This window comes from Gopherus evgoodei, chromosome 6 (genome assembly GCF_007399415.2).
Source record: "Gopherus evgoodei ecotype Sinaloan lineage chromosome 6, rGopEvg1_v1.p, whole genome shotgun sequence".
Taxonomy (NCBI): domain Eukaryota; kingdom Metazoa; phylum Chordata; order Testudines; family Testudinidae; genus Gopherus; species Gopherus evgoodei.
In genome coordinates, this window is record NC_044327.1 from 136925638 (window position 1) to 136996234 (window position 70597).

General features: G+C 52.0%; 1 protein-coding gene across 3 annotated transcripts; it reads left to right on the forward strand.

Moving 5' to 3' along the window:
- Positions 1 to 17312: 17312 nt before the first annotated feature.
- LOC115653784 (avidin-like) lies at positions 17313 to 44225 on the forward strand. 3 transcript variants are annotated; one of them, XM_030567439.1, is made up of 4 exons: positions 17313 to 17577; positions 19715 to 19928; positions 21528 to 21648; positions 23519 to 24144. In XM_030567439.1, exons 1-4 carry the CDS (start codon positions 17506 to 17508, stop codon positions 23619 to 23621), a joined length of 510 nt encoding a protein of 169 aa, XP_030423299.1. In that variant the 5' UTR covers positions 17313 to 17505; the 3' UTR covers positions 23622 to 24144. The 3 variants fall into 3 exon arrangements, with proteins under 3 accessions (XP_030423299.1, XP_030423301.1, XP_030423300.1); XM_030567441.1 differs by lacking the exons at positions 19715 to 19928; positions 21528 to 21648; positions 23519 to 24144 and adding exons at positions 38643 to 38853; positions 42284 to 42416; positions 43926 to 44225 and having other exon boundaries at positions 17351 to 17577; XM_030567440.1 differs by lacking the exons at positions 17313 to 17577; positions 19715 to 19928; positions 21528 to 21648; positions 23519 to 24144 and adding exons at positions 31473 to 31699; positions 38643 to 38853; positions 42284 to 42416; positions 43926 to 44225.
- The last annotated feature ends 26372 nt before the right edge of the window (positions 44226 to 70597 follow it).

Consider the following 70597-nt stretch of genomic DNA (forward strand, 5'->3'; position numbering starts at 1 on the left):
AGCAGGACCAATCACACCACAAGCAGACTTTCATACCACACGTTGGGGAATTGAGGCACAGGATGCTGCCCAGGGCACTGGGGGGGTATTGGTAAGAGAAACCTCCAGACACTGAACTTGGCACCTGCAGCTGCTGACTCTGCCTAGGAGAAGGGATACACAGACATACAAGACCCTTTGGTTTGGCTTGTATCCTCTTTAAAGTGTCCAGGAAATTTTATTTGGTATTTAATTAGGGAAAAAATTAAGGTCACTGTGACTTGACCCTGGGCTGTGTGCGCCCCAGGCTCTGCAGCTCGCAGTGCCCCTGGCTTCCTCCCAACCCTCTGGGGCAACAACCCAGAGCAGGGTGACCCTGGGACCAGGGAGAGATGGGACCAGGGTGACCCCTCCACCACTGCCCAGGGGTCCTGGCTCTGGGGTAAGTGGGGTCCCCAGTGCCAGTACTTGGTGGAGGAAGCCAGGGTTGGGCAGGTGGCCCCTTTTCCTGGGCAGAGCATTGGGGGCCAGGATCAGGCGGGGGGAGTATGGGGGTCGGGGGGCAGCATGGAGGAAGCCAGGTTGCTGCAGCCAGGTCTAGGTAGGGGCTGAACAGCAGGGACCTTGGGGTGGAGCCAGAGCTGGGCAATGTTGGGAGCCAGATATCAGGGCTGCTTGGACAGCAGAGCCCCTGCAGGGAGCAGGAGCTGGGCACAAGTAGGCAAGAGGCAGAGAAAGGAGGTTCTCCCTTGAAAGGCATCCCTGATCCCCCAGCTCCTTCCTTCCCCACATACCTTGTGTAGTGACCGCTGCTGCTTGGCAAGGAGCCTGGCCCCAGAGAGCCAGTAGCAGAGGTCCCTGCAAAGGGGGTGTTGGACTCCTACCCGCCCTGCCAACCAGGCTGGCTGGAGTGGCTGACGAAGGTGGTGCCAGTCTCGGGGCAGACTGTTACCAATGCCCACCAACCCCAAACCGCAGTGTGTTCTGTCCTTGGTAGCTGCTTTCAACTCCTGAAAGGGGGTTCCAAAGAGGATGGATCTAGACTGTTCTCAGCGGTAGCAGATGACAGAACAAGGAGCAATGGTCTTAAGTTGTAGTGGGGGAGGTTTAGGTTAGATATTAGGAAAAACTTTTTCACTAGAAGGGTGGTGGCTGTCATAACTTTCCTACTCAGGTCTGAACCTTAGAGTTCAGAACATGAGAAGCTAGCATGAAACCTCCAAACTTAATTACCAGCTTGGATCTGATATCGCTGCCACCAGCCAGAAAATTCCAGTGTCTGGCTCACTCTGGTCTCCCCAAAACCTTCCCTGGGGGACCCCAAGACTCAGATGCCCTGAGTCTCAGCACAAAGGGAAATACCCCACTTCCCTTTCCCCTCTTTACCTCCTCCCAGATTTCCCCGCCCTGGATACTCTAGGATATTCCCTGTTTCAAGTCTTTGAAAAATAAGTACCGAGAGATCAAATCTCTCCCTCCCCTCTGTCATAAACAGATAGCTAAGGGTTAATGTTCTTTTACCTGTAAAGGGTTAACACAGGGAACCAAACACCTGACCACAGGACCAATCAGGAAACAAGACTTTTTCAAATCTGGATGGAGGGAAGTTTTGGGTGTGAGTCCTTTGTCTTTGTCTGCTCTCTTCCCTCGGCTCTGAGAGTGATCTCTCTCTATCTCCAGGCTTTCTAATCTTCTGTTTCCAAGTTGTAAGTACAAGGATAGTAAGACAATAGGTTTATATTGTTTATTTTGTATTTACATGTGTGTAGTTGCTGGAATGTATTAAATTGTATTCTTTTTGAATAAGGCTGTTTATTCATTTTTCTTTTAAGCAACTGACCCTGTATATTGTCAACTTGATACAGAGCCTATTTTTAATGTCCTTTTTCTTTCTTTTTATATAAAGCTTTCTTTTTAAGACCTGTTGGAGTTTTTCTTTAGTGGGGACTCCAGGGAATTGAGTCTGCAGCTCACCAGGGAATTGGTGGGAGGAAGAAGTCAGGGGGAAAATCTCTTTGTGTTAGATTTACTAAGCCTGACTTTGCATACCCTCTGGGTGAGGGGGAAGAGAGATTAGCTCTCTCGGTACTTGTGTTTCCAGGACTGGAAACAGGGAGGGTAGAATCCCTTTGTTTAGATTCACGGAGCTTGCTTCTGTATATCTCTCCGGGAACATCTGGAGGGGAGGAGGGGGAAGGGAAATGGTTAATTTCCCTTTGTTGTGAGACTCAAGGAATCTGAGTCTTGGGGTCCCCCAGGGAAGGTTTTGGGGAGACCACAGTGAGCTAGGCACTGTATAATTCTTAGCTGGTGGCAGCGATACCAGGTCCAAGCTGGTAATTAAGCTTGGAGGTTTTCATGCTAACACCCATAGTTTGGACGCTAAGGTCCAGGTCTGGGAAGAAATGTTATGACATGGTGTGCAGGGTTGTGGGATAGATAGAATCCAGAAACCAGTAGGAATACTATATTTTTCTTTTCTCTGCTAGGGGCTTTTAAGCAGAGAGGGTTTGGTTTTAAAAGGAACCAGAGAGAAAAAAATTTTTCTGTTCTCTCCTTGCAGTGGCTTGCATATTAAGCAAGGAACATTTAAGGGTCTTTTGTTAAACATAGCACTCCCATTGAGAGTCAAGTACCCAGCACAATACACATGCAAATAAAGTGGTTTTTCTGGTTTACTTTACATTTAAAAGATTAGCGAGAGATAAAAAAGGCACTGTTGCTAGGCAGACCCCAGGAGGCAACAGAGAGCCTGCAGTTCAGACAATAAACACCGGAGGGCACCCCAACACAAGAAAACAAGAACCATGACTTCCAAGGAAAAAAGGGGGGCAGAAGAACAAATCAAAGAAGCAGAACACAGGCGACAACTGGAAAAAAGAGGAAAAGAGGTGGAGCTGAAAGAAAAGGAAGAAAACATCAAACTAGCAGCCTACAAAAGAGAACGAGCAGCCAAAGAGGCAGCCTACAAAAGAAAACTAGAAGAAGAAGAGGTGGCCCACAGAAGACAGATAGAATTCCAGAGGGAGACCCACTGACAGGCCATGGAATTAGAAAAGGCTAAGCAACAAAACACAGCCAATCCTAACAATCCTGCGCCAATGATTGTTCCACAGCACAGGAAATTTCCCACCTACAAGGCAGGTGATGACACCGAGGCCTTCTTGGAAAATTTTGAAAGAGCCTGTCTTGGGTACAGCATCCCTGAAGACCAGTACATGGTAGAATTGAGGTCACAGCTCAGTGGACCTTTAGCAGAGGTGGCAGCTGAAATGTCTAAGGAGAAAATGAATGACTATAAACTTTTTCAAACCAAGGCCAGATACAGGATGGGGATCACCCCGGATCATGCCCGTCGGTGTTTCAGAACCCAAAAGTGGAAACCAGATGTGTCATTTCCCAAACACGCCTACTACGTTGGAAAGAATTATGAGGCCTGGATATCAGGAACCAATGTTAAGTCCTTGGACGAACTGCACCTCCTCATACAAATGGAGCAGTTCTTGGATGGTGTTCCTGAGGACATAACACGGTACATACAAGATGGAAAACCCAAAAATCTCACCGAGGCGGGGGAGATTGGAGCCAGATGGATGGAAGTGGCAGAAAGCAAGAAAGCTACTGTCAAGGGGAACGAATACCCCCGAGGGCACACTGACAATAAACCCTACAACCGAGGGCAGCCAAAGACCCCACCTACAACCCAAGGAAAGCCACAGACACTCTATTCTTCCAGCTCACCAGTCTCCAGTAACTCCCTCAACCCAGTGACCAGTCAGCTGGAAGATGCTTTAAATGTAATGAACTGGGACATATAAAGGCCAACTGCCCAAAGAACCCCAACCGAGTGCAGTTCATTACACCACCATCACACCAAAGATCCCCAGGCCCAGATGCCTCTCAAATACCCTTGGAGCGAAGGGAAAATTTGAGAATGGGCGGAAAGAAGGTTGTTGCGTGGAGAGACACGGGGGCACAAGTGTCAACTATCCACCAATCCTTCGTTGACCCCAAATTCATCAACCCAAAGGCCCAAGTGACAATTTACCCCCTCATGTCACAAGCTGTAGACTTGCCTACAGCTCAACTGCCTGTCCAGTACAAAGGCTGGTCAGGAATGTGGACTTTTGCAGTCTATGACAATTATCCTATCCCCATGCTACTGGGGGAAGACTTGGCCAACCAGGTGAGGCGGGCCAAGAGAGTGGGAATGGTTACACGTAGCCAAACCAGGCAAGCTTCCAGACCCATTCCTGTTCCTGAGCCGTCCACAGACGCCCCGTCTGTGTTACCAGAGACCCAGACAGAGGTAGTGGACCCGGATCCCATGCCAACCACTGAAACAGACACAGAATCTCCAGTCCCAGGCCCGGAACTGGAACAGCAACCAGCACCAGCAAGTGCAACCACATCTTCAAACTCAACGCCAGTGGGGGCCAGCGAGCCACAACTGGCAGAAGCAACAGACAGCCATACCCAAAAGGCTCAGCCAGAGCCTAAAATACCCTCAGGTGCACCAGCGGAGAGCAGTTCACCAGCAACGGAAACAACCCCATCACCTACATCGCTTCCAGAGGGACCAAACCCAAGTCTCCAGTCTGAGGAAGAACTGGTGACCCCAGCCTCAAGGGAACAGTTCCAGACTGAGCAGGAAGCAGATGACAGCCTTCAGAAAGCTTGGGCGGCGGCACGGAGTACCCCACCGCCTCTCAGCTCTTCTCACCAATCCCAGTTTGTTATAGAACAAGGACTTTTATACAAGAAGATTCTTTCTGGTGGACACTGGGAAGAATGGCAGCCGCAAAAACAGTTGGTGGTTCCAACTAAGTACCAGGGGAAGCTCTTAAGCTTTGCCCATGATCATCCCAGTGGCCATGCTGGGGTGAACAGAACCAAAGACAGGTTGGGGAAGTCCTTCCACTGGGAGGGGATGGGATGGGCAAGGACATTGCCAAGTATGTCCGGTCTTATGAGGTATGCCAAAGAGTGGGAAAAACCCAAGACCAGGTCAAGGCCCCTCTCCAGCCACTCCCCATAATTGAGGTCCCATTTCAGCGAGTAGCTGTGGATATTCTGGGTCCTTTCCCAAAAAAGACACCCAGAGGAAAGCAGTACGTACTGACTTTCGTGGACTTTGCTACCCGATGGCCGGAAGCTGTAGCTCTAGGCAGCACCAGGGCTAACCCTGTGTGTCAGGCCCTAACAGACATTTTTGCCAGGGTAGGTTGGCCCTCCAACATCCTTACTGATTCAGGATCTAATCTCCTGGCAGGGACCATGCGGAAACTCATGGGGTGAACCACTTGGTTGCCACCCCGTACCACCATCAAACCAATGGCCTGCTGGAAAGGTTTAATGGAACTATGGGGGCCATGGAACGTAAATTCGTCAACGAACACTCCAATAATTGGGACCTAGTGTTGCAGCAGTTGCTGTTTGCCTACAGGGCTGTACCACATCCCAGTTTAGGGTTTTCACCATTTGAACTTGTGTATGGCCACGAGGTTAAGGGGCCATTACAGTTGGTGAAGCAGCAATAGGAGGGGTCTACCCCTTCTCCAGGGACTAACATTCTGGACTTTGTAAGCAACATACAAAGCACCCTCCGACACTCTTTAGCCCTTGCTAGAGAAAACCTAAAGGGTGCTCAGAAAGAGCAAAAGACCTGGTGTGACAGACATACCAGAGAGCGTTCCTTCATGGTAGGAGACCAGATTATGGTCTTCAATGCGCAACAGGTCCATAAGATGGAAGCATCATGGGAAGGGCCATTCACGGTCCAAGAGTGCCTGGGAGCTGTTAACTACCTCATAGCATTTCCCAATTCCTCTCTAAAGCCCAGAGTGTATCATGTTAATTCTCTCAAGCCTTTCTATTCCAGAGACTTACAGGTTTGTCAGTTTACAGTCCAGGGAGATGATGCTAATTGCCTGGAGGTGTCTACTACGACGGGAAAAAAGACGGTGGCATAGAAGAGGTGAACCTCTCCACAACCTTGGAACGTCTGCAGCGGCGACAAATCAAGGAGCTGTGCACTAGCTTCGCCCCATTGTTCTCAGCCACCCCAGGACGGACTGAACGGGCATACCACTCCATTGACACAGGTAATGCTCGCCCAATTAGAACCCCACCCTACCGGGTGTCTCCTCATGCCCAAGCTGCTATAGAACGGAAGATCCAGAACATGCTACAGATGGGTATAATCCGCTCATCTACCAGTGCATGGGCATCTCCAGTGGTTCTGGTACCCAAACCAGATGGGGAAATACGCTTTTGCGTGGACTACCGTAAGCTAAATGCTGTAACTCGTCCGGACAACTATCCAATGCCACACACCGATGAGCTATTGGAGAAGTTGGGAGGTGCCCAGTTCATCTCTACAATAGACTTAACCAAGGGGTACTGGCAAGTACCGCTGGATGAACCTGCCAAGGAGAGGTCAGCATTCGTCACCCATGCGGGGCTGTATGAATTTAATGTCCTTCCTTTCGGCCTTCGAAATGCACCCGCCACCTTCCAGAGGCTGGTAGATGGTCTACTAGCAGGACTGGGTGAATATGCAGTTGCCTACCTCGATGATGTGGCCATTTTTTCAGACTCCTGGCCCGAACACCTACTCCACCTGGAAAAGGTCTTTGAGCGCATCAGGCAGGCAGGACTAACTGTTAAGGCCAAAAAGTGTCAAATAGGCCAAAACAGAGTGACTTACCTGGGACACCAGGTGGGTCGAGGAACCATAAACCCCCAACAGGCCAAGGTGGATACTATCCAAAAATGGCCTGTCCCAAAGTCAAAGAAACAGGTCCAACCCTTCTTAGGCTTGGCCGGGTACTACAGGCGATTTGTACCACACTACAGCCAAATCGCTGCCCCACTGACCGACCTGACCAAAAAGACCCAGCCAAATGCAGTTAAGTGGACTGATGAGTGTCAAAAGGCCCTTACCCAGCTTAAGGCAACGCTCATGTCTGACCCTGTGCTCAGGGCCCCGGACTTTGACAAGCCATTCCTAGTAACCATAGATGCATCTGAGCATGGTATAGGAGCAGTTCTCATGCAGGAAGCAACGGATCACAACTTCCATCCTGTCGTGTTTCTCAGCAAGAAACTGTCTGAGAGGGAAAGTCACTGGTCAGTCAGTGAAAAGGAATGCTATGCCATTGTGTACGCCCTGGAAAAGCTACGCCCATATGTTTGGGGACGGCGGTTCCAGCTACAAACTGACCATGCTGCACTAAAGTGGCTTCATACTGCCAAGGGGAACAACAAGAAACTTCTTCATTGGAGTTTAGCTCTCCAAGATTTTGATTTTGAAATTCAGCACATTTCAGGAGCTTCTAACAAAGTAGCTGATGCACTCTCTCGTGAAAGTTTCCCAGAATCCAGTTGCTAAAAAATGTTCTTAAAATGTAAAAGCCTGTTAGTTATATACTTAGTGGTATATGTAAAGGTTCATGTGTTGTATTAATCTGTTTATTTTAAAGTTCTAGGAAGAAATCTCCGCCAGTGAGGTTCCCCACTGTCTGCAATTTGGGGGCGAGTCATAAACAGATAGCTACGGGTTAATGTTCTTTTACCTGTAAAGGGTTAACACAGGGAACCAAACACCTGACCACAGGACCAATCAGGAAACAAGACTTTTTCAAATCTGGGTGGAGGGAAGTTTTGGGTGTGAGTCCTTTGTCTTTGTCTGCTCTCTTCTCTCGGCTCTGAGAGTGATCTCTCTCTATCTCCAGGCTTTCTAATCTTCTGTTTCCAAGTTGTAAGTACAAGGATAGTAAGACAATAGGTTTATATTGGTTTTTTTTTTGTATTTACATGTGTGTAGTTGCTGGAATGTATTAAATTGTATTCTTTTTGAATAAGGCTGTTTATTCATTTTTCTTTTAAGCAACTGACCCTGTATATTGTCAACTTGATACAGAGCCTATTTTTAATGTCCTTTTTCTTTCTTTTTATATAAAGCTTTCTTTTTAAGACCTGTTGGAGTTTTTCTTTAGTGGGGACTCCAGGGAATTGAGTCTGCAGCTCACCAGGGAATTGGTGGGAGGAAGAAGTCAGGGGGAAAAATCTCTTTGTGTTAGATTTACTAAGCCTGACTTTGCATACCCTCTGGGTGAGGGGGGAAGAGAGATTAGCTCTCTCGGTACTTGTGTTTCCAGGACTGGAAACAGGGAGGGTAGAATCCCTTTGTTTAGATTCACTGAGCTTGCTTCTGTATATCTCTCCGGGAACCCAGGGAGGGAACACCTGGAGGGGAGGAGGGGGAAGGGAAATGGTTATTTCCTTTTGTTGTGAGACTCAAGGAATCTGAGTCTTGGGGTCCCCCAGGGAAGGTTTTGGGGAGACCACAGTGAGCTAGGCACTGTATAATTCTTAGCTGGTGGCAGCGTTACCAGGTCCAAGCTGGTAACTAAGCTTGGAGGTTTTCATGCTAACACCCATAGTTTGGACGCTACGGTCCAGCTCTGGGAAGAAATGTTTTGACACCCTCACCCAGAGAGTATGCAGAGTCAGGCTTAGTAAATCTAACACAAAGAGATTTTCCCCCTGACTTCTTCCTCCCACCAATTCCCTGGTGAGCTGCAGACTCAATTCCCTGGAGTCCCCACTAAAGAAAAACTCCAACAGGTCCTAAAAAGAAAGCTTTATATAAAAAGAAAGAAAAAGACATAAAAATGGTCTCTTTATCAAGGTGACAATATACAGGGTCAATTGCTTAAAAGAAAAAAAATGAATAAACAGCCTTATCCAAACAGAATACAATTTAACACATTCCAGCAACTACACACATGTAAATAGAAAAGAAAACAATATAACCCTATTGTCTTACTATCCTTGTACTTACAACTTGGAAACAGAAAATTAGAAAGCCTGGAGATAGAGAGAGATCACTCTCAGGGCCGAGAGGGTCACCGAACTGAGACAAAGAACATCCACCCAACAACTTCCCTCCCTTGACATTTGAAAAATCTTGTTTTCTGATTGGTCCTCTGGTCAGGTGTTTGGTTCCCTTTGTTAACCCTTAACAGGTAAAAGAACATTAACCCTTAGCTATCTGTTTATGACAGTGGCACTGGAATGGGTTCCCCAGGGAGGTGGTGGAATCTCCTTCCATAGAGGTTTTTAAGGTCAGGCTTGACAAAGCCCTGGCTGGGATGATTTAGTTGGGGTTGGTCCTGCTTTGAGCAGGGGGTTGGGCTAGACACCTCCTGAGGTCCCTTCCAACCCTGATAGTCTAGGATTCTATGTTTCTTAGATTTCACCAGCCAAGCAGCAAGTGTGATTTACTCCTCGGGCACAGTAACAGCCTAACCCTGCTGTCACAGACAGTCCCAGGAGAGCTGCCGTTGTGGCAGACGGTCCCTCACATCAAAAATCACAGCACTGCTCAGGTTTCTGCCAGTCACTCACCCCAGCCAAAGGCCAGTCACTCACCCCAGGCCAAATGCACTCTAGATCCTATACCAAAGCCAACGCTGGCAGTCAGTCCTGTCACAATTCACTAAAGGTTAATTAACTGCACAAAAGAAATAAGAGTTAAATGTCCTAGGTCCAAGCCAGTAAATGTAGACACGCAGGCACGTCACAGTCAGGTTCCAAGCAGCAGCACTCATAAGAACGGCCGTACAGGGTCAGACCAAAGGTCCATCTAGCCCAGTATCCTGTCTACCGACAGTGGCCAATGCCAGGTGCCCCCGAGCAAATGAACCTAACAGCTAATGATCAAGTGATCTCTCTCCTGCCATCCATCTCCATCCTCTGACAAACAGAGGCTAGGGACACCATTCCTTACCATCCTGGCTAATAGCAATTAATGGACTTAACCTCCGTGAATTTATCCAGTTTTCTTTTAAACCCTGTTATAGTCCTAGCCATCACAACCTTCTCAGGCAAGGAGTTCCACAAGTTGACTGTGCGCTGCGTGAAGAACAACTTCCTTATTTGTTTTAAACCTGCTACCTATTAATTTCATTTGGTGACCCCTAGTTCTTATATTATGGGAATAAGTAAATAACTTTTCCTTATCCACTTTCTCCACATCACTCATGATTTTATATACCTCTATCATATCCTCCCTTAGTCTCCTCTTTTCCAAGCTGAAGAGTCCTAGCCTCTTTAATCTTTCCTCATATGGGACCCTCTCCAAACCCCTAATCATTTTAGTTGCCCTTTTCTGAGCCTTTTCTAGTGCCAGTATATCTTTTTTGAGGTGAGGAGACCACATCTGTACACAGTATTCAAGATGTGTGTATATCATGGATTTATATAGGGGCAATAATATATTTTCAGTCTTATTCTCTATCCCCTTTTTAATGATTCCTAACAATCTGTTTGCTTTTTTGACCGCCTCTGCACACTGCGTGGACATCTTCAGAGAACTATCCATGATGACTCCAAGATCTTTTTCCTGATTAGTCGTAGCTAAATTAGCCCCGATCATATTGTATGCGTAGTTGAGGTTATTTTTTCCAATGTGCATTACTTTACATTTATCCACATTAAATTTCATTTGCCATTTTGTTGCCCAATCACCTAGTTTTGTGAGATCTTTTTGAAGTTCATCACAGTCTGCTTTGATCTTAACTATCTTGAGCAGTTTAGTATCATCTGCAAACTTTTTGCCACCTCACTGTTTACCCCTTTCTCCAGATCATTTATGAATAAATTGAATCAGATTGGTCCTAGGACTGACCCTTGGGGAGCACCACTAGTTACCCCTCTCCACTCTGAGCTGGTCTCTCTGCTCGAGGATTTTTATTCCTTTCCCCCAGAGCTCACACCGGGGTGGGACGTGGGTTTTCGCACATCCCCTCTTCATGGGGTTGGGGGGACAATAACAAAGTCTCCTGTCCAACATTGTTCTCCAGGGGTTCATCTGGTGTCTACGGCCTCCTTCTGTTGGGCAGGGGGTGACATCCCTTGTGGTTCACTGGTATGTCATACTGGGAAATGCTCCTCTCCTGACTGGGGGTTTCCAGGGCCAGAGCAAACGCTTCTCTAGTTATAGAGCAAACCCTTCCCTGTTCCCGATAACATGGGGTGCAGCTATTACCAGTGAGATCAAGGCCAACAGCAACTCGTACGTGGTTCATAAAGGCCAACCAGCAATCAGACTGTAGTTAGTCGCTGACTGCATGGGTGTCTCTCTGTGTGCTGTCCCTGCTCTGTGCACAGAGCTGACACCATAGACCTCGATCGAGCTGCCCAATGAGACCGTAGTGAAGGCATCCAGCTGGTTTTATTGCCGACAAAGCATGGTATTAGTGCCCTATGCATCTACAGGTTCACTTAATACATGTACGCCCGGGACAATGCACCAGCTCAGTGAATGGCAGGACTATCCATTCCCCTCGGCTGGCCAAAGACACCCACTCTGAGACCACTCTTTATACATCGATACAAACAAGAGACCTACTGCCCCTGTGACGTGGTTAGCTACCACCCTTTGCCTCGTACCTTTTGGTTCAATCAAAACCTCGCGATCCACGCCTCTGTCATCCTGCCCTCATCTTTAAGAGAGGTCAGCGGGTCCCTGGTATCTCTGGGGAAGGTGTTTGCACCCACTGGGCATCAGGGTGTTCTGGTATCACCTTCTGGAATGTGTTTGCGGGAGCGTCCTGTGCCCAGCGCTTCTCAGGAACGTGTGCTTGCAATGACAGCCCTGCTCTTGCCAGGTTCTGTGCGCCTGACTCCTGCCCACAGCCTGACTGTTGCTACCTTTGCTTTCCATTAGCAGGGCCTGACTACCATCTTAGTTCAGGCCTCATACCCAGCCTCTTCTACCAGGCCTCATGTGTCCGGATCTCTCTCTGTCTGCTACACACACCTCTAGAAATCCAATACTTATTTTAACACTGCTCACATATAGGTGGGCCAGACCGGTGTCCAGCTGTGTATTTGTCAGAGCTCAGGGAGGCCTAGAGGCCTTGGCAGGAGATGGCACCTGGTCTGCCAGAGTCACAGTGCCCCTGCCGTGCGTGTGCGTGTGCGTGTGTGGTTTGCTACATTGCTGTACTTTGAGAGGCAGCCTTGCCTTTACACAGACTAATGTATTAATAACATCAACATCTCCCTAACGTCAGGCGCAGCACTTGCTTACTACAATCAGTATTTTCAGGTACCCGAGTGGTCCAAACATTCGGCTGAAAATCAGTAAAAACCAAATCACAGCGTTTGTAGACCTGGGACTGTTTCAGAGCCACCGAAGGGCCTCAGGCAGAGCTGAGCTGGCTTTGAGGTGACGGTGGTGAGGTAGCTTGGGCTGAAGCGGCAGAGAGCAGCCACCGAGCAGAGGGATTCTAGTGCTGGTCTCTGGAGCAAGCAAAGCGAAATCCCCTCATCGGGGCTGAGAGGCAGAGTCCCCAGTGCAGCCCAGAGAGCACTGGCCTGCCAGCATCTTTGGCCTCCCCCAAGCCAGCGCAGGTAGCTGGGAGCGTGGCGCTGGGCTGAGGCGATGCTGGGAACACAATTGCCACCCACTCCCGTCTGGCAGAGGAGGTCTGAGGCTGCAGCTATCGCACCCAGGTGAGTGGAGAGGAGGGAGTCTTACCTAATAGTGTTCATTTATTATTTGCTGGTTTTCCCAGCTTTATTCTGTGGGTCCCGCCCTCCCCCGACACACACGTTTGTCCCCGATACAGTTCTCTTCACTTTCAGCCCTGGGACGTGGGGCTTGCGGGTGGGAAGTAGGGCCTGCCAAGGGCACCCACGGGAGGCAGGGAGTTTCTTGGAAGGATTCAAGATGATGTTTTTCTGAACTCTTTAAAAGGAACCCCTAGCAAAGTGAACCTGGCCCTAGGAGCTGCTAGCAATGCTACAGGGCATGGCTGGGCCATTGCTGCGCTGGTGAGAACCGGCCAAAACGCCCTGCTCAAAGGGTTACAGGGAATTCTAGCATTGGGGGGGTGCTAGGTCCATAGCTCAGCAAACTCACAGGAGGAAGGGCAAAGATTTCAATGGTGCTGCTGTGCGGTGCCCTCCCCTGGCAAACAGTGAAACACCAGGCACAGGATCCTGCCTTTCAGAGAGATTTTAGCTACAAGGAAAAAGGCAAGAGGGGGGCAGGGAGAGGCTGACTTGCTATTTATCTGGCATTCTAAGCAGTGATTTCCCTACACTCCCTCCCTCCCGAATTTCCCCAACTACCCCCACCCACCGCCAGTTTTGTGAACTGGTTGCACGCAGTGTTGCCAATTTAGTGACTGTCTGGAGATTTGAATTAAAATTGAAACATTAATACACACTTCAAAAGCATGTACAGTGTCTGATAAAAGACATGTATCTGAACACAGACTAGCTTCCTTACACAGCTGTGTTTTTATGACAGTGCCAGTGCATTCATTGCGGTGATGTTGGCCAACCTAATAATTTCAAATGATGATTTGTAAGCAAAGTCTAATGAGCTCTCCCTGGCAGCTAGTGATGAGCTGGGGCTGAGGGAAAGGCTTCAGGCCCAGATTATATTTACGTTCACACCTAATCTACCTAGGGATCCAGCAAACAGAGCTGTGTTCCTCAAGTGATAGAGTTTGGCTGGGGTTGGGTTACAAATCACTTGAAGGGGGGGCAGGGAGGTAATGAAATGTTATTATTGTATGAGTAAAGGGCAGTAGAACTTTACTTAGCCTGTGCTGCTTGAGGGCATCAAGAGACAGGGTGGGGACCAGGGCTGGCTCCAGTCATCAGCCGACCAAGCAAGTGCTTGGGGCGGCACCTAGTAAGGAGCGGCCAATCTTCGTGGGGCAGGGTGGTGCTCGGGGTTTTTTTTGGAAGGTGACAGGGCCAGCAAGAGTTAATTTCCTCACAGACTGACCTGACCCAGGACCGAACTTTGGAGACTGGTTCGGAAGATCTGTAAATGAGCAGAGCTTTGAAATGCAAGTCTGCCTTGGGAGAGGTAGAAGGGGAGGTGTTTGCTCAGGTCTTGGGATGTAACAAACAAGTCTTGTCTATTGCTATAGCTTTGATTCAAAAATCAAACAAGGAATATTAACATTTATGACGACACCTGAGGGAAATAGTGTTATTGTCTGTGTGTCTCTTTGAAGGTTGTGGTAACCTGTGTCTGAACTGTTTAATGGATAAATTACCCTGTGCTAATTGCCAGGATGTTTGGGAGAAGGAGAGTGTGATATTATTGATATAATCTGGGACTATATAGAACATGGTTTGCAACCAAGGTCCTGTAGTGGAGCCAAATCTTATGTAAAGGGGGTCATATAAGGTGTCTAAGACCAGGTTATGGGTTACTGGTTATGATTATGCTGTCTGTGTGCATGTGTCATATTGTAGTTGAAATTATAAGTATTGGCTGTATACTGTCTGTATTTCAAATTGATGCTGTAGTTCTGGGTGACACCCCAGACAAGTTGGTGTTAGCTCTACTTAGAGGCCCATTAAGGACCATCAGCTACACAATTGACCCATTGAGAGGAGGCAGATACACCTTGTAACTCAGCAGGGTGTGCAGAAACTGGCCCATGTGACTGCAAACTCCATTTTGCTGTAATTTTCCACAGTAAGAACAAAGAAGTGTTCTTACACCTGGAAGAGCCTATATAAGGCTGATGCCTCATCTCCATCTTGTCTTCAATCCTGCTTCCTACCCTTGGAGGGACTTTACTACCAACTGAAGCTCTACACAAAGGACTGATGACCCATCCCAGACGGGGATGTACTCCAGAGACTTGATTTGAACCTGCAGTTTACTTCATCACTGCTACAAGCCTGAACTAAGAACTTTGCAATTACTGTATGTAATTGATTCCATTTAACCAATTCTAGCTCTCATCTCTACCTTTTTCCCTTTATGAATAAACCTTTAGATTTTAGATTCTAAAGGATTGGCAACAATGTGATTTGTGGGTAAGATCTAATGTGTATATTGACCTGGGTCTGGGGCTTGGTCCTTTGGGATCGAGAGACCCTTTTTCTTTTACTGGGGTGTTGGTTTTCATAACCATTCATCCCCAGGACGGGTGGCACTGGTGGTGACACTGGGAGACTGGAATGTCTAAGGAAATTGCTTGTGTGACTTGTGGTTAGCCAGTGGGGTAAAACCGAAGTCCTTTTTGTCTGGCTGGTTTGGTTTGCCTTAGAGGTGGAAAACTCCCAGCCTAGGGCTGTGACTGCCTTGTTTAAGCAATTGGTCCTGAATTGGCACTCTCAGTTGGGTCCCGTCAGAACCGCATTGTCACAGAGACTTAAGCTTATTGTTTTCTCAGGACAAAAGGCTGCTGGGAATGTATAAGAAACTTAGGCCATGATCCTGCTTCATCTCAGATCTGCTTTGGGTTTCAAGAGGGGGAAACCTTAAGCCACAAAGACTGAGATCCCCTGTCACTGACTGGAGCCACCCTGAATATGGACACTGGACTATAACCTCTGGACTATTTCTGAAAGGACTTTTGGCAACTACAAGCTCATCTCTACTATGTATCTGAACCTCAGGAATTGAATTCAAGTCTGTCTGTATATTGATCTTGTAACCAACTCTCTCTCTCTTTTCTTTTTTAATAAATTTTAGTTTAGTTAATAAGAATTGACCATAAGCGTGTATTTTGGGGTAAGATCTAAGTTATAATTGGACCTGGGTGTGTGGCTGATCCTTTGGGGTTGGAAGAACCTTTTCTTTTGTATGGTGAGATAAGATTTTCAGGAATCATCATCATATCTCTGACGTGTGTGTCTGGACGGAGGCCTGAGGCTGGGCACTTTAAGGGAATTGTGTTGTTTGGACTTCTGAGTAACCAGAGAGGTACTGTAGAAGCTGTTTTGTGCTGGTTGATAAATCTAAGTATTGGAATAACCACCAGCGTTTGGGGCAGGGGCGGCTTTAGGTATTTTTGCAGCCCCAAGCACAGCAGGCAGGCTGTCTTTGGCAGCTTGCCAGCAGGAGGTCCACCGAAGCCGCAGGACCAGTGGACCCTCCGCAGGCATGCCGCCAAAGGCAACCTGCCTGCCGCCCTTGTGGTGACCGGCAGAGGCCCCCCCCCCCGTGGCTAGCTGCCCCAGGCACGTGCTTGGCGTGCTGGTGCCTGGAGCCACCCCTGGTTTGGAGTATGTCTGCCCCGTTGTTTGCAGTTCACCCCGATTGAGTGACTTCAGCTGGCTCCACGGGCAGCACCCTCACAGCCTATGAATCAGCAGGACACGTAGGGATGCGCTTATGGACAGGGACTCCAGGAGCTTTTCCATGTCCAAGTGCTGGGAGCTTGTGTTGGGACAGAAGATGTACAAGCCATGTGGCAAAGGATTTAAAAAGGCAGCTGCAGCTTCTCCGTTTTGTCTTCAGTGCTGCTTCCTACCTCCGGAGTCACTTCTCTACAAACTAAGCTTTGAAAAAAGGTCTGAATGACCCATCCAAGCTTTGGTTGTGTTCCAGAGGGACTCTACAAGCCAGCAAACTCACCAATTCTGCCAAGAACCTGTTCTACCTGAAGTCACATGTATGTATCTGATGGCTTTGACCATTTAACAACTCTCTTCTCATTCTTTTCTTTCCTTTTCTAATAAACCTTTAGTTTTCGATACCGAAGGATAGGCTGGTAGCGTGGTATTTTGGGTAAGATCCACACTAGTGTTGATCTGGAAATGTGGCTAACCCTTTGGGGATTACAAGAATGTTTTGTACAGTGAGCAGAGTTTTAAATAACTTCTCACTGTACTGGACCTAGGTGCTGATTGGGAGGCAGAGGCTGGGATGCAGTAAAGGGGGCTGGGTGATTTCTGGTTTTGGCTTCCTGATAATGAGTGTAGTGGGGATCACGAGCAGAGTTGTCACTGGTTGGTGAGTCGAACTTCAGTGTTACCCACCAATTTGGGGAGAATCGGCTCTGCTTTGCAGCCTGCCCTGACTTTGGCAGTGCCAGCGAGGGCTGCCCCAGGCTCCTTGGGTCACAGGAGCACCCTCAGGAATCGGGTTCCCAGCAAAAAGCACCAAGGGGACCTCACTTTTTGGACGGCCAGTGGAAAGAGACACGTGGTCAGACATGTTTGACACTGTGTGGGGCTGGTGACAGAAACCTTATATCCCAGGAGCCACTGTAGGAGTTATCCCAGCCTTGGCATGCAAGCAAACCCGGGGAGGCCCCTGGCCCATCAGCACCTTAAGGCTCAATGAGCAGCACTTCAGCTTACCCCTCCCACCTGATGATGCCCTGCCTAAGGTGCCTTCACGTGGTCCTCTCGCTCCGCCTCTGCCGTGTGCTGGGATCTATCTATAGCTGGGCACTGACCGCACTCCTCATATCACTGCCCAGGTCACACGGCTTCTTTTCATTTTGTCTTGCTGGCCCTGCCAGCGGCTTGGGCTGGAGATTGAATTTCAGTGAGATACGAACAAAATAACCGAAGTGCCCGCTCACTTCTGGGAACTGCCAGCAAAGAGAGAACCAGCACAGCTCAGGTTGCAGCCCCGGCCTGCTGCGAGGGGATATAAAGACAGGGCTTGACGGGTGGCCCCAGACTAAGTGCCTGGGAGACTCAACTGGCTTCTGCAGGCGGCTTCTACTCCAAGTGGAGATGGGGAAAATCGGCTTCTCCCTGATCCTCACTCTGGCTCTGGTGACCCTCAGCACTTCTTCAGAGAGAAAGGTATGGGTCAGACTGGACAGGGCGAGGGGCCGAGGGGGTGGGGCGCTGGCTCTGGGGTGTCTCAGGCCGGGGCAGGGTGAGGGGCCGAGGGGGCTGGGCGCTGGCTCTGGGGTGTCTCAGGCTGGGCAGGGTGAGGGGCCGAGGGGGCTGGGCGCTGGCTCTGGGGTGTCTCAGGCTGGGCAGGGTGTGGGGCCGAGGGGGCTGGGCGCTGGCTCTGGGGTGTCTCAGGCTGGGCAGGGTGTGGGGCCGAGGGGGCTGGGCGCTGGCTCTGGGGTGTCTCAGGCTGGGGCAGGGCGAGGGGCCGAGGGGGCTGGGCGCTGGCTCTGGGGTGTCTCAGGCCGGGCAGGGTGAGGGGCCGAGGGGGCTGGGTGCTGGCTCTGGGGTGTCTCAGGGTGGGGCAGGGCGAGGGGCCGAGGGGGCTGGGCGCTGGCTCTGGGGTGTCTCAGGCCGGGCAGGGTGAGGGGCCGAGGGGGCTGGGCGCTGGCTCTGGGGTGTCTCAGGCTGGGCAGGGTGAGGGGCTGAGGGGGCTGGGCGCTGGCTCTGGGGTGTCTCAGGCCGGGGCAGGGTGAGGGGCCGAGAGGGTTTTCCAGTGATAGTTTCTGCAGCAGGGACCAGAATCCCTTTGCTCCATCGATCTGGTGAAATGGCAGCAGGTGATGGCTGTGCACGTGCTGGGGTCAGGGTCAGGGGAAGCAGGAACTTGACAGGACAAAAACCAAAAATACCTTTTTTAAACCTCTCTGTTCTGAGGCCTAACTTGGGCAGCTGAGCAGGGTCCAGTCTGTAACAGGCTGCCATGAAAAGGACAGTGTCCAGCTGCTATCCCTGTCCACTGGGGGAGAGATTCAGCTCAGTTTGCACCAAAGGAGATTTAAGTTAGATAGTCAGAGAAACTTTCCAGCCATCAGGGTGTTAAGCACTGGGGCAGGTGTCACGGAGTGTGGGGGGAGACCAGGCCCTGCATCCCCGGCTTCCTGCGATTCACCGTGACTCTCAGCCAGCCAGTAAAACAGAAGGTTTATTTAGACGACAGGAACATGGTCCCAGACAGGTCTTGCCGGTACAGACCACAGGACCCCCTTTAGTTAGGTCCATCTGGGGCCCCTAGGGAGGCCACAGCCCCGTTGGGAAGCCCAAGCCGCGTCGGGGCTCCCCTCTCCATTTCCCAGCCAGCTCCCAAACTGAAACTCCCTTCAGCCTCTCACTCAGCCTCCCCCCAGCTCCTCCCCCCACCTTTGTCCAGTGTCCCGGGCAGAGGTGTCACCTGGCCTCCAACCCCCCTCCTGGGTTCTCAGGTTACAAGCTCAGGTATCTTCCCTTCCCCAGTGCAGCCCGTCCCAGCACAACTCCCCTGCAACCTTCCCAGGTCAATACTTCCCACTCAGCATTCACAGAACACAGCACGAACATTCCCACTTCGGCACAGCAGGTTCCCAGGGGAGGCTGTGCCATCCCCGGCACTGAAGGTTTTTAAGAGCAGGTTAAATAAACCCCTCTCAGAGATGGTCTTGGTATAACATAAGTCTGTGGCAGCACGGGGCTGAACCAGATGGCTTCTCCAGGTCCTGTCCAGCCCCACATTCACGGGGTCGGATTCACATTCTGAACTGTTGGTGTTGGCCATTCTCTGCTTCACGCTGTGTAACGTTGGACTCTGGCTCTTCATGTCTGTGCTCAGCAGGGCCTGTCCCTGACCTGGGAGCAGGAAGCTCCGCAGTGCAGGCTGCTCTGGTGTGGGAGCGAGCATGAGGAATGCAATGCTTGGATTTCAGTAAAAGCACACGCTGACCATGGCGAGACACAGGGGAATCTACAAAGCCATCCCTCTGGTGCACTGGGACCCTGCCCAGAGGGCTCTTTGCTGGACAAAGCCAGGAGCTCATTAATCTTCCATCAGAAATTAGGGCCACTAGAAACGCAGCCTCCACGCCCACAAAGAACAGGGTCAGAGGTTCTTCTTGTGACCAGCTGGTTCCATGGGATCTCAGGAGCCAGAGCACAGGCAAGGCACTTTGGGTTTTTTATTTTCTAGTTTGCAGGGTCTCTCTTTTGCATTCGGGGCTCCTGGGGTCACAGCCTCAGGTAAGTGTCTGACCGTGCAGCATTGTGCGTGGGACCACGTCTGCTCCCCTTTCAGTGTGACCTGTCCGGACTGTGGAGGAATGAGCTGGGCTCGCTGATGGAAATAGATAAAGTTAACGATGCAGGAGAATTTTCCGGCAAGTACCTCACAGCTGTGACGGCCACCAGCAACTGTATCCAGAGCTCGCCCCTGAAGGGAGCCCAGCATGACACGACACAGAGGAGTCAGCCGACCTTTGGCTTCACTGTCAACTGGGAGAAGTTCTCGAGTACGTACCACGTGCTGCTTTGGGGCTGGGTGGGGTGGGAGTTAGTGTCAGCATGAATCAGGGGCACCAGGGGCACTGGGAGGATTACTTTGGTTTGCTGGCATGCCAGAAATGGTTTGGGGAAATATGTGACTCAATGCAGTAATTGTGTTCAATTTGGGGAGGTTAAAAGGAATTGTGTATGGCACCAGCAAGCCCATTACTGGCTACTGTGTCCGTTTCTGCTGTCTGCATCTCAAGAGATATTACAGTCCTGGAAAGGGGTCAGAAAACAGCTACCAGGATGGTTTGAGCTCTGGGAAACCGGCCGCCCATGGAGAGACTAGAGCAGCTCAGTCTATTGACGTGATACAAGAGAAGGTTATGGGGGTGTCTAATCATGGCCTATGGGTGTGTACAGCAGTTATAGTTTGACAGTCACCCCAGACTCGACTCCTGGCCACCCACCCACGTGTCTAGCTTACGTAAAAGGGTGCCCTAAATCCCAGCTAGCTGGCCCATTGGTGGCGGGGAGTGGGGGGGATGAAGCCTGGGTGATGCCGAGGCTCTAGCTAGTAATTCAGGGGCATGGTTGGGGGGAGGGGTGCAACATCTCCAGTTACAACAACTCATCAACAGCTAATTCCATCGTTCTGCTAATCCAGCCGCTCGTGTAACTCCAGTGCGGTCGCTCTCCCGACAGCTCGGCTAGTGCTGTAACACCGGTACTCACCTCAGCTAGCGCAGTGACAATAAACCTGCAAGGACCTGCCTGTGGAGAGCTTCCTGACAGCCGATGACTCTTTAATCTAGCAGACAAAAGTGTCTGGAAGCTGAACCCAGATGTACCCAAATTAGAAATGAAGTGGAACTTTTTCCCAGTGCAGGTGATTAGCCAATGGGACAACTGACCTGGGCATGTGGTGGATCCTCCATCGCCTGGAATCTTTAAGTCAAGATGGAGTCTGTTTCCAAAAGCTGCCTCTGGCTTGACCAGCTGTGGCGGGCTGGACGCTGGGCTACCATGAGGAGGTCCTGGGGCTGGGTTACAAGAGAGGCCAGGGTTGTGGCTGATCACAGGGAGGACAATGGCGTGATCAGATGACCCTGGGAGGAAGATATCAGCTGCACTTTGCATGGCCTGCCGTGGGCACGGGTGGGTTGGGGAGGCCAGAGGAGCCTGTGCACAGCTGAGCGGGTCGAACCAAGCCCTGAAGGAGATAGGGCCCTGGCGCATGGACAGAAAAGCGCAGATCTGGTGGCCAGCAGACTTCGGAAATGGCCTAGGCATGTGGGGCCTGGGAGACGGAGGAGTCCAAGTGTCCCCCAGCCTGCAGGCCTCTCCCCTTCCTGACCCTGCCCAGTCTCATGTAGCCGCCCCAGAAAACGGAGTCATTGTGCTGCTCCGCCGTCTGGGCAGGTGCCTGGGAAAGCGCGTCATCGCGGTGAGATGCTGCGGAGGCAGAGAGAGGGGCTCTTTGTATGCCTGTGGCACGGGAGTCGTGTCATCAACACAGAGTGCACCCTCTCCCTCCACCCTGAGCTCTGGGCTCGGTATCTGCGGGACACAGAGCGTGTGGCACTGTCTCTCCCTCTGACTCCTGTCCGGTTCCCTCACAGACTCAACAACCGTCTTCGTGGGCCAGTGCTTCGTTGGTGATAAAGGGAAGGAAACTCTGAGGACCATGTGGCTGCTGCGTGAGGAGGTCGGATCTCCTGGAGATGGCTGGAGAGCGACCAGGTGGGTGACTGGGCACAGACTGGCCAGGAGCAAAGGAGCCGCCTGCAGCGCTGGGACTGCAGGGCCTGGCCCCGTCTCTGCTCAGCACTGTGGGATCCCGACCCGGCTCTGAGCCTGTGCGGGATGAGCTGGTGAAGGGCAGGGTGGGGCTCTCAGCCCAAAATCACAAACCCTTGCCCCCCCCGCCCCCGTATCTGGCTGGAGGAGAAGGAGGTGGTGTGAATATGAATGAAGGTTTATTCCCCAAATGTGCTGAGTTCCCTGGGCCCTGTCACACCCCAGGGCTGTGTGTGATCCCCGGCGGGTCAGGCCAGGGCCAGGGCCAGGGCCATGTCCTCCCACAGCTCTTCTCCGAGAATTCGCTAATGGGTGAGCAGCCCACCGCGGCAGCATCCCCAGGGAACCGAGTCAGTGCCAGGGAAGAGCCCAAGGGTGGCCTTGCTGACCCACCCAGGGGGGGTGGCTGGATGAGCAGCCCCCAGAGCCCGTGCCCACCCCCCTGGGTGCTGCTGGGTGGCTCTGAGGCCATGCCAGTGCAGGGTGCTCACAGCCACGCTGCCTCCCTGGGCTGGACGGCTGGCTACCCTGTGAGGTGGAGCCTGGAGGAGGGATGTTCCCCAGACAGTGGTGCTCAGCACCCAGGCCAGGCGCCCTGGGGACGGGATGTCCCTCTCTGGGCTTCTCTCCTCAGGCTGACGCACTTTTAAAGGGCTCTTCAGTGTAACGGCAAAGCTATAGCTAGAGCCCATGGCTGGAAGTTGAAATTAGACAAATTCAAATTAGAAATAAATCACAATTTTAAAACAGTGAGGGTATCACTGGAAGAGCTTAGCAAGGGCCGTGATGAATTCTCCATTGCAGGCAACTTTTAAATCAAGATTCATAGATTCATAGACTCTAGGACTGGAAGGGACCTCGAGAGGTCATCAATGCGATGTTTGTCTAAAAGATTTGTTCTCCTTCAGTTCCTGCTTCTGGACTTGTCGCAGGATTGAATTCAGGGCAAGTCTCTGTTCTTTGCTGTGCAGGGGTCAGATTGGTCCCAGGCCCTGTGCCGTGCAGAGGATTGGACCGGTTCCAGGGCCTGTGCTGTGCAGGGGTAGGGCCGGTCCCAGGGCCTGTGCCGCGAAGAGGGTCGGACTGGTCCCAGGGCCTGTGCCGTGCAGGGAGTTGGACCGATCCTAGGGCCTGTCCCTTGCAGAGGATCGGACCGGTTCCAGGGCCTGTGCCATGCAGGGGTCAGACCGGTCCCAGGCCCTGTGCTGTGCGGAGGGTCGGACCGGTCCTAGGGCCTGTGCCGGGCAGGGGTCAGACCGATCCTAGGGCCTGTGCCATGCGGGGGGCTGGGACCAGTCCCAGGCCCTGTGCCAGGCAGGGGTCGGACCGGTCCGAGGGCCTGAGCTGTGCAGAGGTCGGCCTAGATCAGGGGTAGGTAACCTATGGCACAGGTGCCAAAGGCGGCACACGAGCTGATTTTCAGTGGCACTCACACTGGCCAGATCCTGGCCACTGGTCTGGGGAACTCTGCATTTTAATTTAATTTTAAATGAAGCTTCTTAAACATTTTAAAAATCTTATTTACTTTACATACAACAATTGTTTAGTTATATATTATAGACTTGTAGAAAGAGATCTTCTAAAAACATTAAAATGTATTACTGACATGTGAAACCTTAAATTAGAATGAATGAATGAAGACTCGGCACAGCACTTCTGAAAGGTTGCCGACCTCTGAACTAGATGATCACGATGGTCCCTTCTGGCCTTGGAATTTGTGAATCCCTTGGTGCTCCTGCCTCTCCTTGTGTTGAGCAGCCCCGAGTGCAGGCCCGTGCTAGGCCAGTAACACCAGCTCTCTGTTTCCCTGCAGAGTCGGCACAAACGTTTTCACCCGGAAACGAAATCTAGAGCCAGGAAAAATCCTTCAGCAGCACTCTCCACCCTGTGATACTCCAGCTCCGCCAGCACAGTGAACACACCCTCCAGCTCCACGGCTCCTGTGCCCACCTGGTCTGGACTTGTCCTGGGCGATCTCAATTGCATCTTGCCCAGCAGTCGCCCGTCTCTGTCTCCACTGCTCCCTCGCTCGCTGGTTACCCCTCCCAGAGTCACTGCCCTCGCCCCTAGTGATGCAGTTTAGTTCATTTCTCAGCAATGCTCTAGAGCTGGAGGCAAGGGAGTCTCTTGTGTTCTTATTGCTCTTGGCTTTTTCAGTCATGGCATCCACCTGCCCCTCTCCTACTTCCCTGGAGGATCCTGAAATCTCTCCCATTAGCTGGGGTCTTTCCAGGACTCTCCTGGCAGCTTTATTGCCCTTTATTCACTCCTTTCCTCGCTCTCCATCAGTCTACGGCAGAGATTGCACCAGCCTTACTAAAGTCCCAGGGAAATGGTGTTCCCCTTCCAAATGGCCTTCACATTAGCTCCGTGCTAGTCAGTGCTCCCAGCTCAAAGCTTCATTTCTCTTAGAAAATTTCAGCCCTTCGTGAGTGCTGGACTCTAGGTACCAAATAAACTTTGTTCCAATGGAAAAATATTGTGTCATTCTGTGTTGTTATTATTTGAAAATAGTTCTTAGTTCACCATCTGCAGCAGGCTACTTACTACTGCACAGTGACCTGGGACAAGGAGTGTGATGGGAAACTGCTTAATGTACAAGTGTCCTACTCCATTGGTGGGGAGTGCTGGGTTGCGAATATATTTCCCCGTCTCTCTCCCTCTCAGAAATTCAATCCCCATCATGCTGACTAATATGGTCTCGTAGTTTCCTTGTACTCCCTGTTGGTTTGTCTGTATCACAGAATTGTAGAAATGGAAGGAACCCGGAGAAGTCACTTAGTCCTGCCTCAGTGCAGGGATTGGACTAGATATTGTCTAGACCAGGGGTGGGCAAACTTTTTGGCCCGAGGGCCACATCTGGGTGGGGAAATTGTATGCAGGGCCATGAATGTAGGGCTGGGACAGGGGGTTGGGATACAGGGGGGGGGCTCAGTGCAAGGGGTTGGGGTGCAGGAGGGAGTGGGGGGGTGGGATGCGTTGTCAGGAAGAGTCTCCGGACAACGTGGTCTTTCTCCAATTTGTCCATGTTTTCCCCCAAGTGTGGTGCTCAGCACTGAACGCAATACTCCAGTTGAGGCCTAATCAGAGCAGAAGAACGACTTCTCGTGTCTTGCTTACAACACTCCTGCTAATACATCCCAGAATGATGTTTGCTTTTTTTGCAATAATGTTACATTGTTGACTCATATTTAGTTTGTGATCCATTATGACCCCCAGATCCCTTTCTGCAGTGCTCCTTCCTAGGCAGTCATTTCCTATTTGGTGTGTGTGCAACTGATTGTTCCTTCCTCAGTGGAACACTAGGCATTTTCCTTTGTTGTTAGCGCTGCAAAGAGTTGCCACGGCTGTTCAGTGCAGTGTTCTTGGACTCGCAGTCAGCTGCACTAGCATGGAGTACGCGCACTGCTTCAGCTGACTTCCCGTTATCTGTGGAGAAAGACCAAAGGCTCGGTTTCGTGGTGAAGGCACTCGGCCAGGTTTATTGTCAGCAAAGCACAATGCTAGCTCCCTGTCCAGTGGGTCACAGGGACACTAACACAGGTACGCCCGTGCCTAGATAAAGGCTCAGTCAGCGCTCTGAGATCCTGGCCCCTCAGCCTCTACAAAGATGTACCTCCTATGACTTCTCCTTTTATACATTGATACAAACAAGTTGAGCATTGCGCTCCAGATGTTGTTTGTAAACACCTGTGGTGGGGCATCTGCCCCCCTTGGCAGAGAAGGGGTTAACAGACCCCTGGCGAGGCTGCAGGGAGCAGCCAATAGGAGAAGGGCTGTGAGGAAGAGCCAATCAGGACCCAGCCCATCCATACAAAAGGGAGCTGCGGAGCAGAGTAGGGCAGTTGCTGCTGGGAGCCCAGGGGGTAAGGACTGCGTCCCTGTGGGGCTGAGAGCGCTGTCAGCCCCTTGGCCAGAGCAGTGGCTGGCTCCTGGGACTGAGCAGCTGAGGCCCTGAGGTGAGGGCAAAGAAGATGCTGGGGCCCTGGGGAAGTGGCCCAGGGAAATAAAGCAACGTTGACTGAGGTTGCAGGGAGGCAGCAGGAGTCTGCTATTTACGGGTCTCTGGGCTGGGGCCCGGAGTAGTCGGCAGGCCCAGGTCCCCGCCACTGGCCCAGGCTGGACTGTTAGACAGACAGACAGACACACACATGGAAGGGGGAAGCCTAGATGCTGACCTAGCCAGAGGGCTGAGTCAGGAAGAGGATACGGCAGTTCTGGGAGCTGAGAGAGGAGCCGTAGGCAGGCACAGAGACAGAGTGCCGGTGTGCAGACTGCGGACATGGGCATCAGCCTCGAGCTGATCCTCAGCCCAACCAGCAGGAGGCGCCAGTCTGGTGATGAGAGCTGCACCCCGTGACACCACCCTTGTGCCTGATAGTGCGAGCCAAACATCCTCCTCCATTATCCCGTCATCCCGTCCTTCTCTTACGAGTGTCGGCGTCTTCCTCTACGGGGTCTTGGGAATGTGCTTACGTAGTTACTTGAGAACTCCTGGCGTTCTTGTTCCGTCCACTCCGGTCGGGGATGCGCTGACTTGGTCGGCCAATTCCTGGTGGCTGCTTTTCTGCCAAGGCCAGGCCTACTTTGGTTCCCAACCTCTGGTCCACACTGCTAGCCATGCCTAGGGCTCCAGCCAGGCCTTCTGCCCCTCCTTTTTGTCTTTTTCTGGGTAGGGGCTTTACCCATCACCCCAGAAAAGCATAAACATGGACTGAAATGACCCTGTGGGCTCTGTATTACCCATCCCTACGTTCCTGCCCCATGTGCCCAATGGGCCACACAAAACCAGATCAACTTGTCCTTTTTGGGTACCTGCACCACGGGGAGGCCCAAGGGCTAGAGGACTGCTGGATCACCCTTCACCTTAAAAATCTCTCTCCAGGTCTTGGACAGTTTTCCCCGTGACTCTGAATGGGGAACACCTTACAGGAGAGTGGTTTGTGTTTTGTTTTTTCTCTCAGGGATGAGAACCATCACCTGGTTCCCAGTGGCATAGGAGCAGGCACGCGCCATGAAGTTGTACCAGATCTTCTGCTTCCCTTGAGCCCTGACTAGATTCTCCCTGGCCAAGCCCATGAGCTCAGCGAGCTTTTCCCAGAAAGTCAGTACATGCTCCACCAGTGATTATCCATTGGGGGAGGCCTTCCCCTCCCATTCATCCCTCACCAAGTCCAGGGATCCCCTCACTCTCCTCCTGCACAGCAACTCGAAAGGAGAGAACCCGTTTGATTCCTGGGGCACTTCACTGTATGCGAACAGCAGACGGGGTAAATAATTGTTCCAGTCCTGAGGATGCTGATTCATGAAGCTCTTCAGCATCATCTTTAGGGTCCCATTGAACCTCTCCACCAGCCCGTTGGACTGAGGGTGATATGCCGAGGCCCAGGTGTGTCGGCCCCCACCCAAACATTGGAGCAGGGTTGACATGAAATTGGACCCCGCTCTGTAAAGACCTCCCTGGGGACCCCCACTCTGCTGAAACTGGTCATAAGCGTGTCTGCCACAGTGTCTGCCTCGAGAAAGGACAGAGCCACTGCCTCAGGGTAGTGGGCAGCGAAATCTACCACCACCAGAATGTATTTCTTCCCAGACCCAGTCGCCTTGCTGAGGGGTCCCACTAAGTCCATATCCACTTCTGAAAAGGCTCCTCTGATATCTCAATGGGTTTGATTCTAAAGTAGCCATAGGGTTTGGCTACACTTGCGAGTTACAGCACATTAAAGCAGGCCTGGGTGCCCTAACTCCCGACTTGTCCACACTGGCAAGGCACATAGTGCGCCCGGACTCCCTGGCTGGAGCGCTCCTGGTTCTCCACCTCGGCGAGTGGGATAACGCTTGCTGAGCCTGGCTACAACGCCCGGGCATCAGTGTGAATGAGGTGTTGCATTACTGCGCTCTGGTCAACCTCCACAAAGGTCCCATAATCCCCTTAAGTCCAGTGGTCACTCTTGTCACTGTTTTGAGTCACTGCAGGAACACGGAAATGCCCTTTGAAAGCTCTCTTTCTGACAGCCGGCTGCTTATCTGCTCCGAGACAAACCAACCATTAGTGTGGAATGCTGTGTGTGACGGAGAGAGGCGGGGGTGGGGAAGGGGGGGTCTGTCTGAGCTTACAAGACAGCACTCTGACCTGCTCTCAGCCCCCCAAAAACCCACTCTCTCTCCCCCACATACACACAACACGCTCCCTGCCACACTCCACCCCACCCCCACATTTGAAAAGCATGCTGCAATAGCTGCCCATAATGCACTGCTCCCAATGCCGCTGCAAGGGCCGCCAATGTGCCAGGCCAGTGCCCTGGCAGCTGTCAGTGTGGGCACACTGCAGCGCTTTCCCACGGCTCTCTACATCCGCACGGGTAGCCATGCCCTGAGTGAAGCATTCCTCAGCTTCTTGAGAAAGGAATTTGCAGATTAAGTGCCCAATCAAGAAACGCTTAACTGACAGGTTTCAGAGTAGCAGCCGTGTTAGTCTGTATCTGCAAAAAGAACAGGAGGACTTGTAGCACCTTAGAGACTAACACATTTATTTGAGCATAAGCTTTCGTGGGCTACAGCTCACTTCTTCGCATGCACCTTGGGAGACTCCAATCCACATATGAGAAGCCTCCCTGGGAATCTTCAAGGCAGCATGTGAGCAATGGCCGGTCTACCTGTAAAGAACTGAGTCATGCATGGACATGTGACTTCACCATTGTCACGGAGTCACCAGGCGATGCTCTGGAACTGCTCCCCACCAAACCAGGCAGGACTTTGGGGAGCCTCCTCTCCCTTGGAGCAGACTTGTTCAGGGCAAGAAGCTCACACCTCTTCACCTCCTGGGTCTCTCCTTGGAGCATTCAGCATCCTCTGCCCCTCCGTGCGCTTCCCACAGCGAGTCCACCCCAGCGGGGTCCTGGGGAAGCCACCGGGTTCTGCACCCCCACTTTGCAGTCAGATGTGACTCTCAGCCAGCCAGTAACACAGAGGTTTATTCGATGACAGGAACAGGGTCTAAAACAGAGCTTGTAGATACAGCGAACCGGACCCCTCAGCCGGGTCCATTCTGGGGGGCAGTGAGCCAGACCCCCACATCTGCACTTCACTCCTCGTCCCTAGCCAGCTCCAGACTAACAACCCCCCCCACCCCCTCCTCTCTGCTCAGACCCTTTCCTGGGCCAGGAGGTCACCTGATCCCTTTGTCTCCAACACCTTCAGTTGGCACCTTTGCAGAGGGGGGGCCCAGGCCATCAGTTGCTAGGAGACAGAGTGTCAGGCATTTAGGTGCACTGGCCCTTTGCTCTGCCAGATACTTAAGAACTGCCATGGGGACACTGAGGCACCAACACAGTATTCAGAGAAAACATTAAGAACATTCCTAGTTCATCACAACCATGTGACTCCAAATTCCACCTGGCTGCTGTGATTTTCCACAGTAAGAACAAAGGGGTCCTTCCATATGGCAGAGGATATAAAACGCCCTGGAAACTCCTCCATTTTGTCTTCAGTCTTGCTTCTAACTTCTGCAGGAACTTTGCGAGAAACTGAAGCTCTGAACAAAGGACTGTACAACTCATCCAAGCTGGGATGTTTGTACCCCAGAGACTTGATTGGCTTAAATCAGCAGTAATCCCATCAAGCCTGAAACAAGCCTCAACTAAGAGCTTTGCAATTGTTGTATGTGCTTAATTCCATTTAACCAATTTTAACACTAATCTCTCTTTCTTTTTATGAATAAATCTTCAGATTTTAGATTCTAAAGAATTGGCAACAGCGTGATTTGTGGGTATAATCTGACTGATATACGGATCTGGGGCTTAGTCTTTTGGGACTGGGAAAAACTTTTTATCTTTTACTTGGGTGTTGGTTTTCATAACCATTCATCCCCATAAGGAGTGGCACTGGTGGTGATAGTGGGAAACTGGAGTGTTGGAGGGAATTGCTTGTGTGACTTGTGGTTAGCCAGTGGGGTGAGACCAAAGTCCTCTCTGTTCAGCTGGTTTGGTTTGCCTTAAAAGTAAAGGAAACCCAGCCTTGGTCTGTAACTGCTCTGCTCTGAGCAATTTGTCCTTAACTGATATTCTCAGTTGTGTCCCGCCAGAGGCAGCTTCATTACAAATAACATCATCCCTCCAGAGTGAGTTTGGCTCCCATGGCGCCACTGTTCAGATCAATAGGATGAATGTTACCTTGGCAATTCTCTTACAGTGGGAGACACTGAGGAGATGCACAGAATGAATGCAGCGACCACGCATGGTTACAAGTGAAGAGTTTAAGTTATACTCAGCAAATGACTAAGGTTGCAATCACACTTGGGTGCACACAACCTGAGCTACTGCTGTATCCAAACTCATCTGCTCTGATGGCCCTCTCAACAGGCAGTTATCAATAGCGGGGGGGTTCCTGCTGGGGCCTTCCCTCAGGGTCTTCCTACACTGTCCCTGCCAGGGACCCCTTTTATCTTGTGGTTTTGGCCACACCTCACACAAATGCATATGCATAAGGGTTCTAACACTTTGTCCTTGTCTGTACTTCCACACCCCATACTTTGTCTGGTGCCCCACTTTTCATACAGTGTTTTCCTAATTCACCTTCTTCTCATGAGAGCCTGCGGTCAAAGCAGAACTGTCCATGATGTTACTATCAGGAACCTTGCCATCTAGATGGGTTCACGGCGGTCTGTTTTCCCAGAACATCACTGGCAGGTACCTCCATTACCGTAATCAGGTTACCTTACTGGCACAGGATCACTACTGGTCATCTACCTGTGTCAGGCTGCCTTAAACCTGGTGAGGCTAAGCAGAAATCTTACAAGCCTCAGCCTGTAGGCCTTGCACTACAATCGTCCTTCACTTATATACCTAATGCACACTCATCCCTCCTACATCCTTGTCCCTCTGACAGTCCTATCCTACTGATATCACACAAGAAATAACATAGGAGGTTACAGCATGGTCACAACACAACTCATTGATAGCATGAACTAACTGGCTACAGGTATCCCCACAGAGAATCCAGTTGCTGGGAAGGAGGCCTGAGACTGGTAAGGAAAAGGCTGTGAATTGTTCTTGACTTAGGGAGACCATGAGGCCACAGGAAAGCATGAAGCTGCTTTTGCCAGCTGTGGAACTGCTAAACGAACAAGGACTGGAACTGGCCCTCAGTTTGCTAGCAAAGATTCTAAGATCTTCAAAGAGGATTATGGATTTTTCACATATTCAGCCTAGTCCTGAATGGCCGCAGAATAATAGAATGGCAGATGGGAAGTTACAACTGCAAAGTGCTCGCTAAGAGAGGCTGGCCCCAGATCACTCATTGCACCTGTCTAGGAGGCAGGGGCAGGTGCTGGCGAATATGTAATGTCATTATTTCTGAAAGCGTTGGTGACCATTCAGAGACTCAGGATCTTGACTGCTAATGGACTCAAGCCCCACCTTGCCCCTGCGCTCCCGTGCATGGCACACGGAGAACCTTTGTCCTGCCATCAGCTCTCTCGCCGGCCCAGGTAATGTGCCCTCGCACACCCCATGAGCCATGGCAGGGCATAGCCCTCAGAGCCAGGCACCTTTCCAGCTCTCACTGCAGGCCAACGGCCCTGCTGGTCTCTGTCCGCCTCTGCCGTGTGCTGGGCTCTATCTATAGCTGGGCACTGACCGCACTCCTCATATCACTGCCCAGGTCACACGGCTTCTTTTCATTTTGTCTTGCTGGCCCTGCCAGCGGCTTGGGCTGGAGATTGAATTTCAGTGAGATACGAACAAAATAACCGAAGTGCCCGCTCACTTCTGGGAACTGCCAGCAAAGAGAGAACCAGCACAGCTCAGGTTGCAGCCCCGGCCTGCTGCGAGGGGATATAAAGACAGGGCTTGACGGGTGGCCCCAGACTAAGTGCCTGGGAGACTCAACTGGCTTCTGCAGGCGGCTTCTACTCCAAGTGGAGATGGGGAAAATCGGCTTCTCCCTGATCCTCACTCTGGCTCTGGTGACCCTCAGCACCTCTTCAGAGAGAAAGGTATGGGTCAGACTGGGCAGGGTGAGGGGCCGAGGGGGCTGGGCGCTGGCTCTGGGGTGTCTCAGGCTGGGCAGGGTGAGGGGCCGAGGGGGCTGGGCGCTGGCTCTGGGGTGTCTCAGGCTGGGCAGGGTGAGGGGCCGAGGGGGCTGGGCGCTGGCTCTGGGGTGTCTCAGGCTGGGCAGGGTGAGGGGCCGAGGGGGCTGGGCGCTGGCTCTGGGGTGTCTCAGGCTGGGCAGGGCGAGGGGCCGAGGGGGCTGGGCGCTGGCTCTGGGGTGCCTCAGACTGGGCAGGGCGAGGGGCCGAGGGGGCTGGGCGCTGGCTCTGGGGTGTCTCAGGCTGGGCAGGGTGAGGGGCCGAGGGGGCTGGGCGCTGGCTCTGGGGTGTCTCAGGCTGGGCAGGGTGAGGGGCCGAGGGGGCTGGGCGCTGGCTCTGGGGTGTCTCAGGCTGGGCTGGGTGAGGGGCCGAGGGGGCTGGGCGCTGGCTCTGGGGTGTCTCAGGCCGGGCAGGGCGAGGGGCCGAGGGGGCTGGGCGCTGGCTCTGGGGTGTCTCCGGCTGGGCAGGGTGAGGTGCAGAGGGGGCTGGGCGCTGGCTCTGGGGTGTCTCAGGCTGGGCAGGGTGAGGGGCCGAGGGGGCTGGGCGCTGGCTCTGGGGTGTCTCAGGCTGGGCAGGGCGAGGGGCCGAGGGGGCTGGGCGCTGGCTCTGGGGTGTCTCAGGCTGGGCAGGATGGGGGGGAGAGGGGCTGGGCGCTGGCTCTGGGGTGTCTCAGGCTGGGGCAGGGTGAGGGGCCGAGGGGGCTGGGTGCTGGCTCTGGGGTGTCTCAGGCTGGGCAGGGTGAGGGGCCGAGGGGGCTGGGCGCTGGCTCTGGGGTGTCTCAGGCTGGGCAGGGCGAGGGGCCGAGGGGGCTGGGCGCTGGCTCTGGGGTGTCTCAGGCTGGGCAGGGTGAGGGGCCGAGGGGGCTGGGCGCTGGCTCTGGGGTGTCTCAGGCTGGGCAGGGCGAGGGGCCGAGGGGGCTGGGCGCTGGCTCTGGGGTGTCTCAGGCTGGGCTGGGTGAGGGGCCGAGGGGGTGGGGCGCTGGCTCTGGGGTGTCTCAGGCTGGGCAGGATGAGGGGCCGAGGGGGCTGGGCGCTGGCTCTGGGGTGTCTCAGGCTGGGGCAGGGTGAGGGGCCGAGGGGGCTGGGCGCTGGCTCTGGGGTGTCTCAGGCTGGGCAGGGTGAGGGGCCGAGGGGGCTGGGCGCTGGCTCTGGGGTGTCTCAGGCTGGGGCAGGGTGGGGGGGAGAGGGGCTGGGCGCTGGCTCTGGGGTGTCTCAGGCTGGGCAGGGCGAGGGGCCGAGGGGGCTGGGCGCTGGCTCTGGGGTGTCTCAGGCTGGGGCAGGGTGAGGGGCCGAGGGGGCTGGGTGCTGGCTCTGGGGTGTCTCAGGCTGGGCAGGGTGAGGGGCCGAGGGGGCTGGGCGCTGGCTCTGGGGTGTCTCAGGCTGGGCAGGGCAAGGGGACTGGGGGCTGGGGCTGGCTCTGGGATGGATCAGGTTCATGTAGGGGGTTCCTGCTGTGGGCAGGCAGGAGTGGGAGTTCGGTTCTCTTGGGGAGGTGGGGAGGGAGTGGAGCCTTTCTCCCTGCAGGAATTTTGTTCTGGCTGGAAGCCCCGACGTCTGTTACAGCCAGGGAGATTCTGTCTCCCATAAAGTGCAGGGACGAGAAGAGCTCCAGGGGCTGTTTCATTGTAAATCTCCCCAGCTGAGGAGCAATGGACCCACGAGCAGCACAAAGGGTGCGTTTGGGCTGCAGAGAATAAAGCCTGTCAGGCTCACTAGCAAGTGGGGGAACACCTGGGAGAAGTGCTGGAAGCGTTATTATTACTGGGGGTCCCCACCACATCTGGTAGATCATAGAATTGTAGGACTGGAAGAGATTTCCAGAGGTCTCTACTCCAGTCTCCTGCACTCGGGGCAGGACTAAGTATTATCTAGACCATCCCTGACAGGGGTTGTTCAACCTGCTTTTAAAAATCTCCCGTGACGGAAATTCCACAACCTTCCTAGGGAATTTATTCCAGTGCTTAATCACCCTGACAGCTAGGAAGTTTTTCCTAATGTCCAACCTAAAACTCCCTCGCTGCAATTTAAGCCCATTGCTTCTTGTCCAAGCCTCAGAGGTTAAGAACAATTTTTCTCCCTCCTCCTTGTAACAACCTTTTATGTACTTTAAAACTGGTATCATGGCCCCTTTCAGCCTTCTCTTCTCCAGACTAAACAAACCCAATTTTTTTCAATCTTCCCCCATAGCTCATATTTTCTAGACTTTTAATCATTTTTGTTGCTCTTCTCTGGGCTTTCTCCAATTTGTCCACATCTTTCCTGAAATGCGGTACCCAGAACTGGATGCAATATTCTAGCTGAGGCCTAATCAGCGCAGAGCAGAGCAGAAGAATGACTTCTCGTGTTTTGCTTACAACACTCCTGCTGATACTGTCACGGAGTCCCCAGGCGATGCTCTGGAACTGCTCCCCACCAAGCCAGGCGGGACTTTGGGAAGCCTCCTTTCCCTTGGAGCAGACTGTCTGCAGGGCAAGAAGCTCACACGGCTTAACCTCCTGGGTCTCTCCTTGGAGCATTCAGCATCCTCTGCCCCTCCGTGCGCTTCCCACAGTGAGCCTGCCCAGGTGGGGTCCTGGGGAAGCCAGAGGGTCCTGCACCCCCACTTCACAATCTGATGTGACTCTCAGCCAGCCAGTAAAACAGAGGTTTATTCGATGACAGGAACAGGGTCTAAAACAGAGCTTGTAGATACAGCGAACCGGACCCCTCGGCTGGGTCCATTCTGGGGGCCAATGAGCGAGACCCCCAGGTCTGCCCTCCACCCTTGACCCCAGCCAGCTCCAGACTAACAACCCCCCCAGCCCCTCCTCTCTCCTCAGCCCCTTTCCCGGGCCAGGAGGTCACCTGATCCCTTTGTCTCCAACACCTTCAGCTGGCACCTTTGCAGAGGAGGGCCCAGGCCATCAGTTGCTAGGAGACAGAGTGCCAGGCATTTAGGTGCACTGGCCATTGCTCTGCCAGATACTTAAGAACTGCCATGGGGACACTGAGGCACCAACGCAGTATTTAGAGAAAACATTAAGAACATTCCCAGTTCGTCACAGATACATCCCAGAATGATGTTTGCTTTTTTTGCAGCAGCATTACACTGTTGGCTCTTATTTAGCTTGTGATCCCCTCTGACCCCCAGATCCCTTTCCGCAGTTCTCCTTCCTAGGCAGTCATTGTACGTGTGCAATTGGTTGTTCTTTCCTAAGTGGAGCACTTTGCATTTGTCCTTATTGAATTTCATCCTATTTACCTCTGACCATTTCTCCAGTTTGTTCAGACTATTTTGAATTTTAACCCTTCCTCCAAAGCACTTGCAACCCCTCCCAGCTTGGTATCATCCGCAAACTTTATAAGTGTACTGTGATGGGTTGGATCACAGAAACTATCTTCGGAGCTGCCACCTGATGTGCCAAGACTACTTCTGCCCCTGCCTTCCCTGCCCCATCAGCTTAGGGCTTCGGTCTCCTATCTTGTTTGAGCCAGACTCGCTAGCCTGCTGCAAATCCAGACCCAGGTCTGAATCATGTCTCCCAACAGATGCAGGTTTACCTGAAAGCAGCTCACAGAAGTGTTCTTGTCTTTAGCACCCAGATGCCCAACTCCCAATAGGGTCTAAACCCAAATAAATCCATTTTACCCTGTATAAAGCTTATGCAGGGTAAACTCAGAAATTGTTCGCCCTCTATAACAGTGATAGAGAGCTATACACAGCTGTTTGCTACCCCAGGTATTAACACATACTCTGAGTTAATTAATAAGTAAAAAGTGATTTTATTAAATAGAGAAACTAGGATTTAAGAGGTTCCAAGAGTAACAGACAGAACAAAGTAAGTCACCAAGCAAAAGAAAATAAAACACGCAAATCTATGTTTAATCAAACTGAATACAGATAATCTCACCCTCAGAGATGCTTCAGTAAGTTTTTTCCTCAGACTGGATACCTTCCAGGCCTGGGCACAATTCTTTCCCCTGGTACAGCTCTTGTTCCAGCTCAGGTGGTAGCTAGGGGATTCTTCATGATGGCTCCTTCTTTGTTCTCTTCCACCTATTTACATATCTTTTCCATAAGGCAGGAATCCTCTGTTTCTCTGGGTTCCCACCCCCCACTTCTCAACTGAAAAACAGCAGGTTAAAGATGGATTCCAGTTCAGGTGACATGATCACATGTCTCTGTAAGACCCCAAGCCTTCACTCCTCCCAGCCTGACTCCACAGGAAGGCTGCCTGCAAACAGAGCCATCCACTATATTGAGTAACGGGCCTACGCTGTCCGGGTCTTCCTCTTGCTTCTAACGCATTTGTTGAATGGTTTGGGGTTTTTGTTACCCTTTATGTCTCTAGGTAGTTTAATCTCGTTTTGTCCTTGGCTTTTCTAATCCTGTCCCTACAGACTTGTGTTATTTGTTTATATTCATCCTTTGTAATTTGACCAAGTTTCCACTTTTCGTAGGACTCTTTTTTGAGTTTCAGGTCACTGAAGATCTCCTGGTTAAGCCAGGGTGGTTTCTTGCCACACTTCCTGTCTTTCCTGTGCAATGGGATAGTTTGCTCCTGTGCCTTAATAATGTCTCCTAGAGAAACTGCCAACTCTCTTGAACAATTTTTCCCCTCAGGCTATGGCTACACTTGAAACTTCAAAGCGCTTTGAAGTGTGAGGGTGGTGGCAGCGCCAGCGCTGGGAGAGCGCTCTCCCAGCTCTGCACGTACTCCACATCCTGATGGGGTTTACTTTGCAGCGCTGGGAGCCGCGCTCCCAGCGCTGCGGCACTGTTTTCACTGGCGCTTTACAGCGCTGTATCTTGCAGCGCTCAGGGGGTGTTTTTTCACACCCCTGTGTGAGAAAGTTGCAGCGCTGTAAAGCGCCAGTGTAGCCAAGGTCTTAGACTTGCTTCCCATAGGATCGTACCTACCAACTCCCTGAGTTTGCTAAAGTTGCCTTCTTGGAATCCATTGTCTTTATCGTGCTGTTCTCTCTCCTACCGTTCCTTAGAATCACAAACTCTCTCATTTCATGATCACTCCCACCCAAGCTGCCTTCCACTTTCAACTTCTCAGCCCGTTCCTCCCTATGTGTCAAAATCAAATCTAGAACAGCCTCCCCCCAGTAGCCATCTCCACCTTCTGAAATACAAAACTCTCTCCAATACATGCCAAGAACGTATTGAATAACCTGTGCCCTGCTGTGTTATTTCCCCAACAGGTCTCTGGGTAGTTGAAGTCCCCCATCACCACCAAGATGGCAGCTTACAAAGCAGGATGCTGAGTGTAGCTGTGCTCAGCTTTCCCCGTCCCTCCGGTTACCCAGGTTATACCAGCCAACTGGCAGGACTCAGCAATATCTCATAGGGTGACAATCCCTTGTCTGCCCTCGGGGAGGAAGGGCCCGATTGTTCTAGACCTGGGACTAGGAAAAGGGCAGGTTCTCGAAAACAGGTTGCTAATGTTTTAAGTAACATTTTTAAACCCAGCCAGATGAGCTGTATTTTAACATGTGTGAGCTGGTTCTGTGCAGCCTAGGCTCCCAAATAGGGTTCACCTTGACCAACTAATACTCAAACTACAGCAGGCCTTGTCTACACTAGGGTTCTAAGTATCAGAGGCGTAGCCGTGTTAGTCTGGATCTGTAAAAGCAGCAAAGAATCCTATGGCACCTTATAGACTAACAGACGTTTTGGAGCATGACATGAGCTTTCGTGGGTGAATACCCACTTCGTCAGACAGGGTTCTAAGACGTGTCAGGTAAAACATGTCAGCCAACCTGATTTAAAGACACATCTTTTTGTCTAGCGTAAGTGTTGTGATTGTGGGCCAGTTTGTATTTTGCAGCTCCTTGAATGGCCTGCCAGGGATGGCCCACAATAGCTTAAATACAGTGTGGACCACACAGCACCACCTCGTGGCCGAACAATGTGATACAGCTTAGCATCCCATTCCCGTATCAGCGCCATGGGGCCTGTCCGCTCTCCAGGACCCTCGCCCAGCCTGGGCCTCCACTGCTGTCAGGCACAGATACCTGCAGCTGCCTCAGTAGGCTCCTCTGGCTGTGGGGAGAGGGAGCAGGTGGCAAGAGAATGGAGGACAGCTCCCCCATCCCATGGGTTAGGAAGGAGAAAACAGACCCCCCACCCCCAGGAGCAGAGGAGGCCCCCAGTTCTGTTTATGGTTTAGGATGTTTTCAGTTTGTTACGGGGTCACAGGAGGGAAGGGGCTCCCCTGGAGAGCTCCGGAAGCAGAGCCCCCCCCAGCGCGAGGAGCAGTAGAGGCCCCAAGTTCTGTTTATGGTTTGGATGTTTTCAGTTCGTTACGGGGTCACAGGAGGGAAGGGCTCCCCTGGAGAGCTCCAGAAGCAGAGCCCCCCCCCACCCCCAGGAGCAGAGGAGGCCCCCAGTTCTGTGTTTATGGTTTAGGATGTTTTCAGTTTGTTACGGGGTCACAGGAGGGAAGGGCTCCCCTGGAGAGCTCCAGAAGCAGAGCCCCCCCCAGCGCGAGGAGTAGAGGAGGCCCCCAGTTCTGTGTTTATGGTTTGGATGTTTTCAGTTGGTTACGGGGTCACAGGAGGGAAGGGGCTCCCCTGGAGAGCTCCAGAAGCAGAGCCCCCCGCACCCCCAGGAGCAGAGGAGACCCCCAGTTCTGTGTTTATGGTTTAGGATGTTTTCAGTTGGTTACGGGGTCACAGGAGGGAAGGGGCTCCCCTGCAGAGCTCCGGAAGCAGAGCGCACACGAAGACTTCGTTGTTCATTTCTGGTTTGAGTGGTTGGTGCCTTGCGTTCCGCTGGCAGGGCCATCACCTCGGCTGAGCATCGGACCCTGCAATGGTGTGGGGGGCCCCTGGTCCTGCCGACTGTGTCCCTCCCTTTCCAGTGTGTCCTGTCCGGATCGTGGAGGAGCAGCGTGGGCTGCAAGATGGTTGTATCTGAACTCAGCGAGGCTGGAGCGTTCTCGGGTTCATACCTCTCCGCGGCAATGGCCCCCAAGGCTGACCGCCTGGCGTCGCGCCTGCATGGAATCCAGCACGGCGCCAGCCCGACGGAGCAGCCAACCTTCGGCTTCACCGTGAAGTGGCAGTTCTCAGGTGTGTAGCCTGCACTGCCTCGGTGCCGGCCAGGCGGAGCCGGGGGTAAGCGTGGTCTGAGGGGGGCTGACAAGCCTGGGGATCTCATTCCCCACTCCTGGGGAGGGCTGGCCTCTTTAAGGGAAGGGGCTGTCAGGGGGGTCTGTGGGGGTTAGCGTGGGCCGGGGGGCCCCAGGCCCAGGCCCAGGGGGGCCGGGGGGGCATGGGCCAGGGGGCCCCAAGTCGGGGAGGAGGGTCTGGGGGGTGGGAGTGGGCCTGGGGGCCCCAGGCCCGGGGGGAGCTGGGGGGGTGAGCGTGGGCCAAGGAGCCCCAGGGCCATGGGGGTGAATGTGAGCCGGGGGGCCCAGGGCCATGAGTGAGTGTGAGCCGGGGGGCCCCAAGCCCGGGGGGCCTGGGGGTGAGCGTGAGCCAGGGGCCCCAGTCGTGGGGGGGGACGGTTGTGACTGCACAAGGAGCAGGAGAGGGTGACACATCTTGGCAAGGGGGGGCTACACTGGGGCAGAGTGTTGAAGGCGGGGAGGGGGCGGGCTCTGACTGGGGAGGGGGCCGGAAGGCAGGTGCTGTGGGTGGCTGCCCTTGCAGGTGGGGCAAGGGCGTGGCTGCGGGGGAGGGGCAGTGTGGGGGTGGGAAGAAGTGGGGTGAGGGTGGGACCATGGGGGAGGGGCAGTGTGGAGACAGGAAGAGGTGGGACAAGGGTGGGGCTGCGGGGGAGGGGCAGAGTGGAGGTGGGAAGAGGTGGGGCGAGGGAAGGGCTGCGGGGGAGGGGTGGAGTGGGGGTAAAGCACCCCCCCGGGGAACACTAGAAGTTGGCCTCTGTGCCCCTGGAGCTGTTGAGGAGGAAGCAGCACTGGGATTTGGAAATGGCCTACAGGCCGGGGGAGGGGCCGGGGGTGTCCCAGTCACCCCCCACTTGCTGGCTGGAGGGGGATGGGAGGGGGCCAGTGACGGAAACGCAGCCCGTCCTGGCTGGTCTGGCATGGGTCAAACGGGTTTGAAGTGACAGTCCAGCCACTGCGCTCCCCATGGGGTGATGGTGAGGGGAGGCAGGGTGCTAGTGGGAGGCTGGAGCCATTGAAGCAAGCTGCACACCCTGGGGGAGTCAGGGGGTGCCCAGCCTCAGCACCCCTAGAACCAGCACCTATGGGGGCAGGGGCCGAAAGGAGCAGCCTGTGTCCCAAGGCCGGGCGCACACAGGCCTGAGGTTGGGGGTGTCCCTGCGGGTTCCTTTGGGAAGGGGGGTCAGGAAGAGCAGAGATGTAGCGATAGGCGCAGCCCAGTCACTGGGCGCCTGGCCCTGGGACGAGCTGGGAGTGCCGCAGCCCCGGAGCGCCCACAGGGTCGGCACCTATGGGGAGAGCTGTGGGGCCCAGGACTGGCTGGGCAGGGCTCGGAGCTGCCAGCAAAGCCGCTCTCGCCTGCCATGTTTGCATCCCAGATGCCTGGCTCCAAGACCCATTTCTCCTACAGAACTAAATGACCCACAGGGCCCTGTGCTGGGCCAGCCGCAAGGTCTGAGAGGGGTATGTGATGATGCTGTTCTGGTGGGACCCAACTGAGAGTGCCAATTCAGGACCAATTGCTTAAACAGGGCAGTTACAGCCCTAGGCTGGGGTTTTTCCACCTCTTAAGGCAAACCAAACCAGCCAGACAAAGAGGACTTTGGTCTCACCCCACTGGCTAACCACAAGTCACACAAGCAATTTCCTTAGACACTCCAGTCTCCCAGTATCACCACCAGTACTGTGACAATGCGGTTCTGGCGGGACCCTACTGAGAGTGCCAATTCAGGACCAATTGCTCTAACAGGACAGTTACAGCCCTAGGCTGGGGTTTTTTAACTTCTAAGGCAAACCAAACCAGCCAGACAAAAAGGACTTCGGTTTCACCCCACTGGCTAACCACAAGTCACACAAGCAATTTCCTTAGACACTCCAGTCTCCCAGTGTCACCACCAGTGCCACCCGTCCTGGGGATGGATGGTTATGAAAACCAACACCCAATAAAAGAAAACAGTTCTCTCGATCCCAAAGGACCAAGCCCCAGACCCAGGTCAACATAACACATTAGATCTTACCCACAAATCACATTGTTGCCAATCCTTTAGAATCTAAAATCTAAAGGTTTATTCATAAAAGGAAAAAGATAGAGATGAGAGCTAGAATTGGTTAAATGGAATCAATTCCATACAGTAATGGCAAAGTTCTTAGTCCAGGCTTGTAGCAGTGATGGAGTAAACTGCAGGTTTAAATCAAGTCTCTGGAGAACATCCCCCGCTGGGATGGGTCATTCAGTCCTTTGTGCAGAGCTTCAGTTTGTAGCAAAGTCCCTCCAGAGGTAAGAAGCAGGACTGAAGACAAAATGGAGATGAGGCATCAGTCTTATATAGGCTTTTCCAGGTGTAAGAACCTCTTTGCTCTTACCGTGGAAATTACAGTAAAATGGAGTCTGCAGTCACATGGGCCAGTTTCTGCACACCCTGCTGAGTCACAAGGTGTATCTGCCTTCTCTCCATGGGTCAATTGTGTAGCTGATGGTCCTTAATGGGCCATCAAGCAGGCTGGGCAGAGCTAACATCAAACTTGTTTGGGATGTTTCGCAGTAACACAGCACAAAGTTGAAATACAGACAGTATAGAGCCAATATTCATAACTTCAGCTACAAAATGCTACAGACATACAGACAGCATAGTCATAACCAGCAACCTATAACCTGGTCTTAGACACCTTATATGACCCCCTTTACATAAGATTTGGTGCCACTACAGGACCCTGGTTGCAACCCATGTTCTATATGGTCCCAGATTCTATCAATAACGTCACAGGGTAACAGCAGGGAGGCCCATTACTGAGGCGGGCAAAGCGACTCACCTTGTTTTTCACTTCAGTGTGATGGCTTGGGGGGTACCCAGCTTGGGGGTTACCAAGGTCAAGCTGAGTCTGGGGGAGGGGTTAGGGTAACCCTGGGGCATCCTGCTGGGCTGGTGGGGTCCCTTGAGCCTGAATTCGGACACGGAGAAGGAGGCTTTTGCAGGGTCCTGTTGCATGAGAGTCAGAGCCTGTCTCTGCAGACGTGCCACTCGGGGGCTGGGTTGTGCTGGGTGATTAACGCCTGCCATGGGCTGACCTGGCATGGGGACAGGAGGGGCAGTGCTGCCAATGGGGAAGGCTGAAATCACTTGCTGCTGCAGAAACCTCCTTTGGACAGCTGCTTCTCTCCCTCTCCCCATTCCACGCTCGGTGATCTGTCCCCGCCGCAACTTCCCTGCCCTCCCCCCCGCTTCCCCCAAGAGTGGATCACTGCACTGACCCTCCCCTGGGACTGGAGCCAGCCTTGGGGAGAAACTGCAGATTGCAGACTCTGTCTGGGGGTCCTGTGGGGGGGGAGGTCTCAGAGCAAGCAGCCCTGACCCTGTCACTCTGTCACCTGTCAGAGTCTCCACTAGACTCCATGAGCGTCTTCGTGGGCCAGTGCTTCGTGGATGACCAGGGAGAGGAGACCCTGCAGACCATGTGGCTGCTGCGCCAGGAGGTCGGATCCCCCGGCGCCGACTGGAAAGCAACCAGGTGGGTGACTGGGCACAGGCTGCCCAGGAGCGAAGGAGCCACCTGCAGAGCTGGGACTGCAGGGCCTGGCCCCGTCTCTGCTTGTCGCTGTGCCAAGGCCTGGGATCCCGACCCAGATCTTAGGCTGTGGTGCTGGAGATACAGGGAACCCCATGTGGGATGAGTGGGGCAGGGCAGGGCAGGGCTCTCAGCACCAAATCACAAACTCTTGGGGGACCCCCCCCATGTGCTCTAGGCCCTGTGCCATGCAGGGGTCGGACTGGTCCCAGGGCCCGTGCCGTGCAGGGGTTAGATTGGTCCCAGGCCCTGTGCTGTGCAGGGGGGTTGCACCGGTCCCAGGGCCTATGCCGTGCAGGGGGCGGACCAATCCTAGGGCCTGTGCCGTGCAAGGGGGCGGACTGGTCCTAGGGCCTGTGCCATGCAGGGGTTGGACCAGTCCTAGGGTCTGTGCCGTGCAGGGGTCAGACACAGATCACAGTGGTCCCTTCTGGCCTAGCAATCTAGGAATCCATGTATCTTGCTGTCACGGAGTGTGGGGGAGTCCGGCCCTGCACCCCTCTTCCTGGGACCCACAGTGACTTTTAGCCAGCCAGTAAAACAGAAGGTTTATTGGACAACAGGAACACAGGTTACAGCAGAGCTTTCAGGCACAGTCAGGACCCCTCCACCGAGTCCTTCTGGGCTTTCAGGGTGCTTGGATCCTAGCTAGGATACCCTGAATTCCGCCCATCCAGCCCTAAGCCCAAACTCAAACTGCTTCCCTCCTGCCACTCCCTTCCTTTGTCCCCTTCCCGGGCAAAGGTGTTGACCTTTCCCTCCCTTACCTAGCTCAGGTTACAGGCCCTGGCATCGTCCATCCCCTAAAGTCCTCCCCTGCTCTCCCACTCCCCACGCAGACAGCCCCTACTGCATCACACTTGCTACAGGGGGATGAAGGTTTGCTGAGTTCCCTGGGCCCTGTCACGCCCCAGGGCTGTGTGTGATCCCCGGCGGATCAGGCCAGGGCCAGGGCCAGGGCCATGTCCTCCCACAGCTCTTCTCCGAGAACTCCCTAATGGGTGAGCAGCCCACCGCGGCAGCATCCCCAGGGAACCGAGTCAGTGCCAGGGAAGAGCCCAAGGGTGGCCTTGCTGACCCACCCAGGGGGGGTGGCTGGATGAGCAGCCCCCAGAGCCCGTGCCCACCCCCTGGGTGCTGCTGGGTGGCTCTGAGGCCATGCCAGTGCAGGGTGCTCACAGCCACGCTGCCTCCCTGGGCTGGACGGCTGGCTACCCTGTGAGGTGGAGCCTGGAGGAGGTGCCTGCCAGCCCCCGACCTGCCCCTGCATTGTGCGTCCGGGTGCCCCTGTGAGGTGGCGCCTGGAGGAGGTGCCTCTTTGGGCTTCTCTCCATCTCAGATTAATGCACCTTGTGCCCTGCATCCCCTTCCACTCCCTCCATCCATGTATGGGGCAGCCCCGAGCGCAGGCCCGTGCTGGGCCAGTAACCTCAGTTCTGCGCTTCCCTGCAGGGTCGGCACAAACGTTTTCACCCGGATCAAGGGGCAGAACATGCGCGAATCCATGAGGAGCGACAGTGCCCGGTGACCCAGCAGCACCGTGACCCAGGAGTCCTGCACCCCCCACCCCAATCTGGAATCTCTCAAGAGCGTCTTGCCCAGTGTCAGGGCCGTTTGCTGGGCTGTAAAGGCGCCTTCTCTGTCTCCATCTCCCCTCGCTCTCCGGTTACCCCCCACCCCAGAGTCACTGCCTGCGCCCCTGACGCTGCAGTTAAGTTCCTTTCCCAGTAAAGTTCTAGCGCGGGAGGCAAATGAGTCTCTGGTGTTTTTATTGCTCTTGGGCTGAAGCTGTTGCTGAGCCGTGATTCCCACCTGCCCCTCTCTGGATTCCCTGCCAGGTGCTGGATTCTCTCCCATGAGCCAGGCCCTTCCTGGGATGCCCCTTGGCAGGTTCATCCCCCTGGTTTGCTCCTTTGCTGACTGCCCATTGCCTGGGACAGAGAGTGCAACAGCCATTGTACAGCCCCGAGGAGACGCCCTTCCTGCTAAACGGCCCTTCGCTCAGGAGGTTCCTGTCCAGCGCTCTCAGCCCGAGGTTTCGTTTCTCTTGGGCATCCGGCGCCGCCCACCTTGGAACATTTTCCATTGGAAAAACAGGGCTCAGTTCTGTGTGGTTCTCCCTTGAACCCCTCCACTGGAGGCGTAACGCTCTGGACGAACCCAGCACAGGGTGACTGTTTTGTGCAGAGCATCCAATTCCGCCAGGGCAGGGGGCCAGAGATGCTCTTAGGGCAGCGCCTGAGCTTGATGCTAGGTTTTCCCTCGGGCCCTGCTCTCAGTTGGTTGCACAAAGCTCCAGGGGAGGATCGGGCCCTTATGTAGCACCTGAAGTCAGGTCTTCTCGTGACACACGGCACTAGTGCAGCTGCACCCATGTGGCTGTGCACTTGTAGTGCACTAGTGAAGATGCTCCTCTCCTGATGGGAGAAAGTCCCCAGCAGTGCAGTGACCCACCGTCCTGTTGGCCCTAACCTCCAGCGTATCTACCACTCCTCCCAGTTTGGTGTCATCCGCAAACTTGCTGAGGGTGCAATCCATGCCATCCTCCAGATCAGTAATGAAAATATTGAACAAAACCGGCCCCAGGACTGACCCTTGGGGCACTCCGCTTGAAACCGGCTGCCAACTAGACATGGAGCCATTGATCACTACCCGTTGAGCCCGATGATCTAGCCAGCTTTCTATCCACCTTATAGTCCATTCATCCAGCCCATACTTCTTTAACTTGCCAGCAAGAATACTGTGGGAGACCGTATCAAAAGCTTTGCTAAAGTCAAGGAATAACACGTCCACTGCTTTCCGCTCATCCACAGACCCAGTTATCGCCTCATAGAAGGCAATTAGGTTAGTCAGGCATGGACTTGCCCTTGGTGAATCCGTGCTGACTGTTCCTGATCACCTTCCTCTCCTCAAAGTGCTTCAGAATTGATTCCTTGAGGACCTGCTCCATGATTTTCCCAGCGAATGAGGTGAGGCTGACTGGCCTGTAGTTCCCTGGATCCTTCTCCTTCCCTTTTTTAAAGATGGGCACTACAGTAGCCTTTTTCCAGTCATCTGGGACCTCCCCCGGTCGCCATGAGTTTTCAGAGATAATGGCCAATGGCTCAGCAATCACATCCGCCAACTCCTTTAGCCCCTCGGATGCAGCATATCCGGCCCCATGGCCTTGTGCTCATCCAGCTTTTCTAAATAGTCCTTAACCTGTTCTTTCTCCACAGAGAGCTGCTCACCTTCTCCCCATGCTGTGCTGCCCAGTGCAGCAGTCTGGGAGCTGACCTTGTTCGTGAAGACAGAGGCAAAAAAAGCATTGAGTACATTAGCTCTTTCCATGTCCTCTGTCACTAGGTTGCCTCCCTCATTCTGAGCTACCCTCTGCCTGTGAACAGCCCCTAACTACTCCCTGCCCACACACAGCCCCTAGCTATCCCCTCCCTTCACCCTAACCTATCTGCTGCCTGCACACAGCCCCCAGCTACCCCGTCCCTGCATCCTGAGCTACCCCCTGCCTGCACACAGCCCCCAGCTGCCTCCTACCTGCACCCTAACCTACCCGCTGCCTGCACACAGCCCCCAGCTACCTCCTACCTCCACCCTAACCTACCCGCTGCCTGCATACAGCCCCCAGCTACCTCCTACCTGCACCCTAACCTACCCGCTGCCTGCACACAGCCCCCAGCTACCTCCTACCTCCACCCTAACCTACCCGCTGCCTGCACACAGCCCCCAGCTACCTCCTACCTGCACCCTAACCTACCCGCTGCCTGCACACAGCCCCCAGCTACCTCCTACCTGCACCCTAACCTACCCACTGCCTGCACACAGCCCCTAGCTACCCCCTCCCTTCACTCTAACCTACCCCCTGCCTGCACACAGCCCCCAGCTACCTCCTACCTCCACCCTATCCTACCCACTGCCTGCACACAGCCCCTAGCTACAGCCTCCCTGCATCCTGAGCTACCCCCTGCCTGCACACAGCCCCTAACTACCCCCTGCCTGCCCCCAAGCTACCCCCATCCACTCACAGCCCCTAGCTACCCCCTCCCTGCACCCTGAGCTACCCCCTCTCTGCACACAGCCCCTAGCTGCTGCCTCCCTGCATCCTGAGCTACCTCCTTGTGCGCTACAACTGCACAGCCAGCCACGTGGGTGCAGCTGCACCAGCACTGCATGTCACGAGAAGCCCTAACCCCCCATCGCTCTCATCCATCTGTGAGTCCCATTGCCAAAAGAGGAGGGTTTGTGCACATCCCATCTGTGGTGCCATTGGTGAGCGTCCGGCCTAGCTCGTTTCAGGGGGAGCTGGAACCAGGGAGCACTCAGCTGGGCACAGCAGGTAAATCCCATGCTCACCAGGGAACTCAGCAGCGCCTGTTGGCTTGCCAGGTCTGGGACAGTGAGTGGCAGAACCAGACCCTGAAAGCCTCAAGCCTCAGCTGCAAATTGTGTGAGCTCTGCTTGGCTGTTTGGGATTTGCTAGTTACCTGCCCACATTGTTGCCTTGCCTTTCCCAGGGCAGTGACTGCTTGGAGCGTGACCAATAATGCTGCTGAATGGTGCTGGAAATCCCAGCAACCCGGTGCTTCAGACAGAACCAAAAGTTACTGCCTAGCCAGCTGGCCCTGATGGATTGTCATGCAAAGGAGATGTGACAAGTGGGGAGGTTTCCTTGTTTCCTGCGGGGGGTAGGGTTTGCATGCAGAGGGGGTGGGACTCAGTTTCCTCAGGTGTTACTGGTTTAACGAGGTGATGGGAGAGGGAGTTTGCTGTTACAGAGGACCGGCGAGGGAATGTGGGACCCAGCCACTGGCGTGGAGAATGGAGACCCCAGCGACTGATGACCTGACGACCCGGAGGCCCAGCTCAACAGTTGTCATGGAGTGTGGGGGAGACAAGGCCCTGCACCCCCAGCTTCCTCTGATTCACCGTGACTCTCAGCCAGCCAGTAACACAGAAGGTTTATTTAGACAACAGGAAAACAGTCCCAGACAGGTCATGCCGGTACAGACAACAGGACCCCCTTTAGTTAGGTCCATCTGGGGCCCCCAGGGAGGTGATCGCCCTGTTGGAAAGCCCAAGCCCCGTCAGGGCTCCCCTCCATTTCCCAGCCAGCTCCAAACTGAAACTCCCCCCAGTCTCTCCCTCACCCTCCCCCCGGCTCCACCCCCAGCCTTTGTGTCCTTTGTCCAGTTTCTGGAGCAGAGGTGTCACCTGGCCTCCAACCCCCCTCCTGGGTTCTCAGGTTACATGCTCAGGTATCCTCCCTTCCCCAATGCAGCCCGTCCCAGCACAACTCCCCTGCAGCCTTCCCAGGCTAATACTCCCCAATCAGCATTCAAATAACCTAGTGGCTGAACTTTGCGACTTTGTCCTCATGCGCAACTATTTCATATTTGGGGACAATGTATACCTTCAAGTCAGTGGCACTGCTATGGGTACCTGCGTGGCCCCATAGTATGCCAACATCTTTATGGCTGACGTAGAACAACGCTTCCTCAGCTCTCGTCCCCTTACACCCCTACTCTACTTGCGCTACATTGATGACATCTTCATTATCTGGACCCATGGGAAAGAAGCCCTCGAGGAATTCCACCAGGATTTCAACAATTTCCACCCCACCATCAACCTCTGCCTGGACCAATCCACACAAGAGGTCCATTTCCTTTACACTACTGTGCTAATAAGTGATGATCACATAAACACCACCCTATACCAGAAACCTACTGGCCGCTATACTTACCTACATGCCTCCAGCTTCCATCCAGGACACGTCACATAATCCATTGTCTACAGCCAAACCCTAGGATACAACCGCATTTGCTCCAACGCCTCAGACAGAGACAAACACCTACAAGATCTCTATCAAGCTTTCTTAAAACTACAATACCCACCTGGGGAAGTGAGGAAACAGATTGACAGAGGGAGACAGGAACCCAGCAGTCACCTACTATAGGACAGACACAACAAGGAAAATAACAGAACATCACTGGCCATCACATACACCCACAGCTAAAACCTCTCCAGAACATCATCAACGATCTACAACCTATCCTGGAAAATGATTCCCCACTCTCACAAGCCTTGGGAGGCAGGCCAGTCCTCGCTTATAGACAGCCTCCCAACCTGAAGCAAATACTCACCAGCAACTGCACACCATACAACATAAACACTAACCCAGGAATCTATCCTTGCAATAAAGCCCTATGCCAGCTCTGTCCACATATCTGTTCAAGTGACACCATCATATAACCTAATCACATCAGCCACGCCATCAGGGACTCGTTCACCTGCACATCTGCCAACGTGATATATGCCATCAGGTGCCAGCAATGCCCCTCTGCCATGTACATTGGCCAAACCGGACAGTCTCTATGCAAAAGAATAAATGGACACAAATCTGACATCAGGAATCATAACATTCAAAAACCAGTAGAACACTTCATCTTCTCTGGCCATTCAGTTACAGATTTAAAGGTGGCAGGTGGCAATTTTGCAACAGAAAAGCTTCAAAAACAGACTCCAACTAGAAACTGCTGAACTTGAATTAATATGCAAACTAGATACAATCAATTTAGGCTTAAATAGAGACTGGGAATGGCTGAGCCATTAAACACATCGAATCTATTTCCCCATGTTAAGTATCCTCACACCTCTTGTCAAACTGTCTTAAATGGGCTATCTTGATTATCACTACAAAAGTTTCTTTTTCCTCCTGTCAACAATAGTGCATCTTAATTAATTAGCTTCTTAGAGTTGGTTGGGCAACTCCCACCTTTTCATGTTCTCTGTGTGTGTGTATATCTCCTCACTATAAGTTCCATTCTATGCATCCGATGAAGTGGGCCCACGACAGCTTATGCTCAGATACATTTGTTAGTCTCTAAGGTGCCACAAGCACTCCTGTTCTTTTTGTGGATACAGACTAACACGGCAGCTACTCTGAAACATGCCAGCATGAAACAGATCCCACTGAGGAATACACTAAGAAACTGCAACATCTACTCAGGATACTCCCTACACTAACACCGGAACAAATCAACATACCCTTAGAGCCCTGACCAGGGTTATTCTACCTACTACCCAAGATCCACAAACCCAGAAATCCTGGACGCCTCATCATCTCGGGCATTGGCACTCTCACTGAAAGACTATCTGGATGTGTGGACTCTCTACTCAGACCCTATGCCACCAGCACTCCCAGCTATCTCCGTGACACCACTAATTTCCTGAGGAAACTACAAAGCATTGGTGACCTTCCAGAAAACACCATCCTAGCCACCATGGATGTAGAGGCTCTCTACACGAACATCCCACACACAGATGGAATACAAGCTGTCAGGAACAGTATCCCTGATGATGCCACAGCACAACTGGCTGCTGAGCTCTGTGCCTTTATCCTCACACATACCTATTTCAAATTTGATGACAATATATCTCCAGATCAGTGACGCCATTATGGGCACCCGCATGGCCCCACAATATGCCAATATTTTTATGGCCGACCTGGAATAACGCTTCCTCAGCTCTCGTCCACTCACGCCCCTTCTCTACCTATGCTACATTGATGACATCTTCATCATCTGGACCCATGGGAAGGAGACTGGAAAAATTCCACTATGATTTCAACAGCTTCCACCCCACCATCAACCTCAGCCTGGACCAATCTACACGGGAGGTCCACTTCCTAGACACCACGGTGCAAATAAGTGATGGTCACATTACTACCACCCTATACCGAAAACCTACCGACCGCTATGCCTACTTTCATGCCTCCAGCTTCCATCCCAGGCACATCACACGATCCATTGTCTACAGCCAAGCACTGAGGTACAACCGCATCTGCTCTAACCCCTCAGACAGAGACCAACACCTACAAAATCTCCACCAAGCATTCTCAAAACTACAATACCCGCACGAGGAAATAAGGAAACAGATCAACAGAGCCAGACGTTTACCCAGAAGCCTCCTACTGCAAGACAAACCCAAGAAAGAAAACAACAGGACTCCACTGGCCATCACATACAGTCCCCAGCTAAAACCTCTCCAACGCATCATCAGGGATCTACAACCCATCCTGGACAATGATCCCACACTTTCACAGGCCTTGGGTGGCAGGCCAGTCCTCGCCCACAGACAACCTGCCAACCTGGAACATATTCTCACCAGTAACTGCCCACCGCACCATAGTAACTCTAGCTCAGGAACCAATCCATGCAACAAACCTCGATGCCAATTCTGCTCACATATCTACACCAGTGACACCATCACAGGACCTACCCAGATCAGCCACATCATCATCGGTTCATTAACCTGCACGTCCACCAATGTAATATACGCCATCATATGCCAGCAATGCCCCTCTGCTATGTACATCGGCCAAACTGGACAGTCTCTACGGAAAAGGATAAATGGACACAAATCAGACATTAGGAATGGCAATATACAAAAACCTGTAGGAGAGCACTTCAACCTCCCTGGCCACACTATAGCAGACCTTAAGGTGGCCATCCTGCAGCAAAAAAACTTCAGGACCAGACTTGAAAGAGAAACTGCTGAGCTTCAGTTCATCTGCAAATTTGACACCATCAGCTCAGGATTAAACAAAGACTGTGAATGGCTTGCCAATTACAAAACCAGTTTCTCCTCCCTTGGATTTCACACCTCAACTGCTGGAACAGGGCCTCATCCTCCCTGATTGAACTACCTCCTTATCTCTAGCTTGCCTGCATATATATATATATATATACCCGCCCCTGGAAATTTCCACTACATGCATCTGATGAAGTGGGTATTCACCCACGAAAGCTCATGCTCCAAAACCTCTGTTAGTCTATAAGGCGCCACAGGATTCTTTGCTGCTTTTACAGATCCAGAATAACACGGCTACCCCTCTGATACATGCCAATTTAGTGACTGTTTGGAAATTTGAATTGAAACTGAAACATTAACACACACTTTAAAAGCCCCACTCGCTCCCAACCAGCAAACGGGCACCTGACCCACTCCCAGTCTTTCCCCACACTGTGTGCTCTGCAGTGTCCAGCCCTCGCTTGGACAGCTCAGATACCATAAGGCTGGTTTGTCTAAGGATGCAAAAGCACAACACAGCTTAGTAACGTAACTGGATAACTACACCCTGCCCTTAAACACAGAGCTGAGCTGAATTAGGTAAGAATAAATGTATGAACAATAGACAGAAGGTAAGTACTGCCAAGTGAAAGGAGGGAAGTGGCAAAGGGTTACAAGAAATAACAGTGAAAACATGCAAATTTGCAAACAAGACACCATCAAATGAGGCCTGAATAAAGACGGGGAGTGGATGGGTTATTACAAAAACTAATTTCCCCCTGCTGATACTCACACCTTCTTGTCAGCTGTTTGAAATGGGCTGTCGTCAGACGTCACTGGTGTGGTGCGCTGCTCTTTTCAATGATGATAACAGTCGGTTGCGTATGTGTGTTTGCTCTGTGTACTACCCCGGCTCTGCGCAGGTCACTGGCGCAGCAGATCTCCAGCGAACCGCCCAATGGCCACAGCCTCTAATAAGGTACAAAGGCACCTGGCCAGGTTTACTGTCAAACAAAACAGTCTCTAGCTCGCCGGATCAGATGTCTACAGTTCTGCTAGCACATACGTCTCCCTGACAGTGGACTGACTCAGTCAGTGGCAGGACTCTCCACTGCCCCCTAGGCCGGACAAAGACATCCACTCCGGGATGCGTTCTTGTACAGGTACAAACAAGTTACGCATCACGGTGCAGCCCCTCTGCACATCAGGGTGCTGCCTTTCTCCTGGTACCGGTTGGTTCGAACAAACAAGTCTATCCATCCTATTGTCCTTTGGACCCTGTCTTTCAGTTGGGTCTGCCTCTTCCTTGTTATCTGTGTGGGATGTGTTCATACCAGGCTGTTCTGGTGCCATCCTGGCACACGTTCTTTTAGCAGTCTCCATCTTGCCAACTTCTGCGAGCAGGGCCTGCCTCTGGCTCACAGCTTAACTTTCCTTTATGTTAGCAACGTCTTGACCATTACTTCAGGTCAAGCCTCAGGCCTCACACCAGGCCTCTGAGACCAAGGGTTTATGTCTCAGGGCCTCATCTTACTACATGGGCCACCCTCATTACCACTACAAAAGTGATTTTTTCCTCCCTTGGTATTCAATTGTTGAGAATAGCCCACTTTAATGGAATTGTCTCGTTAGCACTGACCCCCCGCCCCACCCACTTGGGAAGGCAACTCCCCTCTTCCCATGTACTGAATACATATACCTGTGTAACCCTTCTGCCCCTCTGAGTTGGCAGCAACAAGGGCCGGGTTCAGTATCCAGGGGTTCCGTTTCAGTAACACAATGCATAACCGGCTCGAGCCCCCACACAGTGACCTGGGACACTCACATACCACACCCCCCTGGGCGCCTCTAGGAGGCAATACTTCCCCTCTCGCAAGCACGGAGTCTGAGTGTAGCAAAATCTTTTTAATAAAGGAAGGAATCAATGCGGCATCCCACTGGAGAAACACCACAAACAGGGTTATAACACAAACCATAAACAAAACCCACCTCCAAGTACGTTTGGCAATGTCCTTTTTCCCCTTAGGGTTTTAAGTCCAATCACCCCAAAGTCCAACAACCCAAAAGTCTCTGGTCAATGCCACCCCAGAGTTCGAGAGTTTATCTGTAGAGGTCCCTCCCCCTAGCCTGGGTAGAAAGGGGCAACTTATGTGGTCCGGGGCCAACTGCCCTGCCTCTCCGTGGGTTCTGCTTCCGCCTTCTCCATGAACTGCTCCGCTTTACCAGCCGCTCCACGCTGCTCCTCCAGCCGTCCTCAGAAACTGCTCCGCTCCACCAGCTGCTCTGCTCCATGAGCTGCTCCAGTTCTCCTTGCAAACTGCTCGGCTCCGCTCGCTCTGTGGGCCACTCCACCCGTCCCACAGCTACTCCGCTCTGCCAGTCGCTCCGCTCCACCAGCTGTCCCGTGATCCGCTCCAGCCATGTTCCACAGTGTAGCTTCAGGCTCCCCCACTAGTTAGCACAGTACTCAGTGCTCTCAGCTCAGTCATTTCAGCTCTTTAGTGATCTCAGCTCTTAGTAGGGGAGCCCCAGTGCTAGTGCACCATTAGCCCAAAGTGAGTTCAGCTCAGTAGCCTGTATGTAGATTCTTGAGGGAATAAAAAAATCAGCTCTAACATTCTACAGTGGAGAGGGTGGAACTGGTGCTTCTGGATCCACAAGGAGACTGCACCACCAGGCACAGATATCTGTCCCCAGCCTCTCTCAATTCGCTGGGTTTTGGAACCCATGTCCCTTGTCTAGCAAGTACCACCCAACTGAGGTTGAGTCATTTGTCACCAAGCAGTCTCACAGCTCGGCAGCCTGAGATGGGGTAGGTGTGCCTATGCAAATACACTCTCTGAAATTCTTTCCACCAGATGTCAGGGTAGAGCTTATCCTGACTCTGCTTACATCTGCTACTGTATTTTCCACTCCATGCATCTGATGCAGTGGGTTTTAGACCACGAAAGCTTATGCCCAAATAAATCTCTTAGTCTCTAAGGTTCCACAAGGACTCCTTGTTGTTTTTGCTGATACAGACTAACACGGGTACCACTCTGAAAAGAGGTTCAATGTAGTAACTGCAGCAGTAATCCCAGTCCAGTGTATAGAGGGTGTGTTGCAGCAAGGCAAACTGAAAAGATACAAAAGACAACATTTATTAATAACATCTGGTATGTGGAAGCTGTAAAGAGACTCTCAAAGCATCAGGGGGAGAGGGAAGAGACAGCACAGGAAAGGGGAATGGCATACACAGCCTCATTCAACGAAGAACATGATCACCTGCAGCAGGAATACGCGGTGATATACTAGAATGAAAAAAGAGAGGGTGATTGTGTTTGTGATAAATTGTATATCACAAACTGGGGAAAAATCAGAAAAAATGAAAATTACAGCTAAGGCTCTGGAAAAATCCGTGTGTATTAGCCACCTGTCAATGCACTGTCTCCAGGCAATCTTGAAAGAAGTTAATGGTGACATATGACCAGTATGAGAAGCTGTCTTGTCTTTTGTTGGAATGATAGCACAGTCTGATAGCACAGTCAAGAGCTAAATGAAAATATCCAGGAACTGAAATCTAAACCAGATATCATGTGTAGCCCGGAAACATGGCTAGTTGAAAAGTTTTCTTTTAAAATTCCAGAGTATACTGCCTTTAGGCAAGACCAAAAACTAGGAAGAGGAGGTGGCATTTGTACTTTCATAAGGGAAAGATTAAACTACATAGCAGTAGAGAATGAAGAATAAGCCTAGAACATAATGCGGTTGAGATCCCAATGCAGAAAAGTAATTTTTCTTCAAGGATTTATAGTATCTATAACTCATGTGGGAAATTAGAAAGTTCAGTGCAACAAGAAATAGGGAAGATCTTAAAAGACCATATATTGTATGTGGTGATCTAAATAGTCATAATAACTTGTGGGGAAATAAGACAACTGATAAAATGGTACCAAGTATCAGAGAGTAGCCGTGTTAGTCTATATCTACAAAAACATTAAGGAGTCCAGTGGCACCTTAAAGATAAACAGATTTATTTGGGCATAAGCTTTCGTGGGTAAAAACCCCACTTCTCCAGATGCATGGAGTGAAAATTGATACAGACATCAATATATACTGGCACATGAAGAGAAGGGAGTTACCTTACAAGTGGGGAACCAGTGTTGACAAGGCCAATTCACTCAGGGTGGATGTGGTCCACTCCCAATAATTGATGAGGAGGTGTCAGCACCAAGAGAGGGAAAATTGCTTTTGTAGTGAGCCAGCCACTTCCAGTCCTATTCAAGCCCAAATTGATGGTGTTACATTTGCAAATTAATTCCAGTTCAGCACTTTCTCTTTGAAGTCTGTTTTTGTTGTTGAAGGATGGCTACTTTTAAATCTGCTATAGAACGTCCAGGGAGATTGGAGTGTTCTCTACTGGCTTTTGTGTGTTACCATTCCTGATGTCTGATTTGTGTCCATTTATTCTTTTACATAAAGACTGTTCAATGTACATGGCAGAGGGGCATTGCTGGCACATACCACATTATTAGATGTGCAGGTGGATGAGCCCCGGATGGTGTGGTTGGGTCCTATGATGATGTCATTAGGGTAGATATGGGGACAGAGTAGGAAATGGGATTTGTTACAGGACTTGGTTCCTGGGTTAGTGTTTCTGTGACATGGTGTGCAGTTGCTGGTGAGTATTTGCTTCAGGTTCAGGGGCTGTCTGTAAGCGAGGACTGGCCTGTCTCCCAAGGTCTGTGAGAGTGAGGAATTGTTTTCCAGGATAGGTTGTAGATCGTTGATGATGTGCTGGAGAGGTTTTAGCTGGGGGCTGTACATGATGACCAGTGATGTTCTGTTATTTTCCTTGTTGGGCCTGTCCTGCAGTAGGTCACTTCTGGGTACCTGTCTCGCTCTGTCAATCTGTTTCCTCACTTCCCCAGGTGGGTCTTGTAGTTTTAAGAATGCTTGATAGAGACCTTGTAGGTGTTTGTCTCTGTTTGAGGGATTGGAGCAAATGCACTTGTATCCTAGGGCTTGGCTGTAGACAATGGATTGTGTGATGTGTCCTGGATGGAAGCTGGAGGCATGTAGGTAAGTATAACGGCCAGTAGGTTTCTGGTATAGGGTGGTGTTTATGTGATCATCACTTATTTGCACTGTAGTGTCCAGGAAGTGGATCTCTTGTGTGGACTGGTCCAGGCTGAGGTTGATGGGTAGGGTGGAAATTGTGACACTGGTAGGTGGAAACATGAGGTAGTAATTCCAATATGAAAACTAGGCAAACTTTTAGACCAAAAGCGCTTGCACCCTGTCTGGGTGAAAGGCTGGAGAGAACTGGGAGTGTCTGGAAAACCATAGTGGTAGGGACAAGGTGCAAAGTGGTGTTAGTAGAGGCAGCTGCACCACTGATCACAGTGTCAAATTAGAAACTGAAATATGAAAAGTCTGAAGCATGAGGGTTTCATGAGAGCAGCTATTCTAGCTGTTGAAAAGGGGTATGATATGCTATGGAGGGAAGGCTTATTGGACAAAGTGGGTGCACTAGGGAGATGGGGAAGAATGTCTGAGTGGATTAGAGAATTTCTGAGCAGAAGGTCCTGCTTTGAGCAGGTGGTTGGACTAGATACCTCCTGAGGTCCCTTCCAGCCCTGAGATTCTATGATTCCATGAAGGACAGAGTTGGGGAAATTACATCAAATACACCTACTATTAAACATGCTGCAGCACAGGGAAGTGTTATCAGTCCAACCTTACTTAATACCCTGATCAATGATTTCCCCAAACAAGTAAGTGCTGGGGTAGGTACCACTCTGCTAACAGGTGACTGGGCTCTGTGGGTTCAGAGCAGGAATACTGTGGGGCAGAAAAGAGAATCAGCAAAGCTCTGCTAGAGACCTCCAGCTGGGGAAATGCCAGGGTCTGAAGTTCTCTTTTGTGAAAACCAAGGGACTTATCTGTACAGAAAGGAAAGTTACAAAGGAATGTAAACGGTACCTGGACAGAGAACAAACAGACACACTTACAAGGTTCAAATTCTTAGGTGTCATATTTGATACTAAATTACTTTGCAGAGATCCTATGTGGAGCATAAGTGTACAGGAAGGATTAACCTGCTTAAAAGTCTTGCTGGAACTAACAGGGGTGCATTAGCAAACACTGCTGGTGCTATGCAGAACCTTAATCAGACCAGCTATTGACTCTGGCTGCCAAGCTTTTAGGTCAGGATCAAAATCAGAACTCGAATCAGTACATTCAGCACAAGCCGAGGCACTCTGAATTTCGAGCAGTGCGTTTATCACAACCCCCATATGCACACCACAGAGAGCGTCTAGTGAATCGCCAGTTACGCTACGAATGAAACTACTGGACTCAACTTTCTGGGCGAAAGTTAATGGGAACTGCAGTGAGAAAGTACCACACTCATTTCTGTGGCTTGCTGAGAATTCAGTAGGTGACAATAGCACACGATGATCGACCTCCACATGCTGTTCACATGAAAGTGTGGATGCAGGAAAGACAAGGAAAGGCTGAATGAAGTCAAAACTTTGAGTCAGGGAAAAATTAATTATGGATGGAAACCCTCATGTCCAAAGGTGAATTTAGAGTTATTGTATAAACGTAGGGGTAAAAAAGAGACAGTGGGTATTAAAAATGAAGAGTACCAAATAGTGATGAAAAGTGGAGTTGGTTTTGTCAAATGTATACAGGTGGGTCCAAAAAAGAACAAACAGGAAGAGCAGGGGTGGCACATTGTATACCACAACTGGGAATTAGTGCAGCTACAAGAATATCTGACTATGGAGTTGTTGTGACAGCTAACTAGTAGCACTAATGCTAGCATGAAATTGGATCTGGGACGTGCACCCAGCAGCAGCTGAGGTCATTTTTTCAAATTCAATCTCAGGTGTGACAGATCCAGACCGGTTGGGTGCAGAGGTCTGGTCAAAGGAAAACACACTGGATGCTGGATGAATAGTTGTGTGTTTCCTGAGTGACCAGGGCAGGGGCTGCCCCAGAGCAGTCACAAAGGTGCTAGAAGCAATTAAGTCAGGCAGACTCCATAAGACACCTGGAACCAATTAAGAACTGATTAGAAGCAATCAAAGGAAACAGGCTAATCAGATCCCTGAAGCCCATTTCAAACAGGCTGGGATTAGTTTAAAAGGAAGCCCCTTCAGCAAGGCTGGGAGCTGGGAGTAAGAAGGTGTGTGATGGGAAGACTGGGAGAAAGATGGTGCCCAGTAAAAGACCTGGGAGAACAAGTGTGGTCAGGTACCTAGGAGGGGCCTGTAGTGGGGTGGCTGCCCCACTCCAGGAGAGCAGGGTTAAAAGCAGCCCATGGAGAGTGTTGTGGCTGCAATCCAATGAGAAAAAGGATTAAGAGCAGCTGAAAGAGGCTGGCTGCGTAGCTGGCCCCAGGTGTGGCTAGTTCAATCAGGGCATGACTGGCCCAGATAAAAGGGCTGTGAGCCAGGAGACTGGGAGTCTCACTCCAGTCTTGGAGTAGGAAGGGCCTGGCTGCCTGGGAGCTCAGGGCACCTGATGCAGAGCAGTGCTGGGGAGCTCCAGCCTGGCAACTTCCCAGGCTGAGGCCTTGGTAAAGGCCTAAGGAGGCAGCTGGTCCTATCCCCTCACCAATGATGAGTGTCCATTTCAGACCACAGTCTGATGATGACTGGCAGGAGCCACTGAGGCAAGGTGGGCATAGAGGGAGGGGGTTCTGCTGGGAAGGGAGAACCAGAGTGTGGGCAGCACACCAAGGTAGGGGGCACTGAGTCTGGGAGGGACATGGGGCCTGAGGCAGGAGAGACACTGGCCAGCAGGAGGCGCTCTGAGTGCTGGAATCGAGCTAATTCGGGGATGACCAGCAGGAGGTGCCGCAGTGGTGAGTCAGTGACCTCTTACAGGGCCATTTGGGGCTATAGCCCAGGGAAGGGCCATAGCTCTGGTTATATAGGAAAACTACCTGTTCTGTTGCCAGTTTGGGTCCCTGGGCTGGAACCTGGAGAAGAGGGTGGGCCTAGGTTCCCCCCAACCACCCCGCTACACAAATGCTCCCTGAGAAGGAAGACAGGGACTAAGGAGGGCTCTTACACCAAACCCGTTGACTAGTTGATGATGAAGGGGGATCAGTAAGTTGTAACCCTTGCCTGGGGAGAGAGGCAACGTCGAGGGTCACGGCAAACCCTAACCGCCTGGAAGTGCAGGACCCCCTGAGGCAAAGCCGGTTCTCTGCCACACAGGCCTTATGGTGATTAAAAAGGGTGTCTCAGTACGTAGCTGTGAGTTCATCGCTGAAATTCTATTTCTCGTAACAAGAGTTAATATAGAGGGATACGTGTAGCATTAGCTGGCCCTTGGTCGCCACTCACAAGAACCGCACACGCCTAGGTGAGTCCGGTGGCCTGGTTCCCTGGAGAGTGGGGTGCTCCCTGTTGATCTCCATTGGTGAACAGGGAGAAGAGGGTCCCAGAGCTTCCCGAGATCTCCTAAGGGCGGGAGCTGACTAGTAATTGAGTACAGATTTGTTCTAACCAGGGGCGGCTCTAGGGATTTTGCCACCCCAAGCACGGCAGGCAGGCTGCCTTCGGCGGCGTGCCTGTGGAGGGTCCACTGGTCCCGCGGCTTCGGCGGACCTCCTGCAGGCACGCTTATGAGAGGTCTGAAGCCGCGGGACCACTGGACCCTCCACAGGCACACCTATGGGAGGCCCACTGAAGCTGCGGGATCAGCAGACCCTTCGCAGGCATGCAGCCGAAGGCACCCTGCTTGCCGCCCTCACGGTGACTGGCAGTGCCCCCCGCAGCTTGCCGCCCCAAGCACGCGCTTGGCGTGTGGGGGCCTGGAGCCGACCCTGGTCCTAACTGAGCTCACCTGGAAAGAGAATGTGAAAGTTCATACAATGTCCCGGTAACCTGCAACAACCCATGTTGGTGTGAAAAGGTGCAAAGGGCAGACAGGCTGAGTTAGTCCCAACAAGACACCCTCCTGATACCACTCAAGGGCTGGGCTGAGATCTGGCCAGGCAAACAAATGACGTGTGGAACCAGAAACCAGTGAACCAAAATTGAGGTGTTGAAAACTAGTTCTCATTGGTGGGCACAGTAACGAGGGGACGGGCTGCTCCACCTTTCACTCCCTGGTGGGGCCTTAACGAAAAAGACTGGAGCCAGGGTCCATCATGGCTGCCCCCCTCTGTCTTCTGGGCCCTGGCCTTCACCATCCTGATCCTGAGCGACGTGCTGACCAGAGTGCGCCAGACGACATGGCTGCCCCTACTGGCTCCAGCTGAATCCCAGGCACCCCCCAGGATGGGACTGTAACAGCAGCAGCATTTCCAGCCCATCTCAACAAACTTCCTCTCTTCTGTATTACCACCTCAGAGACTGTCAGACAAGGGCTTTTCCTTCTAAAAACTCTCCCGCGAAAGGGCCAGGGCCCTGGGGCTGCTGGGACAGTGAAGGCCTTGCTGAATACTGCACACTGCAAGTGCTTTGGCTGCTTTTCCTTTTCCTTCTCTGTAATGCCTGTTAAAAGGCTATTGGGTGGGTGTTTGCCACGGTACCAGCCCGGCCGGGGGCTCTGTACACCAAACCCTGGGCCTTGCTTACCACTGCTCCAGGCTGGACAGTGACTGGGTGACGTTAACTCCTTGGGCCCGTCTCCCTCTAAATCAATACTACCCAGCTCTGTGCTGCCAGCTGTCACTGAGCAGGGAGACCTGACTGGCTGGGCCAGGCCTCACTTGCATTTCAGCTGGGTGAATTTGGGGTGTTTTGGTTAAACCCTGGCTGAGTTTGGGGGCAGTAAAATGCTATGGTCTCTGCTGGGCAATGAAGGGACAAGAGAGCTGCACCAAAGTGCCAGGGGTGAGGGGTCACCACGACCAGCCGTGCACCCAGGCACAGCTGGATGAGGGAGCCTGAACAGCGATGAAACAGGCGCGATTTCTTCTTTTGGGGGCACTGTTCCTGGTGGTAAGAATTGGGGGCGGGGGACCCTAGGTATTGCTGACTTCTCTCTAAAGAGCTGAGAGCTGCAGAACTGTATGGTGCAGAGCTGGGGCTTTGAGGGGACGGATGGCACAGCTCTGAGGTGGTGGAGTGCAGGCTACCTAAGGGGTTCAGGTGCAGGACTCTGTGCAGCAGTCAAAGCTGAAGTCACTTCAGCTGGGTCGGGCGTCAGAGCCCCCAGGATGCACCAGCCTGCCAGCACCCCTGGACTACGACCCAGGAGTGGGGAGCGGGGTTGAGGGATGGTGAGACTAGCTCAGGACTGAGGCTGAGCACCCTGGCGGAGTGGGAGTCTCAGCTCATATTGCTCACTCATTAATTGCTGGCTTTCCCAGGATGGTTCTGTTGTGTTAGACCTCTGGACTCAGGGCTTGCGTGGGGGAAGCAGAGTTTAGCAAGGGCACAGCTGGACCTTGTCTTTGTAGACCATATAGAGCAGCTCCGACATGAACACCCTGATCTCAGATACCCACCATGCCAATGTTAGTGACCAAGAAGCACACTTTCCAGGAAAGGAGCAGGAAGCTAAGGATTCAAGAGGCAGGGCCATGAGCTTCAAGAGCACCAGATTTGGGTCCCACAGAGGAACCGGGTCTTGGACGTGCGGGTGCAGGTTGTGACAAAGTGGGACCGTTCTTAATGTTTCCTCTGAATACTGTGTGGGTGCCTCAGTTTCCCCTATGCATTTCTTAAGTCTCCAGTGTGCATAAATGGCTGGCACTCTGTCTCCTGGCAACAAATGGCCAGGCCCCTCCCCCCTGCAAGGGAATAGCTAAAGAGATCAGGTGACCTCCTGGCCTGGGAAAAAGACAAAGACCAGAAAGGAGGGGCTGGAGGGGGTTTCAGTTTGGGGCTGGCTGGGGATGGGAAGTGAGGGCAGACGGGGTTGTCTGCCTCGCTGGGCTCCAGAATGGACCCGGCTGAGGGGTCCAGTTCTCTGTACCTACAAGCTCTGTTTTAGACTGTGTTCCTGTTTTAGACCTCTGTTTTAACGGCTAGCTGAGAGTCACGTCTCACTGCGAAGTGGGGGGGAAGGACCCTCCGGCTTCCTCAGGACCCCGCTGAGGCGGACTCACTGTGGGAAGGGCATGGAGGGGCAGAGGATGCTGAATGCTCCAAGGAGAGACCCAGGAGGTGAAGCCATGTGAGCTTCTTGCCCTGCAGACAGTCTGCTCCAAGGGAGAGGAGGCTCCCCAGAGTTCTGCCTGGCTTTGTGGGGAGCAGTTCCAGAGCATTGTGTGGGGACTCCGTGACACAGGGGCTCTAAACCTTTCAAGAATTGCCATCATGGGATGAGTGAAGACAGACCTGCCCCGAAGCGGAAGGTGGAACACAGGAATGGCCGTCAGGTGCACCTTGACTGAAGACGGTGACAAGCCCTGGATCTTCAGATGCAGCAAATAGTCCAAGATGTCCTGCAATGAGGCCTCCTCAGGATGAATGGCTTGTCCAAGGTCCAGCATGTGAAGCACTTCTGCTTGGTCAGCGGTAGCCCTGGTGGAAGGCTTTCTGATGCCCAGCAGGACCTGTTGGTCTGCCCCAGAGCACTCTCGCTCAGCCATGCCTAGCCACGGAGCAGCCATGCTGTCCGTACAGCCATGCCAGGTTTGGGTGCAGCAGGTTGCCTTGCTTCTGGGATAGCAGATCCGGAAGGAGACGTAACTGCAGCAGGTCTGTTACCTGCTTAATTTAAGGCACCCAACCTATACCCTGCTGTGGGCTTAAGGCATGACCCAATTAATTTAGGTACCCCGACCCCACCCCACTTTTTTTTTTTGGAGGGCTCAGGGTGTAAGGCACCCCTTTTTACCCACAGGGCTCAGGAAGAAACCTTGTTAATTTAAGTACCTGACCTTTTTCTCAAGGCTTCATGGGTCTGTGGAACCTTTGCCCAGTGAAAGAGCCTTACACAGTTACACTTTCAACATTTATGTTAGCAACATGCACAGAATATATACTAAGCACATTGTTTTTATTCTTGCCACTTTTAATATACAGACAAATTTTACCCAATGGCCGGTCAGAATTCATTCATCTGGGGGTTCCCAGCAATGCTTCTGCACATCACAATCATGCAGAGGGTCAGAGTTTTGGCAGCTTGATGCTGAACTGCAGTGCGGGGAAAATGGTTCCCAAAGATCATTGTTTTTATTTACATTATATAGGTAAAATGAGCTCCCTCCTTCAAATTTACTAAACCTATCACATTATCCCACGCTTCTAAATAACAGAAATGTTAACCAGTTAGGCACTGGCATCTGTGTCCTCCTTCCTCCCCAATTTCTTTACATTTTATTTTTCATGCCCAAACTGTAACTTAATTGTGACCTTCTCTATTTGTGTAGATGGTCAGCATAAAACACTGGTCAGAGCTTATCTTACCATTTGTTGAGTCTCTTTCTATATCCTCCCTATCTCAGCATCTTTATAACCTTGGTGGTGTGATAGACCCAGGCCAGTTGGGAACAGCAGAGTAGAAAGGAGATATACTGGCCACTGGATAAGCAGTTTTCTGTTCCCTGAGTGACCAGAGCAGGGGCTGCTCCAGGCTAATGAGAACATCTGACTCCAACTAACCTGCTAAGAGTCAGGCGAGGCAGTTAAGCGCCTGACTCTAAGGCCCCTCTGCTCTGATGCTATAAAAGGGCTCACTCCAGTCAGGCCCGAGGGAGCCAGGGGAGCGGAAGAGTGCGCATGTGAGGAACTAGGAGTCAGAAGTGTGCGTAGGAGGACTGAGGAGTACAAGTATTAACAGACATCAGGAGGAAGGTCCGGTGGTGAGGATACAGAAGGTGTTGGGAGGAGGCCATGGGGAAGTAGCCCAGGGAGTTGTAGCTGTCATACAGCTGTTCCAGAAGGTACTCCAGACAGCTGTAGTCCACACGGCCCTGGGCTGCAACCCAGGGTAGAGGCCGGGCCTGGATTCCCCCCAAACCTCCCAACTCCTGATCCAACACAGGAAGATCTCTGAGGCTAGCAAAGTCTGCCAGTAAGCGCAGGACCCACCAGGGTAGAGGAGGAACTTTGTCACAGTGGTTATAACTCTCGTTAGGGACTTTTCTGAGTTGGGGGTGCTTTATTAGCAGAACATTCCTTTTTTTTTTTAAAGTTAGTGGTGAACTCCCTGAGTTTCACCCAAGGCTGGTTTAATATGTGGAGGTTTGGGGTTGGGGGGGGGGGGGCATTAATAAGGTCTCAGGCCTACAATTCGGCCACCAAAAGACTCAGCAGCATGTCAGACCAGTGCTGGCAAGGCCACTCCAGGGCAATGAGAATGACCCACTCTCTGTCCTGCTTCACTTTTAGCAGGACTCTGGATAAGCGGCACTGGCAGAAAGGCATACGTCAGCACTCCCGACCACGGGATCAGGAAGGTGTCCAACAGGGAACCCTTGCCCCCACTGTATAGGGAGCAGAACATGTGGCACTTCCTGTTCTGCCTGGACGCACCTGAGGAGTCCCCCACTGTCGGAAGATCAGGTTGATCACCTCCGGACGGAGGGACCACTGGTGGCGAGAGAAGAAGGCCCTGCTGAGGCTTTCTGCCAGGACGTTCCTGGTAGGTGAGTGGCCACCAGGTGGATGGCATTCTGCACACAAAGGTTCTAGAGGCTGAGTGCCTCTAACACAGGGCCGAGGATCTGGCACCGCCCTGCCTGTTGATGTAATACATGGCAGCCATGTTGTCCATGAGGAAAGGCAAGGTGGTGCAGATCAGGTGGGACAAACACCTGACAGGCCAGGCACACCGCCTTGAGCTCCCTGACGTTGATATTAAGAGCTAAGTTGTGCTGCATCCAGCAACCCTGGCTCTGAGCTCGCCCAGGTGGGCTCTGCAGCCCAGATCTGACATGTCCAAGACCAGGGTGAGCGACAGGAACACAAAGGGAACTCCCCCCAGCACTGACTTGGAGTCTAGCCACCAGTTCAGGGATGAGAGGACGCATTCCGGCACCAGCACTGCTCAGTCTCAGGGGCGCCTGCTGGGAAGGTAGACCATTGCTAACCACGTTTGTTGGAGTCACAGATGAAGCTGGGCATGCCTGATCACGTACGTGCAAGCTGCCATATGGCCCATCAGCTGCAGGCAAGTGTAGGCTGTGGTGATTGGATGTCTCTTCACATGGGCAATGAGATCCTCCATGGCCTGAAAGCGTGGCTCTGGAAGGAAGGCCCTGGCTCACATGGAATCGAGAATTGCTCTGATAAACTCTCTGCGCTGGACCGGCATTAACATTGACTTTTCTATGTTTATTAACAGGCCCAGGTAGCTGCAGGTGGACTGTACCAGATCGAGGCTTCTCCACACCTGTCCTGGAGACCTGTCCTTGATGAGCCAGTTGCTGAGGTACAGAGGAATCTGGACCTCCACAACGTCTGAGGCAAGCCGCTACCAGCGCCACGCATTTTGTGAATACCCTGGGGGGGCTTAGAACTGGAAGTGGTGCCCAGCCACTAGAAATGCAAGAACCATCTGTTTCCTGGGAATATGGAAACATGGAAGCACATGTCCTTTAATTCAATAGTGGCATACCAGTCCCCCAGCTCCAGGGAGGGGATAATGGAGGCCAGGGAGAGCATGCAGAACTTCAACTTCTGGAGACACTTGTTGAGGCCAGGCAGGTCCAGGATGGGTCTGAGACCCGCCCTGAGCCTTTGGGATTAGGAGGTAGCGGGAGTAGAATCCTCTTCCTTCCATGTCCTGAGGAACCGCCTCCACAGCCCTCAGCTGCAGGAGCTTGTTGACCTCCTGAACCAGGAGTTGCTCGTGAGAGGGGTTCCTGAAGAGAGATGGGGAAGCAGGGGGGTGAGAAGGAGGGGTATTCACAAACTGCAGGGTATAGACCCAAGCTACTTTGTCCAGGACCCAGGCCGAGAAGTAGGGAGGAAGGTGGTTGAGGAAAGGATGGGCAGGATCTGGCCAGCTGACTCTCAAACGCACCCTCAAAGCGATCACTTTTGGCCCCCTCAGGCGCTTAGCGGGTCCGGGCTGGGGTAGTGAGCGAGAGGACGAAGGGCAGCGACTACTAAACCCAGTGTCCCAGGAGCTCAGGGCACACCCTGCTTGGGGTGAATTCCCTGCTGGGACCTTAACTATCAGCTAACTATGCACTCAACAACTACTTAACGCCAACTACAATGAACAAAGGCCTGAAGGAAGGAAGTCCAATGGAAGAAACCGCTAGCTCTTGACAAGTGAGAGAGGCGCTCCAACTGACCACCACAGGCAGTAAGAAGGAACTGAAAGGGCGTGGACCAGCAGCGCCTGATCCACCACGGCATGAGCGCAGCACTCAAAAGGGAAACCTCTCCGATGGCTGTGCACGTGGGCGCACGCGCACCTAGAATGGAATCAACATGGACAGGCACTCGACCAGTCAGTTACATCTGTTAAAGACCATAAAAGAAAGGATAAGCTCCGAAATGAACTCTCACTGCTCCTCAGCCCTGGGAGACGGCAGAGACTGCCCACAGCCTGGCCCAAGCATTTGCAGCTTCCTTGGCAGGGGAGGGGGCTTCCCAAGCAAACTCTGAGGTCCACCATGTGATGTATCCTGGTTCAGGGCCTGTTGGAAGCTGCAACCTTCTAATTTCTTATTGAACATTTGTCGAAGGGGCGCTCAGATTTCTGGTCTTCGTTTCTCCGCTACATCGTTGGTAGCCAGTAGGTGCCACTGGTGTCTAACAAATTCCTTTGACTGGAGCTTTTTCTGTTTGCGTCATTTCAAGGCTTGTGTTTCTCTGCTAAGCCTTACTGCTCATTGGAATTCCTCCCTTCACACAACTTCTTTCATATTTCAGAGTCAACTGTGTTAAGTGCTGGCAGCTTTCAGTACTAGTGTCCATAGTCTGTATATGCTGTGACCACATCGAACGCCTTTCATCTCACAGCCTGAAGGGCTGTGAGCAGGACCAGAACAGCCAGTGGTGCAAGTAGAAATCATTTCTTGCAGGTACTGAACTCATGGGAGGAATACGGGGGGGGGGGGGGAGGTGACCTCCCCACGTGACCCCTCCCTGCCCCAGCCCGGCCCCCGCACTCTCCCCATCCCCTCTGATTACCCCCCCTTTGTATATACAAACATCAACATGCTTAGCTACTCACTTCCCCCCTCATGTAGTATTCAGTCTGTTTATGTGGAATATGGGAGTTGGGTGAGGAGCCATTTCAGCATATGTCTGACTTATTAATAGACCAATTTTGAGTAGAGCCATACCCTAAACTAACTAACTATTGTACCTAACGTATTTCAATGGGGGATTTGACTTCCTTTACAGGAACAGACTCCTGAAACTCTTACCAGCCCACAAAATTGGTCCATAGTCATGCAAATAGTCTCATTGTCTTCAGTGGGGTTGATCAAATGATTAAGGGTTTACAGCATTAGGTTCCAAGTTTGTAAATTGTTTTGGACAAAACTGATGCCTGAGCTGTGAGATCAGAGGGAACTTCATTCAAATAAAGGTGGGCAGGCGTGTGATAACTCTTAGCTCCGTTGCTAAGATGAGGAACATATTGTCAGCAAAGTTCTTGGCAGATTCCTGAGGCAGCTGGTTTAAGGCCGTCAATGTCTAGCATTATAATCTTCACTTCTAGTTCTCTCACCCACAAAGCTGGAAAATGAGGCATTTGTTTTCTTTGTTTTGCTGCTCCAGTTCCAGTTAGCAAAATGCATGTTAGACTAGTTTGGCTGCAAAGAAGAATTCTTTGTACACTGGGGACAACACCTGTATTTAGCTGTATGGAGTGGAAATCTATCAACTTCATGAAAAAACTCATACAGATACAGACAGACCATCATCTTCCTTTCCCAGTGCAAACAGATGGACATCTTACCAAAAGGACTAAAGGTAAAACATCCATTACAATCTACATACCACGCAGACTATGCTGACAGATTGTGCCACACACTCTCCAAGAAACTGCGGAACCACCTGAGCAACATCCTATACAGCAAACAGGGGAAGATTCAGACTGAGCTCTCAAAAGTAGATACTCTCATGAAAAACCAACCTTCTACACAAACTTCCTCGGGGCTGGTCTTTACAAAAACTAGACAAGCCATTTACAACACACACTTTGCTTCTCTACAGAAGAAAAATGACGCTAAACTGTCTAAACTGCTACATGGCACAAGGAGCCACAACAGTAGCTCCCTTAACTCACCCACCAATATTGTGAATCTTTCCAGCTATTCTCTTAGGACAGATTCTTCTGCTGGGCTATCTCAGGGCCTCTCCTTTTGTCCTTCCAGACCCAAGAACATGATACAGTTCTGCAGTGACCTAGAATCCTACTTTCACCGTCTCCAACTCAAAGAATACTTCCAACACACCTCTGAACAACATACTAACCCACAGAATCCTTCCTACCAATGCTGTAATAAAAAGGATTCTGCATGGACTCCTCCTGAGGGTCGAAACAACAGACTGGACTTCTACATAGATTGCTTCCGTCAGTGTGCACGGTCTGAAATCGTGGAAAAGCAGCATCACTTGCCCCATAACCTAAGCCATGCTGAACACAATGCCATCAACAGCCTCAAGAACAACTCTGACATCATCATCAAACAGGCTGACAAAGGAGGTGCTGTCATCATCATGAATAGGTCGGAATATGAACAAAGAGGCTGCTAGGCAGCTCTCTAACTCCACATTCTACAGGCCATTACCCTCTGATCACACTGAGGGTTACCAAAAGAAATTACACCATCTGCTCAAGAAACTCCCTGAGAAAGCACAGGAACAGATCTGTACAGACACATGCCTAGAACCCTGACCAGGTGTATTCTATTTGCTACCAAAGATCCATAAACCTGGAAATCCTGGATGCCCCATCATCTCAAGCATTGGCACCTTAACAGCAGGATTGTCTGGCCATGTGGACTCTCTCTTCAGGCCCTATGCTACCAGCACTCCCAGCTATCTTCGAGACACCACTGACTTCCTGAGGAAACTACAATCCATCGGTGATCTTCCAGAAAACACCATCCTGGCCACTGTGGATGTGGAAGCCCTCTACACCAACATTCCACACAAAGATGGACTACAAGCCATCAGGAACAGTATCCCCGATAATATCACAGCAGACCTGGTGGCTGGACTTTGTGACTTTGTCCTCACCCACAACTATTTCACATTTGGTAACAATATATACCTTCAAGTCATCGGCACTGCTATGGGTACCCACATGGCCCCACAGTATGCCAACAACTTTATGGCAGACTCAGAACAACGCTTCTTTAGCTCTCGTTCCCTAACGCCCCTACTCTACTTGCACTACATTGATGACATCTTCATCATCTGGACTCATGGAAAAGAAGCCCTCGAGGAATTCCACCATGATTTTAACAATTTCCACCCCACCATCAACCTCAGCCTAGACCAATCCACAAAGCGGTCCATTTCCTATACACTACTGTGCTAATAAGTGATGGTCACATAAACACCACCCTATACTGGAAACCCACTGACCGCTATACTTATCTACATGCCTCCAGCTTCCATCCAGGACACACCACATGATCCATTGTCAACAGCCAAGCTCTAAGATACAAATGCATTTGCTCCAACCCCTGAGACAGAGATAAACACCTACAAGATCTCTATCAAGCGTTATTAAAACTACAATTGACCGAGCCAGAAGAGTACCCAGAAGCCACCTACTATAGGACAGGCCCAACAAAGAAAATAACAGAATGCCACTAGTCATCACTTACAGCCCCCAGCTAAAACCTCTCCAGCGCATCATCAAAGATCTACAACCTGTCCTGGAAAACAATCCCTCACTCTCACAGACCTTGGGAGACAGGCCAGTCCTCGCTTATAGACAGCCCCTGAACCTGAAGTGAATACTCACCAGCAACCGCACACCATACAACATAAACACTAACCCAGGAACCTATCCTTGCAACAAAGCCCGATGCCAGCTCTGTCCACATATCTATTCAAGTGACACCATCATAGAACCTAATCACATCAGCCACGCCATCAGGGCACCTGCACATCTGCCAACGTGATATATGCCATCAGGTGCCAGCAATGCCCCTCTGCCATGTACATTGGCCAAACCGGACAGTCTCTAAGCAAAAGAATAAATGGACACAAATCTGACATCAGGAATCATAACATTCAAAAACCAGTGGGAGAACACTTCAGCCTCTCTAACCACTCACTGACAGACTTGAAGGTGGCAATTTTGCAACAAAAAAACTTTAAAGAGAGACTACTGAACTCTAATTAATATGCAAATTAGATACAATTAACTCAGGCTTAAACAGACACTGGGAATGGTTGGGTCATTACACTAATTGAATCTATTTCCCTATGTTAAGTTCTTCTCACACCTTCTATGGGTCATATTAATTATCACTTCAAAAGTTTTTTTTCTCCTGCTGATGATAGCTCATCTCAATTGATTAGATTCTTCCAGTTGGTATGCATACTTCCACCTTTTCATGTTCTCTGTATGTATAAATATCTCCTGTCTGTGTGTTCCATTCTATGCATCCGAAGAAGTGAGCTGTAGCTCACAAAAGCTCATGCTGAAATAAATTTGTTAGTCTCTAAGGTGCC

Excerpts from the sequence above, each read along its gene's own strand:
- LOC115653784 (XM_030567439.1), top strand. The coding sequence starts at position 17,506 with ATGGGGAAAATCGGCTTCTCCCTGATCCTCACTCTGGCTCTGGTGACC. Across the intron at positions 17,578-19,714 it reads GCACTTCTTCAGAGAGAAAG|TGTGACCTGTCCGGACTGTG; the intron begins GTATGGGTCAGA and ends CTCCCCTTTCAG. Across the intron at positions 21,649-23,518 it reads GATGGCTGGAGAGCGACCAG|AGTCGGCACAAACGTTTTCA; the intron begins GTGGGTGACTGG and ends GTTTCCCTGCAG.